The sequence below is a fragment of the Dermacentor albipictus genome, unplaced genomic scaffold (genome assembly GCF_038994185.2).
Source record: "Dermacentor albipictus isolate Rhodes 1998 colony unplaced genomic scaffold, USDA_Dalb.pri_finalv2 scaffold_16, whole genome shotgun sequence".
NCBI classification, from domain to species: domain Eukaryota; kingdom Metazoa; phylum Arthropoda; class Arachnida; order Ixodida; family Ixodidae; genus Dermacentor; species Dermacentor albipictus.
Genome location: NW_027225570.1, coordinates 10,513,928 through 10,586,016, shown reverse-complemented (window position 1 = coordinate 10,586,016; position 72,089 = coordinate 10,513,928). Strand labels below are relative to the sequence as shown.

The following is a 72,089-nucleotide window of genomic DNA, read 5'->3' as shown; positions in this document are numbered from 1 at the left end:
TCCCTGCAATAAATAAAGGTCCGCTTGATACGGCACTCCAGCCGAGCCTGGGCGTATTGTCCTTGGCGTATACCATGAAGCCGAAAAAGAAAGCGGGTTCTTAGCGCCAATACCGACACCTGGTGAAGCTGTTTCCGTGGAGCTTGCGCGGAACTCTTATTGTATTGCGTGGCTGTCGCCTACGTATCAGCGTCTCAGCCGATGGTAATATTGAGTCAAAGTTGCAGTCCTATGGAAGCCGTCTTTTCTATTGTTCCTGCCAACGTCCTTCCTGCAATCGAAGCAGTTTTTACGACCATTTGGATGAACACGGCCTCACAGCGTTCCTTTACATGCGCAACAGCACGTGTTTGTAATCACCCGTCTGCAATAAAGTGACGTTTACGGCGAACAAGAAAATTCTGGAAGAGTATGAAAAACTTACGTGTGAGAGTGGTTTGTGCATCCAAAGCCTAAGCTTGCGTGCACTCTATGGATACCTAGCACCAAGTAAAGAGGAAGACTAGCTTAAACTCAGAAGACCTAAGCTGAAAGTAAGATTTCAAGGTAAGATTGGTCGGCTGTCGTTGGAAGAGTACGTGAATTATTTTCACTGTTGAGCAAAGCTTCCTACTCGGACTGTTTTGTTTTCGGTTAGAAAACAATTAGTTGCTCCTAGAATGCATTCTATACCATTATTATACACATACGATAAGAATTAATATTGCTACTCTAGTGGTCCGGCAGAAGAAAGTGGGAGAGAATGTTGAGCAGAGCATTGAGAGGTTCGCTGCGCAGCCGTTTGTCCATAATTATTTGTAGTTGCTAATAAGCGTGACCTATAATTATAAAATGTTCTTGACCACCAAGAAACCTCCATTACGAAAGCCAGTTTTTAGCACGGCGATATATGTTCACCCAAACAAGTCAGCTAAGATTAGTTTGCCGAAGAATACCTTCAAAATGTTTATTATGTTGGTAATGTAGAAGACCTACAAAAAAGGCCAGATGAACTGCACCAGATATTGATAGGCTTTGATATACAATCGCAGATTTTCCACTTTATAAAATTTAAAAGCCACCTTCGGTACACATCTGTTTCAATGTTCCTGTTTTATATAGCCCTGATATTGTTCTGTAGGCTACTGCCTTTACCTAGAAGCGTAAAATTTACGAATTCTTACCTGTTTGCCGCTCCTATACATATATACAGATGTAGCACTGATAGAAGATATATTTGATTGATAGGATACACAGAGAGGTCGACCTGATATGGTGCGCTCGTCTGCTACTCCACACTGGGGAAGAGGGAAGATGAGTGAAAGTACGGGGATGAATCATGATAAGAGTAGGGGTGAGTGCACATATACATTAGACAGCGACCCCTGTAAGGCCGCTAGTCTATAGTTTCGAGTCATGTAGAAACTTCATTAGCGCTTGAAGTACCCGCGTTGAAGTCGCAGTGCCAGGCCATGAACCGAGAATATCTTCCTCCGACAGTGGTGGCCTAGCAACGCTGGCTGGGGAATTATCCAACGTCCTTCGCTCCAGCATATATTCTGGTCATTCGCACATGTGTTCCAGTGCTTCAGGCTTATTACAGTGTTCGTAGTGACGGCTGTTCGACTGGCCGACGAAGTGTGCGTGGCGGCCGGTGAAAGCAACGCCGAGCCGAATCCTGCGTAGCAATGACCGAAACAGGGTGTAGAACCAAGCTAGTTGGTATTCCATGCTGAAGTGACTAGCACAAGAGTGGACGCGGGACACTGAAAAGGCGATAAGGACAAGCGCTTGTCCTTGTCGCCTTTTCAGTGTGCCGCGTCCACTCTTGCGCTAGTCACTTCATCAGTAGCAATGACGCTTTCCGCGTAACCTTTAGAGGCAAACAGTAATTACTGTCTGGGTCGCGCATATGTAGGTGTCTGTGAATGTTGTCAGGGTGGGTTCTGTATGCTTCTTTGAGGTACCGCTTGAGCGCCTTGATAATTGAGTTGGTGCCAGGTCTCGAGCGGGCAATTCCGACATCATCGGAAGAAGAGAATGCCGATCTTGTCTCACCGGCTGATATTGTGCTTTTGTACTGCAAGTTTCCTTAAGACCAAATCAATGACTGCAGCTTCACTATCTCTACAAGACCCTTCTGGCCGAAATGCACACTTTACAAACGTTTTCTCAGCATTTATCTAAAAACCTAAAATTTACGAATGCCTACAGGCTTCCTGCTCATATATATATAAGGACCAGACCTATGCCCATCGATCCCAGTGATTTCCTTCTCTTCTGTTTTAATCCCCCTTCCTCTTTCTCTTCCTTCCAGTGCGCATCTCACCTTTTGTATTAACAGTCCGCCGCACTGTGGACTTTGAAAGAAATCGTCCGTTCCGCTTACAATCGACACTTCTGTTTAACCACCAAAACTTCTTCTTGAGGCTTGACACTTGCACGGCGAAGTTTTTTTTCACACCTGTTGAGGCTAGCACGTAGTAGAAGGATGTTGACATTGCTGCGGCGATGTTTTGGAAGCTAGTGCATGGTAGAAAAAAGAGTATCGGCCATACATCAACGCTGAAACAGTGTGCCTGCGCGCTAAGCAAAGGAAACCAATGACGTAATCGAATTCACGCTATGCCCTGTTTCAGTGCATCATGGAGTGTTGCTCCCTAAATTTGTGCGCTCCTTTCTCCCCACTGTGTGACCATCATGGATCACTGTCGTAAAGACCTGGCTATCAGCTTCAAACGCAGGCAGCAAAGTGAAACGCTGTTCGCAGAATTCATTTACGCGTAGCCCACGTGCTCTTTTCACTGAGTTCTTAGTGTTTTAACTTTAGTTTTTCTTAATTGGGTCTTTTTGGCAGCAATTCCTTTTGATTTATATTGTATAGGTTAGTGGTGGAAACGGTCAGTAGAAATACGCAAGCGCACGTAATTCTGGAATCACCTAAATGTACACAATGAATTAGAAAAGGCAGTGTTCCTACTATTAAAGGAAAAAAAATGAAATCGAGGGTTCGACGGAAGCCCGTCTGGTCGGGATGTAGCTTCAAGTAATAAAACGAATGACACCGACCAACAGAAGTGCTAAAAGATGAAAAAATCTAAAAGACGTTTCGGCTTCACTACGGAAGCCTTGTTCACAATTGGATGACGGAAGGCTCATGGGAGCTTATGTATTGTTACGTTTCGCCTATGACGCGCGGTGTAGCCGGCGCGGATTCAACGGACGCAGGGGCTTCGTTCAAAGCGGCGGACATTTTGGCCCGTTCGGAGCGGCCGCGACGCATCCCCGCCGAGCGCGTACCGGCATGTTTTAGTGCCACGTGTCTTCGTGTGTGCGTGTGTGTGTGTGTGCCCACGCTTGTCAAAGCGCGGCAGCCGGGGAGGGGAGCTCCCCCAGTGTGAAGCGAGGAGGTCTGACCGGCGCCGGCCCGGCTGATGCGTCACCTCCTTGTCTCTACATGTCTCTCAGTCCGTCCGTGCCTCGCTGTCACGTGGTGTCATCCCGTGACCTTCCTTCTTGCCCGCGACGCAAAGATTATAAAAGCAGCTGCTTCCGGACGCCAAGAGAGAGGCTCCGAATTATCCCGTCGAGAAGCGTGCTCTCCCGTCTCTCCACTTCGGTCGACCTGACCGGCCACTCTTTTGCGATGCTAGAATAAACAAGTTGTTCTGTTAGCAGTCGACTCATGCTTTGCCGGGACCTTCGGATGCTTCCAGTGTGCCCCAGGCCGCCAGGCCAACGCTACCCTTGGGGCTTGCGACCCATTTGCAACAACGGGCGCCAGCGGTGCGACTGCAATAACGGGTGTCAGCACTGAGGTTCCAACAGTATACTTCAGAACGTGACGTAAGCAGCGCGTGTATGACGGGGGGAGGGTTCCCTCATTTCAATTGATTCTTACTATTGTTAGTAAATAGAATTTACGAGAGCAGAATGTCTAAAATACGACTCATCGTTTGATACTAGTATGACAGGTTCAGCAATTTACTCCCGGCTGGCTTCATCAGCTCAGTCTTTCATAGAAGCGTACCAGACGCATCTTTATCGAAAACTGATTCACCGAGCTATGTTTCATGTTCCGCTATGCACGCATACACTAGTCATGCACTAGTTCCTTGGTATACCCATACTGATGAATCGCACGCGTAATGTGGGATTTGTGGGTTTGGTCCCCACTAGCGACAAGGTACCTTTTCGTTCACTCTCGTTCCCCTTGTCTTCCGTATTTTCTAAATTTCCATTGCAAGCGCAACCAACTACAAATATGGTCTCATTGGCTTCATTGCGCACGGGCTTTATAAGGCCGTGATTAACAGCATTGTCACAATGTAGCTACTCGAGGTAGGAAAATTACGCGCATACTGCTGCTTTGAAAAATTATGGAGCTATAGTGCAAGTAGCCACCCTACCACCTATATTTTCTGCTCAGGCAGTGCTCAATGAGCCTACATCTCGTGGGCAAAGTGTAACACTGCATAAAAGCTCTTCGATGTAAATATTTTCATTCTCACTAGCCGACCGATATGTGAAAAAAATTTGAAGGCTTTAACCGCGTTGACTCACCCAGATGTTTAGCCATACTTATGCGAAATACAAGGTCCGGCAACTCGGCAGGCGAAGAACCTTCTTGCCCAAGTGAATTGCAAAACGGCTCCGTTTTCTTCAGGCAGCCAGTCACGTTGGTTCGTGCTGCATAGGGCGCTCGCATTTAACCTTTGTTATGCCGTTTCTTCTTCTTCGCTGTGGAACGCTGTGGTGGCATGATGCATCGGCTCCGTCTTTTTTCGTGTTCTGTGTCGAAATTTTTGCCTCGACTCTTGTGATTTTTGGATTACTGGTGCTGTAAGTGACCCGCTGTCGAACGACACCTCTTCAGCGGAAATCGGACCTGTGACCTTCAGTTCATCGCCGCTTATTTGAAACATCCAAACCCCCGCGACCCTGCCGCGCAACGCTGGCAGCGTGCGTCGGCGGTAGCAGCTGTAGCAGCCATGAGTCAGGACGGCGTCGTCGACAGCGTCGACATGACTCCGGAAGAAATCATCGATTGGCGCGAGAAATTTATTTACTCCGACACCAAGAAGCCTTCGCCCACCTCGACCAGCACCCTCAAAACTCCACCGCAAGTAAGCCACATTCGGCCTTGTCCTCCTCCACTTCCAGCCGCAGAATACAAAATAATGCTTCGTGTGCACGGTTGAGTCAACTGCGCCAACATACATCCAGTCTCTCTCCGCGACATCGTCATCAAGTCCACTGGTGTCTCCACGGCTGCAGCATCGCAGCAGCATCGCAAGAACACAATCATCTTAAGCACTCCCTGCATGGACAGGGCTGATCGCTATTTGAAGATCGCAGCCCTCACTATCATGGGCAAGAACTGCAGTCTCCACGCACGTGGAAGACCCTAAAAATTTGTGTAGGGGTCAGTGGCGTAGCAACAGAGGGGGCCGGGGGGCCGTGGGCCCCGGGTGCAAAGGGCCAGTGAGGGGGGGGGGGGTGTCATATACGTCTGAAGACACCCCTCTTTCCGCCGGCTACACCCGGGGTGGGGGGTGACAGAAGACCTATGGGCCCCGGGTGCCAGACGACCTAGCTACGCCACTGGTAGGGGTATCATCAAGCTGCCAGCCTCCCTGATAGAAGGGAACCTGTTGGCTAACCTTCGAGAGTCCAATCCAACAATCAACATCCTAGCTGCTCGAAGAATGGGCTCTACAAACTCCATCCTCGTCACTTTCGAAGGCTCAAAGGTCCCCTTCTACACTGACTACTTCCGCACAGACCTCCGCTGCCGACCATATCGACAAAAAGTGTGGGCGTGTACTAAGTGCCGGCTACTTGGCCATCACCAAGACGTCTGCCCCAATGTGACCATATGTCTCTGCCCAAAATGCGGCACGCCAGATCCTCCTCAGGACCACACCTGTACTGCAACTTGCATCATCTGCACCGGAACACATGAGACTGGTTCCTCAGAGTGCAAACTTCGTTGCAAACCACGGACACGGCCCCCGGAACCTCCTGAGTCTAAATTGACACTTCCGGCCAGGAACACTATACAGGCCCCCATCAACGCACTGGACAAGAAAAACCGAAGAGCAGCTCTGGTCGCAAGAACAGTGCAACAGCGGCGCAGCTCCCATCATCGAAGCAAGCTTGGCCTCAGCTGACTCCACGCAACGAGGAAAGACCGCCCATCAACGATACAAAGGTGAGCTGGGCAGGAGTACTCTCCCGCAATAGCAGCTCCTCACAAGATGCTGATAGCTCTCTCATCACATACTTGCTAAACCAGAACGAAATGCTTAAAAACGAAATCAAGCAGCTCAAGGCAATGCTCCCCCCCCCCCCATCGAAATCACTGACACTCGTGCTGCTACTTCCAAACCACTGCCACAAACGCCTGCGCCCACACTCACACGTCCTCCTACAGAACAATTGGACACTTTTGCATCCACTGCTACGGCGGAAGCCGCCACTCCAATGCAGCCTTCATCACACACGCAGTCCCCACCCGCAAAAAGGAAGAATGCCGAAATAACAGATACCGAGAACACCGTTGAAAACGCCATATTTTTCCTCACTAACCGCATGGACATCTTGGAAAACAAACTTGTTGCCCTTGAAAATCGTCCACAGAGCAAGCTTGATGCATTTATTTGTGAGGCATCTGCACAGTTTTGCCGGTTCCAAAAGTTATTCGACAGCTGGGGAAGAAGCTCCACGATGCCACAAGTTCCCGTCTTTCAAAACCACAATAATGATGAAGCTGGCCCGTAGTCAAGTCATCTGGCAGTGGAACTGCAGGGTGTTCCGCAACAAGCGCGCATGCCTAACGCTATTTCCACAGAGTCTTACTGAGCTCCCTGACATTATAGCCTTATAGGAAACGCACGGGAAAGCCACGCTACCTGGATACAACACGTTTCAAGACCCTCACATAGACTAGCCCAACACTGCCATACTTACAAGACGACATCTTTCTGTTAAACGGGACACATTCAGCAGTACTGAAATCCCCCATGATTTCATCAAAATTCTACCTCAAAGCCACTAACAACGCACCCTATGCGTGTTGAATGTTTATAGCCCTTCCAATGCTCGGCAACACCGCTTTGAGCAGATGCTTGCTCAGGCCAAAGCTAACGCCAATAAACAGCCGCTAGTCGTAACGGGCGACTTCAATGCCCCCCATCAATTGTGGGGCCACTCCGCATCCACTCTTAAGGACAAAGCTCTATGGCAGCACATACAAAATCAAGGTTTCACCATCTACAATGAATTTATTCTTTCTACCCGGCTAGGAAATAGCGTCAGTAGGGATACATCCCTCGACCTCACCCTAACTCACCGCATCACTCCGGCAACGTGGCAAAACCTCCAAAACAACTTAGGAAGCGACCATTACATCCTCGAACTCCATGTAGATTTTAAGCACAGACCGCTAGCCATGAAAACAGTAAGGCTTACCAATTGGACGGAATTCAGTAAATCTCGCTGCAACACTAACGAAAAAAATTACCGACGATTACGTTACTTCCTAATGCGAAATTTGAGCGCAGCAAATAAGCTGTTTCACCTTTTCGATAGATTGAGGCAAAGAAATCGAGCAACACATGTATGCGCTATCACAGAATTTTTTTTTATTTTTCACACGTATTCCTTTAACAAAGACTCCACTAACAGTTCTTGACAGTCATGAAGGAAGCTTTGTGGTCGGAGAAATATACTGATATATGTTCGACTTGGTACACCAATGCTTGATTCTCAAAGACGAGATCTATACAAGTGCCTCGCGAGGTTGTCACAGCCGTGGGACGCGTTACGAGCGAGAGGAACGGGATGTTCTCCCGCATAAGTGTTAGGAAATTGCTGTTTGTCTTTATGTCAACATTAAAGTCCCCCACTACTAACATCGGTGTGGATCGATGGACGGTTAATGCGAGCTGCAGGAGGTGCACGACGTCTTTCGTGAGTGCGGTAGGGGCGAAGTAGGCAGCTACTACCAGCAAGCCGTTGGGCAACTTTGCGGCGCACAGTTCGCCAACTTCAAAGTTCGAGCCGGCGCTTTGACAACCGGAAACTCGCAGGAAGAGGTGGGAAGGGGGCGGCGTGTACACCCAGCGGCAAACGATGGGGGCAGAAGCGCGTGCAGCAAGCGGACAACACGATAAAGGGAGGAGGGAAGAGATAGCAGCGACTGACTGATGCCGCTGACGCCGATAGTGAGTCAACCCCAGCTGCGGAGTTGGTTTCAGGGACAACGCCGCCGATGCCGACACAAACAATATGATACCCTCGCTTCCGCAGCGCTAAGAACCAGGGGGGGGGGACCCTTTCCTCCTCTTTCTGCATGGCGGCGACGGCGTTCTATGCAGTCACGTTATCTTCACTCTCTAGCGGCGTCAGCGGCATCCAGCGGTATCAGTCGGTCGCTGCTAGCGCTGGGGGGATGAAAGGGGGGCGGAGCTGGTTACGAGGCCGACGACGACGACGATGACGACGACGACGACGCGAAACCCAGGAACGGACGCCAAAGAGCTGCGCTCTAAAACGATTACCGACATTGAGCGATGGGCGAACGCCTTACAGGCAGATGTAGAGGCCCATACCACCACTCTCCCACTAGACACACCCTTGGCCGCAATTGTTTCCAGGCTACTAAACATGTGGGAAGCGAAGCAAGCTTTACTTAGGAAATGGCTAACGGCATGTTACAATCACCAACTCCGAATCCGAATCGCCAGATTAGACTCTCAGATCCAACAATACGCTATCAAATTGGCGGCACAGCAATGGACTCAGGTTTGCGAAGGAGCGCATGGTAATCTGAGCACTAAAAAGACCTGCAATTGCTGCGGCACCTGCTCGACCCCACCACGTCTAGCACGCACAATAACCACCAGATGAGTAAACTGCTGCATGAACATGCAGCCGACCTGCCGACCATGTTCAGCAACTTGGCCTCCAAACATATGCCCCGTGCTACGCAAATACCCGCATGCCCGACTATGCTGGTGAACCCAATGAGGAGCTTTGCAGCCCCATCACAGAAGCGGAGGTTCGACATGCCCTCAACCAAGTGCGAACCACCACGGCACCAGGCCCAGACTCTGTGACTAATAAATCGCTTCGCAACCTCGATGAACAATCCATACGCAAACTCACGGAGTGTTACACCCAGTGTCTCGAAGAGGGGGAGATACCTCAACAATGTAAAGCAGCCAAAGTGATCTTCATTCCAAAGCCGAATAAGCGAGTCCACATTGATAACTTCCGTCCAATTTCTCTCACTTCATGCATAGGGAAGATCTTGGAGCACGTAATCCACCTACGCTTCTCCAAATACATCGAACATAATCCCTTGTTCCCTTCGGAAATGACTGGCTTTCGCAAATCTCTTTCTTGTCAGGATGTCATTCTAAGGCTCAAAGAAGACATTATCGAACCGAGCGACGCACGTGACACAGAAGCGTTCCTCGGCCTCTAACTCAAGGGTGCCTTCAACAACGTGTGCCACTTGGCCATATTACGCGAACTTTGCAGTATAAACTGCGGGAAGCGAATCTACCGCTATATATGCAGCTTCTTCACGAAGCGCATGGCGACGCTACAATTAGGCAGCGAACAATCTGGCCAAGTAAGTTTAGGAAGCACTGGCACGCCCCAATGGGCAATACCTTCCCACCTCCTCTTCAATTTGTCTATGCGACCTTTAGCTTTCGCCCTCAAGAAGATTCCTGACCTCCGATTCACACTGTACGTGGAAGATATTACGCTGTGGATGACCGGAGGTTCTGACAGGCACATCCAAGACACCCTCCAAGCAGCAATTGATCAGGTCGCACAAGTCGGTCACGAGTTGAATCTCAGGTGCTCGCCCACCAAATCACAGCTTCTCCTTCTGCGCGCCACAAGACGCTTCAGGACTTCACCCCCGATTATCCAACTCCCGATTGAAGGGCACCCCGAGTACACAGGATAAGGGTCCTAGGATTACACCTCCAATGCAACCGAACAAATCAGCATATCTTGCAAGCACTACAAACAACGGCAGATAATACGCTCCGCCTGATAGGGAGGACTTCGAACAAACACGGAGGGCTTCGAGAGAAGGAGCTAATTCGGCTAATCAAGGCTTTTGTCTTAAGCAAAATAACCTTCGCACTACCGTATCTCTCACTCTCTGGGCAGGAAGAGGATTCTGTGAATTGCTTGATCCGCAAGGTACACAAAGTCGCTCTTGGTGTTCCAATTAGAGCATCCACACAAAGGGTGATGGCCATGGCCGCACTAAATACCCTACAAGAATTAACAGAAGCCCATTTATCAGCACAATACCATAGTCTCACCAACACTGAAGCTGGGCGTGAGATCCTGAAACAACTTCATCATGCTCCACCATTCAACAAGAGCAAGCGACACCCACTTCGTCCGAAAATACACGGCCAATACCACATCCAGCCCCTACCCAGAAACATGCACTCCGAATTTCACGTCAAACGCCACAAACTTTGAGCCAAGGCGGGACAACGCAGCTATGGACAGGCTGAAGGAGTGTACTATGTAGACGCTCCAGCATACACCACTAAAAATCGTTATGCTATCGCGGTCGTAGACAACCAGGGCAACACTGTTTGTTCAGCACCAATCAAGACCACCTCGGTGGGTGACGCGGAAGAGGCTGCCATTGCACTCGCATCGGGGCTACCCGATTGCGACGTCATCATTAGTGACTCTAAGACTGCTATCCGGAACTTCAGTAGCGGCTACATTAACAACCTCACGCACTCTCTACTTGTAGCTCACCCACCAGAAACAGACATCGCTCTCGTATGGACTGCAACCCATCAAGGACTCCACGGACACGAAATGGCTCATGCCTGTGGTCGAGGATTCATGGACTGAGTGGCCGCAAATGTGGGCCTAACTCTATAACCCAATGACTCCCAACAACACACCAATAAAGACACACTCGTCACATTCCATGAAATCTGCCCACATTACAGACACCAACGCATAATGTATCCGCCTCTCTCTGCGCCTAGAACGCGCCAGAGAGAAATACTGTGGCGACAAATACAAACTCGCACTTTTCTTACCCAGCGCACTTTGCACGTATTCTTTTCCGCCACATACCCGACACCCAAGTGTCGCTTTTGCCCTGTCCCTATAGCACATCTCTGCCATATAATGTGCCAATGCCCTATCAAAACTTCCCCCTCCCCACCCCCCGCACGCTCACACCATTAATTAGCAGCGAGGAGCTGTGGGTGACGGCCCTGCGGAGCTCCAATCCCACCGTACAGGACCGAGTCCTGAGGTGGGCTGAGCAGGTAGCGGAGGCCTACCACGACTGGTAGACGGACTTCTAGCCACATAATGTGGTGACGGACGCCTGTTGGGACTGGGGTACTTAGACCTCCCCCTCTCCCCCGGCCCCTCTCCTTTCTTAAAAGGGGAATAAAATTCTTTTATTCATTGATTTGTTATGCCGGTCAGTTTGCGTGTAAGGCTAGGCAACGTGCTGGCTCACTGAAACAAGTTAGAGTGCCTTACTGGTGTTCGGTAAACTACGCTCTCTAGGCATCACTTTGATAGATATAGGGGTTGCAATAGATGGGTGCAAAAAAAGGGAAGTGTTGTTTCTTTATTTCTGTCAGACCTGCCGAGGATTAGAACAGGGGTTCTGAAGTCATTCCTTTGAGGTGAGAACGACGTCTACAAATTTTAAATCGATGTGGTATACAAAAAGCACTACTTTTCGAAGTGGGAAAAGTAGAAATTCATACTTTTGGGGGTGCACCTGCCCTTACTTCAAATCACCTTTCAGTTCGTTTGTTGCTCTCCTTTTACCATAACGACTAAATGTTAAGCTGTCTTGTGAGATCGTTCGCTAGCTTCGAGAACATGCGAAGTTTTGTTGCGTTGCCTCTTTTTCTTCAGAAACAATACTATTGAGGGTCATTATTGGTACGTTTGTTTCGAACTTATGGATTTCTTGGATGACAGCGAATTCACTGCATATAAAAGAAAACGAAACACTGTGTGTCGCATTGGTTTCTTACTGGCAGCAGCTCAAAGAAAGTTTAGTCAGCCTCAAGCGCTGTTCCCCAGTTCCCTGTAAATTCGCTCTCGATCTTCTAGCCAGTCCGAGCTCTTTTCATGGCGAGAAACGAAACTCAGAGCTACAGGGCAACAGGCGAACACGACGCGAGCGCTATTTTTTGTTCTTTGTCTTAGCGCGCGTTTAGTTTGCAACCATGAATCGAATTCAATTAGACCAATTTTTTGCGGAGCTTTCTTCACCTACGAAGGCTGTCCGTTTCCCATATAAATTTATTATAACCGGAAAACTCAACCTTGACGGACGTTGCTTCCTGCGCAGCTATTGCAGCGACAGTTAACTGATCAATGGTGATAGGGCCAGACGTAATAACAACCTTAGTCGATCACGCAGTCAAACAGGGGTTGACTTTTAGAAATCAAAGGAAGAATGGTCAACCTTGAATGTTGCGTGTATTCGAAGCACTCGTGCGTTGCCTGGTTCCGGCATGGCATGTAGTTAACGCGTTGTTTTATGTTGCCCGTTAATAAGAGCGTCTGGTAGATCAACGAGTGAAAACTCAAAAAAACAAATCAACATTGCTACGAGCTTTGTTCAATACTGAGAAGTGTGTAGCTAAAATACAAACCCTATCTCTTACCGCAGAAATAGGACTTAAAGATAAAGATGGGCTCACCTCGTCGGATCTCGCTACCCCACTAGTTTCCTCTATGTAGCAAGTCACAATACCCTAGTTTACAGCGGGAAAGAAACCGTGTTACTAGCCTCCACATTCTTTTCTGCTCATTAAAACACAAGTTAACATAACGAAGCTGATTAAGTACACATGTGATTCATATTGGTGACGCTCAGGCTAAGAGTAGCGAGTCATCATCAACAAAAACCATATGTCGCGATTTCTTGACGTGACCAAGACATGGCAATTTGTAATTGTATTTACAACAACTATTTATATAAAATGGTATTTACTGGCACGAAAGCTCAGAGTTGGGGGAAGATAATGTTGGCTTTTCCGGAGGTAAAGCCTGTACTCTAAGAATTGAAAAAAGTGTAATCATTTCAAGCAATTCACAACAGCAAGTATTCTTGGGTTGAGACCCCTATAAATGTTTTGAATTATGTTCAAACAGATACAACCTTTAGTAAACGTTGTCATCGGGTGACATGTATTGTGAAAGCAGTTTCAGGTGTAGAAACAACATTTCTCCGAGTATTATCTATATCAATAATCGATCAAGAATAATATACGTAGGGCACTTCTTAAATATATTTATTCAATATTGCTGAGGATCAGGGATACGGATACTCATCTTGATAAAAATTAATGCAACACAGAACGTTTGTTTAATACTTCCTGTGCGCGGTGTACCTATGTCTGTAATCACAGCAAAGCGATGTATTGGCATATATATATATATATATATATATATATATATATATATATATATATATATATATATATATATATATATATATATATATATATATATATACATATATATATATATATATATATATATATATATATATATATATATATATATACCATGACTCTAACCATACAAACTACTTTGGTAACAGACGCTGTCGCTGATACAACGTGCTCTATGCTCACATTCTAGAGCAGGCTACGGCTTAATGATGCTTGATACCTCCGGAATTATTCGCTATTGCTTTTCTTTTCCTTTTCTTAATAGTTTCGGTTGTTTTTGTTTTTTCTGTATAACTTAGCCACTGGAAATTATTTTAGATGTTTGATATAGCCGGTTCTTCAGTAAGAAATTTCCCCCATTAACATAATTTAATGTACAACGATGTCAGCAAAACACCCGAGGATAAAAAAAGGAGCAATGATCAAGAAACCTAGATAATATTAGCCGCGTAAATAAGAAAACACCTCTTCTTAAATCCTTACTAATTTCAAGTATACCAGGTGGGAAAAGCTGCAGGCTGACAGTGTGCTGCACCGTACTAAGGAAACTGCGAGTGGATCACCATGCACAATGAATCGACGGGCCACGGGCTTCTCATCATGCCCTAGACGCTCTGTCTGCACTCGGCCAGCGACCTCGGCGCGAAGCGTGGTCTATTTCCCCGGGCGTGGTTGTCCGCAGTGGTAGGAGCAATGCAAGAAACTCACTGAAACGTGCCGCTCAGCTGCGTCTGGAAACGAGCTGGAAGCCGTAAATGCGTTCGAGATAACCGTGTATTGTGGCGGACCACGCGGACTGCATTTAATCATTCTGGAGTAAAATGCTCGAATAACCGTTGCACGAAACTTGGTGTGCATGCTTGTTGCTTCGCACCATGGCTGTTGACTACGGCAGGAAGAATGTGCGGACGTAGGCCCAAATATATAAATGCAAAAAAACACTGTCGGAACACCGCGTCGCCGCAAGAAATGATCATAAAAATTATGCATTGACTTTATATTTGGAAGCGTTCAGACAGGGTAATGATTATTGCAATTCAACTGCCTGAGAGTAGAGTTCTTCATGGGCTTAATTGTTGAGTGTGTTGTTTTCTAGTGGCGCATTCCGATTTCCGCTCAGATTTCGGGTTTTGAACGTGTAAGCACAGATCGTTGTCAGGTTCCTGCCAATTGTGCATACTTTGTGCATTAGGATCACAGCGTGCTGCACCGCACTAAGGAAACTGCGGGTGGCTTTTTTCAGGACATAGCCTTTTGACATTCACAAAGCGTAACCTAGAACTCGCAAAATATTTTGGACAGAAACCGGTGGTTAACAGTTTATAGCTGGCAATTTGACTATAGTGAGAAGCAGCGACATTAGTGAAGGAGTGACAACAATTTGGCAAGTAGTGACTAAACTAGACATACCAACTACTTGATGTTGTAAAATAGAAGGCTTCTGTTTGTCTTCGTTGAATATGTGGGAGATGTAAAAGATAATGTATAGCGGACAGCCAGCACAGGCATTAAGACACCTACCGCAAAGCAAGGGCGTTATGTAGCGCTAAGAGGACTATGGTTGGAAGTTACAGGTGTGATTTTGTGTTTTCGTGAATGATATTTTTCGAATAATGTTTCTCGACAAATGTTTGTACTTACGCCACGTCAGAGTCAGCATCTATATTGGCACGCAGAGTTGATGGCAAATGTAGCAATTGAAGGAAGATCCTGCAGACGAAGGGAATGATCCGTAATTCGCGCTTCCATTACCATCTTGCACAACATAAATAGGTTTTAAGATCGCAAAGAAAAAAAAAATGCCCAAGCATCTCGTAGTGCTTACGTTTCATAGCTGAGTCAGCTATCTCGCGGAAGAAAATTGGCCATCAGCCTCTGCGACTACAATCCTTAATTTCTTCATGGTTCAATATGTAAACATGCTATTTGGCCACCCACCTTTTGGCTTTTTTCTCACACTTCATCACAGGCTTTGCACCACATAGCAAATTATTTTTTGTATAGACCGCTTACGGTACATGTAACAGCACTCACGAGCCGCGGACACATAATACAGCCGTCTCATAGCCAGCTAATGTTTCTGCCCATAAGATCAACAATTCTGTGAAACGGGTGTCTTCAATCACGTACGGAACAGCGCTGAATCACTTGTAATAAGCGACAATTGTCAGGCTGAACACCAAAGATGCTCTGTTTTCCAAGCGCGTAGTTATTTAGAAACGTGGCTTCTAATGTCTGTAAGACATACATGCTCCTTAGCCGGTATCTACGGCTTGCATGCATATAAGTGATGACACCGAGGAAAACTTCTAATTTGCTCCCAGTGCACACCTATACGTTTTTTTTTTTTCACATTACGTGCTCTACTTACAGCGCTTTCACAAGAGAAGTCTGAATTTGTATTTTGCAGTCGCATATCTTTGCTAATGGCTAGGGTGCAAAAACACCTGGTTCCTGCTTAAACACCTACTTGACCCCAGTCAGACTAAAACAGCATCACAAAAGAACGTTCAGAGGATCATACACTCTTTCCCGGGAGATAATGATGCCCTTTGTGAAGCTCTAAAAAACCGCTACTTTAATACAAGCACCGATATTCCTCTACCCGTAGCTTATACCGGAAAGGAAAACAGGGAACTAGACAGCGAAATTATGGAATCTGAAGTACGTGCTGTCCTAAACAACATCAAAACAACAGCGGCGGCTGGCGAGGACTGCATCACCAATAAAATGCTACGGAACCTAGACGATCAGTCGGTTACTGAAATCACCAATCTTTTCAACATCCACTGGAAAGAGGGAACTATACCCACCAGCTGGAAACATGCAAACGTAATTTTCATACCCAAACGAGGCAAGAAGCTGGAGCTAGAGAATCTCCGCCCTATCTCCTTAACCTCTTGCCTGGGGAAGGTTATGGAACACGTCATTCTTAACAGGCTAAACGAGTACACTGAAAGCAATGGGCTGCTGCCCCATACGTTGATAGGCTTCAGATCAAAGCTGTCCACTCAAGACATTATGTGGCAAATTCAGCAAGATATCCTACATCCGGGCCCTATAAGAGCCACCCGTACAATTCTGGGGCTGGAGGTGAGTAAAGCGTTCGACAATGTGTCACATGCTTCAATACTCACAAACCTAGCCCAAATGAATGTCGGGAAGCGCACTTACAGCTATATTACAAGCTTTCTCAAGGATCGCACTGCAGAAATACATTTTGGGGACATTAAAAGCGGACAATTTCAATTAGGTACAAGGGGCACCCCTCAGGGTGCGGTCCTCTCCCCCTTCCTTTTCAATGTGACCATGCGAAACCTGCCTCTGTTACTGGAAAGGATCCCGCATATCAAACACTCCATCTATGCCGATGATATTGCTACGGCACAATATGTGCGATCACGAAAGGCCGGCAGTGTGAAGACGACGACGACGGTTAGAAGCTTGCGCGGGCTGTCGCCTCTTGGCCAAGCGCAGCGTATTTTCCTTGTAAATATATTTGTACATAGCTTTTCGTCTGCGTCTTCCTACGTAACATATCTGGTGGAGGTGGACGTTCCCTGTACCTCGTCACGGAGCTTCGCAGTGGACGGTACGTCGAGCCTTCCTTCATGGCTCCCGGTGACGACAACCCGACTCCGCCGGCTCCAACACCTGCTGCCACTTCGCCGACCTACATCACTCTCCCCGCTCCCCGTGATCCTGGCGTATTCTCGGGCCACGATGGGGAAGACGTCGATGACTGGATCAGCCTGTATGAACACGTCAGCCGCAATAACCGGTGGGACCCTACTATTATGCTCGCCAACGTAGTCTTTTACCTCGGTGGCACACCTCGAGTTTGGTATCGTACGCACGAAGATGAGCTCACCAGTTGGGATTCACTTAAGACACAGCTTCGAGACTTGTTCGGCAACCCCTACGGTCAACAACTTGCCGCGCAGAAGGCGCTTTCCGGCCGTGTGCAGACGTCAACAGAGCCCTATGTCACGTACATTCAGGACGTCTTGGCTCTGTGCCGCAAAGTTGACACCCACATGACTGAGTCAGACAAGGTTTCCCACATCCTCAAAGGCATTGCCGATGACGCCTTCAACTTGCTCGTTTGCAACAACGTAGCCACGGTGGATGCTGTTATAAAAGAGTGCCGCCGCCTGGAACTCGCCAAAAGCCGACGTATTGACCAGCAGTTTGCTTGTCTGCCCAACACCCCAGCGACATTTTCCTGTGCCGACGCTCCTCGTCCCAACAACACTGCCGATGTTACCAGGATCGTCCGGCGTGAGATCGAGGCCGCCTATCCGGCTGCCTTCGACTCCAGTCCCACCAACACTTCTGCAGTCACGGTCTCACTGATCCAGGCAGTTGTCCGCCAGGAGTTTGAAAACATGGGTCTTCACACCATCTGCTCGGCCCATCGCCGTGATACCCGCCCGGATTCTTCGATTTCGCCCCTTCCCGCATCTTCTTACCCACCACGTTTCCGCAACCCATCTGAATGGCGCACTGCTGACGACAAGCCTATTTGTTTCCACTGCCTTCGAATCGGGCACATTTCTCGGTACTGTCGTAGTCGCTGGAGTTCCCCGATCCGGTCTCCTTATACTGCCTACTCTCGCCCCTCAGGTGGCCCTTCTCGTCCCTATGCCGCACGCTCCGATAATGCCGCCACTGATTCTCCTGCAACGAACCGCCCCTATTCTCATTCGCCTTCGCCCCAACGACGACAATCTCGCTCTCCCCAGCCCCGTCGCTCCTACTCGCCGACTCCCTTCGGACGCCGCTCCCAGCCGGAAAACTAGACGATGCAGCGCCTCGAGGTGACGCTGCATTGCTCCCTACGCCGCCAAATCCTCTGCTGACTTTGCCCACTCATCTGAACCTTCTTGACGTGCAAGTCGACGGTGTTTCTGTGTCTGCTCTCATAGACACTGGAGCGCATTTGTCCGTAATGAGCGCTGACCTTCGTAACCGGCTCAAGAAAATTATCACGCCCGCCATGACGCCTGTTGTCCGTGTCGCCGATGGCGGATCAGCCCCCGTAATTGGTATGTGTACCGCCCGCGTCTCCTTCGCCGATCGCTCAACAATCGTGCTATTCACAGTCATCGCCCACTGTCCCCACGACATCATCCTCGGCTTAGACTTCCTCTCCGCACATTCTGCTCTCATCGACTGTTCCGCCAGTACTCTCCGCCTTGACCTGCCTGTTCTGGATCCTGCTGAACCCCACCCCAGTCGCCTCAGTTCCGCCGACTTCGTTCGCTTGCCACCTTCGGCACTGACCTACGTTGACCTAGTGTCATCCCCACCAGTCCCCGACGGTCACTACATCGCGGCTCCTATGCACGACGTCCTCCTTACACACGGGATCACAGTACCCCATACAGTTTTATCTATTACGGCGAATTGCGTCTGCCTGCCAGTGGTCAACTTTGGCTTGACGACACAAGTGCTGCCACGTGGGATGTCTTTGGCCCAGCTTTGTTCATTCGAGGATCACTCAGTAGCATCCATTGCAGTAGACGACACTTCATCCGATACTCTTCTACCATCGCAGTCGACAAATTGTACCATCGCTGACTTACGGAAAATGATTGCCCCCGACTTGCCCTCCGAGCACGCTCGTGAACTCTACCGCGTTCTGTTTTCCTACCACGATATCTTTTACTTTAACGATCGTCCTTTGGCCCAAACTACAGCTGTCAAACATCGCATTAATACCGGCGATGCCCCTCCTATTCATCGCCGCCCGTATCGAGTGTCCCCAGCTGAGCGTCAAGTTATTCACGCAGAAGTTCGCAAAATGCTTGCCAAGAACATTATTGAACCGTCATGTAGTCCTTGGGCGTCACCGGTTGTGCTGGTGAAAAAGAAGGATGGCTCATGGCGCTTTTGCGTGGATTATCGGCACCTTAACAGGGTTACCAAAAAGGACGTGTATCCCCTACCTCGGATTGATGACGCCCTTGACTGCCTCCACGGTGCTCGCTATTTCTCCTCTATTGACCTTCGCTCCGGCTATTGGCAGATTGCCGTGGACGATCTCGACCGCGAGAAGACTGCCTTTGTAACACCCGACGGTCTTTATCAATTCAAGGTGATGCCGTTCGGCCTATGTAACGCTCCTGCCACTTTTGAACGCATGATGGACTCCCTTCTTCACGGTTTCAAATGGTCCACGTGCTTGTGCTACTTGGACGACGTTATCGTATTCTCCCCAACGTTCGCTACGCACCTCGAGCGCCTCTCAGCAGTCCTGGACGTTTTTCGGCGAGCCGGTCTGCAACTCAACGCATCGAAGTGCCAATTCGGCCGTCGCCAGATTACCGTCCTTGGACATCTCGTTGACGCGAACGGAGTGCATCCGGACCCAGGCAAGATCCATGCTGTTGCGCACTTCCCTGTTCCGAAGTGTGTCAAGGATGTGCGCAGCTTCATCGGCCTTTGTTCGTACTTCCGCCGTTTCGTGAGGAATTTCGCCGCCATAGCACGACCACTAACCGACCTTTTGAAAAAAGACGCTCCTTTCCAGTGCGGCGATAACGAGGCCTCTGCATTCTCTCATCTAATCGACATTCTCACAACGCCTCCCGTTCTGGCCCATTTCGATCCTTCTGCGCCTACCGAAGTCCGTACTGACGCCAGCGGTCACGGAATTGGAGCAGTACTGGCACAACGCCAGCGTGGCCACGACCGTGTTATCGCTTACGCCAGCAGGCTCCTCTCACCCGCGGAGCGCAACTATTCCATCACTGAGCGTGAGTGTCTGGCCCTAGTTTGGGCGGTTGCGAAATTCCGCCCATACTTATATGGCTGATCCTTTTCCGTTGTCACAGACCATCACGCGCTTTGTTGGTTATGCTCATTGAAAGACCCTTCAGAAAGACTTGGTCGCTGGGCCTTACGCCTCCAAGAATATTCGTTCTCTGTCACCTACAAATCTGGCCGACTACACAAGGACGCTGATTGCCTGTCTCGCTACCCGGTAGACGAGCCTGACGACGCCGACAGTAGTACCGCCGACGGCATTTTCTCTGTGTCTGCCTTCGCTAACATCGCCGATGAGCAGTACCGAGACCTATCGCTGCGAGTACTCATCGAGCGTCTGCGCTCTACACCTGCCGACGCATCCGGTCGCCGATATGTCCTCCAGGGCGGCATTCTGTACCGAAGGAGCTTCCTCCCTGATGGCCCTGATCTTCTTCTTGTCGTGCCACAACATCTACGACAGACTGTGCTCTTTGAGATGCATGACGCACCCACTGCAGGACATCTTGGGGTAAACCGTACGTACGACCGCGTCCGCCGCCGCTTCTATTGGCCTGGTCTCGCTCGCTCCGTTCGACGCTATGTTGCTGCCTGTGATCCCTGCCAGCGTCGGCAGACACCTCAGGTGCTACCTGCCGGTCATCTCCAGCCGATCACCGTCCCTGTGGAACCGTTCTTTCGTGTTGGATTAGACCTGCTCGGTCCCTTTCCCACGTCATCTTCTGGGAACAAATGGGTAGCCGTCGCGACTGATTACGCCACCCGATACGCTATCACTCGGGCTCTCCCTACCAGCTGCGCCACTGACGTCGCGGACTTTCTCTTGCGTGACATTATCTTGCTTCATGGCGCCCCGCGACAGCTGCTTACTGACCGTGGTCGAAACTTCCTCTCGAAAGTTATCGCTGACATTGTGCGTTCCTGTTCCATTCAACACAAACTGACTACTTCATACCATCCTCAAACCAATGGCCTGACAGAGCGGTTAAACCGTACTCTTACCGATATGCTGGCCAAGTACGTTTCCAAGGACCACCACGACTGGGACATTGCCCTTGCTTACGTAACATTTGCGTACAGTTCTTCCCGGCACGACACCGCCGGATTTTCTCCCTTTTATCTACTGTACGGTCGCGAACCTACCTTGCCCCTAGACACGGCACTTCCTCCTGCTGCAGTCTCAACAAGCGAGTATGCGCGCGACGCCATCGCCCTCGCCGACCATGCACGCCAGCTTGCCCGTGCTCGACTTACGGCCTCACAGACCACTCAGCAGTGTCAGTACAACGCCCGCCACCGTTACGTACAGTTTTCGCCTGGTGCACTCGTGCTCCTGTGGTCGCCCTCTCGTCACGTCGGACTTTCAGAGAAGCTTCTTTCGCGATACACAGGGCCCTACCGCGTGCTGCGCCAGGTGACGCCTGTGACTTACGAAATTGCTCCTGTGGGCTCAACCTCGTCCTCTCCTGTGGCATCTAGTGATGTCGTACACGTCAGTAGGCTCCAGGCCTACTACACTGCTTCCGAGTCCGATCTTTAGTCGCTGCGGGACGGCGCTTTTGCAGCCGGGGGTAGTGCTACGGCACAATATGTGCGATCACGAAAGGCCGGCAGTGTGAAGACGACGACGACGGTTAGAAGCTTGCGCGGGCTGTCGCCTCTTGGCCAAGCGCAGCGTATTTTCCTTGTAAATATATTCGTACATAGCTTTTCGTCTGCGTCTTCCTACGTAACAATATCACCATATGGACAAATAGCGGTTCCGATGGAGAAAGCACGGAAGCATTACAAGCGGCCGCGGATACCGTACAAAAGTTTGTGCGACAGAATGGTCTAGCGTGCTCGCCGACAAAATCGGAGCTTCTCGTCATCCGTCATAAATCAACCAAACACCCCACCGAAAGGGACGCCACCTCCCCTATACGAGTCAGCATGGAAGACGGCCCAGTTCCGCCCGTACTGACTATAAGAGTCCTGGGCATGTTAATTCAATATAACACCCATAATTCTGAGGCGATTGTCCGATTACGGACGACAGCCCGCCAAATATGTGGCCTAATCAGCCGAGTAGCCACACGACACCGCGGTATGAAGGAGGCTGATATCTGCCATTTGACGCAGGCTTTCCTGATGAGTCGCGTCGTGTATTCATTCCCTTACTACCACCTACGCCTTTCTGACAAGGAAAAGGTTAACAGCGTCATTCGCACAGCTCATAAAGCTGCCCTTGGTCTCCCGAGGTATGCGAACACTGAACGATTACTCGAGCTAGGTATATACAATACCCTAGACGAACTCGTGGAGGCCCATAAAACAGCCCAACGTGAACAACTCTCCCGCACCGCAACTGGCAGGGTTATTCTAAGTAAACTCGGGCTGAATCCCGTTATGAATTCAGCAGGAAGAACAACATTACTCGGTGCGGTCAAAAGGCGTTTGGTTGTAAAACCGTTACCCAAGAACATGCTCTCTGGGAGACACGACAAGAGGCGGTCTGCCAGAGCCAAGGCCCTTCAAGAAAGGTACCAAAGCAACCAGCACACCGCTTATGTCGATGCGGCAAAGCAAAATCACCAAACTTACGTAGTGAGCGTCGTGACCGGAGAGGGAAGTGTCCTCAACGCCGCGACCATAAAAAAGCGTCCACCGTGGAAGCGGAAGAGACTGCCATTGCTTTGGCCATCATGAATCTCTCCGTGCAAACTATTATAAGCGACTCCAAAAGGGCAATAGTCAACTTTTCGAGAGGCAGCATAGGCGTCTGTGCAGCGCGAGTCCTACGGGACTTTAATAATGAAAACACTGTTGAACTCGTATGGGTCCCTGCCCATTCGGGGAATCAAGGGAATGAGGAGGCGCACTGGGTAGCCCGAGGTCTAATCAACTGGGAGATGTGCCCCTCAGACTCGGATCCCATGGATGAGGCACCGACGACATACCACGAAATAACAAACTATTACAAGCAAAAAAGGCGAATCTACCCGCCTCCAAACGCAAGCCTCACGCGAGCGCAAGCCTCGATCCTGCGTCGAATCCAAAATAAATCGTTCCCCGGCCCACATGGGCTAAGCCATAATTACCAACGGGCAATGGAACCCAATATGTCCAAATTGCACAAATCAAACATTGGCTACCGAAAATCACACTATTTGGGGGTGCGAGGGCTTACCCCCTCCCAGGTCGCTCCTGCCAGCTCCCTCACAACAGACGTGGGAAGAGCTGCTCAGAACGCCGGATGAAAAAGCACAAAAAGCCCTCGTTGCCTGGGCCGAAAGGGTCGCTCCTGGTGAGGGGCCATCCTAGGACTCGGGCCTGCCAGAACATAACTGAGCAGAATGTCAGTAAAGTTGTTACCACCACTGTTATCGTAAGTCGCGCAAGTATTTTACAACGAGTACTTGCGAGGAAGTCACCCCTACTCATTGCAAATAAATAGTTTCTCTCTCACTCTCTCTCTACAACGACACCACAGTAAATATAAATATGTTTTTGCGAAAAAAAGAAACTTTCTTAAACCTTAGATACAGGGGTGGAAAAACCACCAACATTTCAAGTGTTGACGCGTTGAAAGGAAGCTTCTAAACCCTTAGCAGGCTTCCTTAAAGAAAGCTAAAGTACACAAAGAATCATTCTAATACAAAAAGCTCAATTGATAAAAAAGAACGATAATCAGCCCCATTTGGGAAGCAATGCAGTACACAGATAAATTAGTACATGTCGGCACTAGAAGGCTTGGCCTTCTGTAAAATAATACACTACCGTACTCCCGAACCTACAGGTGTAGCCAGAGCTCAGGGTTTTGTGTATAAGCGAAGAAAAACACACGATAACATTGCAAATTATTTATTTTTTTCACAGAATTCAGCTTTAAACTAAAAGATACAGTGGTAACATATGCGTTCAGAAACGGTCAGGGTAAATCCACATGCCCTCTGATGCAAGCAACCTAGCGAGGTGAAAGCACCGCATCGGACCTGCTGCCCAAATCATGTTGACTTTCTTCTTGTTTCTCGCTTGTTTCTTCTGCCGCTGGAAGGAAAATGAAAAGTAGGGAGTGTGTCTGCTACCTAGAAGTGCTTGCAGTCTTTGAGCTGTGGCCATTTTGGCGGATGAATGAAAGGAGCTCAGTAATGATAATGAGTAGTGATGACTACGTAGTGTTTATTCTGCATTATTCGTTGAAGCTTTGTTGCAACATAACGTTGCAAAATAATTCTCGCTCTAGTCGCGTTCAAATATCAATTGTAATGTCACGTCAGCGTATGGCACTGTACCCTTGCTCGACTGCGTCTTTAAAACTTTCTTAGTCTGCGCGTTAAATGCATCTACAGTTTTTTTTAATTGCAGGATCAGCAGTAATACGGCCCGTTTCAACGTCAACAAAATTATTCAACTGTTTTCACCAAAAATAATGGTAAGGTTGACGCGAAACATTGCTGACCGAAAAATGCCTGAAAAAGTTTCTCTGAGAACACAAGTTTATAAAAAAGTACTCGAAATGGAAATGAAGCCAATAAAAATACTCTGCGTTTGCGAAAGAAATACACCGAAAACTTCGAATACTATTTCCAGCAAAGCCTGGGTTAAAAAAAAGAAAAAAAGAAGGAAGCTCCCGGAACAAAGCGAAAATTTCAGTGTCGCAAACACTGCTCTGCTTAGTATTATAATTGGTAATATTTTTATTTTATATTATTATGGATAATATTGTATTATGATTGTGCACAGCATTCTTGGAATTGTGAGAAAGTTTTCATTTCGCCTGTCTAGATAATTAATTGAAAATCAGCTTCGTCACTAAGTGCCGTTTCAATGACCATCTTTGATGTCAACATAGTTCACTAGTTTTGTGCCAATGGTTATGTTCTGCGCTTCATACTACTCGTCATAAGATATAAAACGTGTCACCGCCATTTGCACACCTATGATAATATAGACTGCTAATAAAGTGTATGTATAAGAACAAAACCTCCATATTGGAGAATAAGTTCCTTTTCACCTCTAAAACCCCCTTCGCACAATTTGATGGTTATCGTAGTGGGGTTCTACTCAAATATTTAACATTATATTCTCATAATTATTAATTGTCTAGTTGTCTCAGATGTTTTTCAGCTAACACATGTAAAATTAGGATATACTAAGACAACCTCCTTTATTATAGGCTGAATGATAGAATGCTACATTTCCCAGAGCTTCTTGACCATGTGTAATTTTCCGTGCCCCAAAATTATACCAGGGAGCACTCCGCATTTTCTGTGTGACATTGTTGCAATAGTCGCTGTGCAATGACTCGGCTTCGAAAAATATGTAATAAATATCTCACCTGTATGTGCATATATATATATATATATATATATATCTTGCGGAGTGCAATCCCTGTGTCTGTATATGTGTAGATAATGCTATCGTATGATGACATCAATTTTATGGCCACTTCATCGTTTTATTTTTCTCAATTCCTTTTCTACTTCGCATTCTTTTTTCTACTGAATTTGTTTTCACTTTACATTGTTTCTTGCGCCTCACTTTACTGCGAAGGCTGTATTAACCTCGTGGAGCTGAGTTTCACCGTCGCCACGAATTTGATTTTAATTTGACCGCAACTGCGCCGTCGCCTTGGCAACGCATCACGTGACTCGCCGCGCCGAGCTCCTCCGCCCCCGCGGCCGGTTTGACGCACGCGCTCTACACAGCTGGGTCGCCGCCTCAGCAGGTAACTTGCCGCGCGCCTGGCTACGAGAGACTTCCACGACAGACTTACAAGGTGAAGGCGTTGGAAGCCTTAAATTCTGTTTTTCATTGTCACCACAACGTATCGCTCAATAAGTTAAAATGTGAAGCGAAGAAGCTGTGCGAGAAAATCAACCTGCCAAATTACCTAGGGACATTAGGAATAGCAAAGTGAGCACTCTTGAGGTTTTCTTCAGCGCCAAGGCCCATAAAGATAACTGCCCTCTAAGGGTAATTGTGTCGGAGCGCAATACGTGGCAGAAATGTTTAGCTGCGTTTCTGTTAGAAAGGATGAAGCTTCTAACAGTAGACGACCCCTACCTGGTAAAGGACTCTGCACAAGTAGTCGAGTACTTGTCAAGACAGACAAAAGCAGAATTAGAGGCCGTTTCTGTAGATCTGAAAGATCTATATTATAGCATGCCAAAAGCACAGTTGCTTAAGTGCGTCCAGGAAGGCATTGATAGTTTCGGCTCCCTGGCTTTTCAGAACGAAGCTGGTATTCCGGAAGACAAATTCTTGGCTATGTTAGAACATTACATAGATTCCACCTATATTGAATGGGACAGTCGTTTGTACCTGCAAAAGAGTGGCGTCTGCATAGGGTCGTGTTTAGCTCCGATCCTGAGTGACTTATTTTTAGCTCGTGCTGGCAGAACCATTCCTAGCAGTCTCGAGGGTAGTAGCGTAGTCAAAGTTTTTAGATTTGTTGACGACTTCCTAATTTTGGTAGATAAAAATTGCGGTGACGCCGACTTGGTCGTTAGTCAAACATTGACAACCTTCAGGCAGACTTTATCCCCTATTGAAGTGACCCACTAACTTTCGGTAGATTCCTCCATCAGGGTTTTAGATCTTAGATTGTTTTTAGCAAGTAACCACGTCTGTTGGCAGTATGAACATCGGGCTACTAAACCTCTGCTGCCTTTTAGTTCCTCTCACTCTAAGCTAGTTAAATGCAGCATCGCTAACATGTGCCTGCTCAATGTTTTTAAGAAGTCCTGTCCACATCGAGCTGCGGCGAGTTTTCTTAAGCAGATTGACCGCCTGGAAGAGGCAGGCTACCCGCAACCTTTTTTGGTGTCCGTAGCGGAAATAATCCTGAAGAAGTCGCGAATCCGCCAACCGGACCAGGAGTCACCCGCGAAAAAGAAAAGCTGCTGTCATACCCAACATACACCGCATGTCGCATAATTTGAAAAAGATTGCAAAGCGAGCTAACGTAAATGTCCTGTTTTCTGCTCCATGCAAGCTCTCTAAGCTCTGTAGAATGAATAACCCTTATTCCCGGAAGGCACCGGCCTGTGCTACTAAACACGATAACAAATACGTAGATTGTCAGGCAGGAGTTGTTTACGAGATTCCTTTAGATTGTGGGAAAAAGTACGTGGGCCAAACAGAGCAGTGCCTGAATGACAGGCTGAGGCAACACAATAACAAAGTGAACAAAGGGAGGGAGGGCCACCTGGCAATTCATTGTAGCAATTACAAATGTAAGCCAGACTTCCACGCCTGTGCTGTGATTGCCAGAAGCCGTGACAAATGGGTTAGATTAATAAATGAGGCCAAAAGAATCATTGAAGCAGCTGATAAGTGCGTAATTGTTGCATCCAAATCATTGTCACGCAAAGAACTGCTTTACCTGAACGCGAATGCGCCCTGAGAAACTGTGATTGCGCTCCTAGTATAAATCAGTGGCGTTTTTTTCCTGATTAAACATTGTTGGAAGTGGCGCCCTGTGTGTGTGCGTGTTTCTTCTTTGTCCTCCGTCATTTTAGCGCCTTCACTTCAGATCAGGCTAAGACGAGCGCCGGGCTCGCCTAGTCAGTACGATCGTGGCCATGGATGAGCGCGAGGCCGGGCCAGGCCGTCTTCTCTGAGCGTTGCGAGGGAGCGGGAAGCTTTGAGCCGTCGTCGCCAAGTGGCGTCTGACCACCCCGCGGATATCGCCCAGCGAGCTCCTTCACTGGAGAGGGTCCGGAATGCCACAGGCGTCGCACCGTCGAGATCAATGTGTCGACCGCGTTCGAGCCCTGTCCGTTTGTGCTTCGACGCAGTGCATGTTTGCTGCGTCTATTTGCATGCCTAGCACTTGCGATTTCCCTGTGGCACAACAGGCGTTGCACCATGCAATGGTGCGTGTCTACCCAAACCTAATCACAGTCATGACTAGCCACCGACCTAGGGACAGCCGCCATGCCTGGCTTAACGATGATTGCATACCTTACTATATTACTCCTAACTCAAAGGTTAACCAAGTGAAACCAAGACTTAACCAGGCTAAACAAAGCTTTTACCTTGCATATCTGGGGTTAGCTGAGCCAAGCCGTAACCAATTTTTAATTTCGCCAGTACGAAGGCTCCGTAGATACTATCGTAGATATGAGATTATTTTAATGTTTTTTATTGTAAATATTATATTAATATTAGTGATATTATTATTAGTATTATTCACAAACACACAATATTTATATACATATACAATGTGGAACTTCGGGTGGCAGTTTATATACTTTTACCGGAGAGAAAACTAGGGAATTACCTGGCAAATATCAACCTAAAGGCCACATTAGAAATCAGAAAAACGATAAACGCAGGGATCGACGTCGTAATCGGCTTTGCTGAAAACGGGAACGAATAATGAGCAGCTTCAAAGACAGGAGTCTCACGTCCACCGTAAGCGCGTTACCGCGATTCACAGTTCAACTTGGCTTAGACTTGCACTTTCGTCACATGTTCAGTGCTTTGAGAAGCGAAAACGCAAAAACACGCTACATCACAGCATGTAAACGACTCACTATTCTCAATATTACGGCGCTATAACATCTTCGAATACCGCCTGATACTCCAAATCGAGTTGTTATTCATACCCGTGGTGACCGGGAACCGGTGGTTTTTCGCTATTTTCTGTTCTGCTATAGATGCATGTTCATAGCTGTATGGTAGTCCACTCTGCCTTTCCTATGCAAACAAATCCATGCACTAATTTGCTTCATAACTATCGAAAGCTCTGTTAGACATTTCGACAGACTCAGAAAAAAAAAAACGACGCCAGTAAAAAACAAAATACCCACCTGTGTTCTGACTTTGTTTGGTAGCATCACACGGATGGAACTAGGAACAAGAAAAACCAAATCAGTGAACTCAAAGTGCCTTGAGCTGAAGGCTCCAAGATACGGGGGTTCTTTTTGCGAACGCGCGTGTGCGTCGACGCTGCAATGCCGTGATAAGTTCCTCAGCATTGTTTTTATCAAGCGTCTCGAAAGAATCAATGACAGCGGTAGCATCTGCTGTTATATCCTTGGGGACCCTATCCTGGATAGCACCGCATTGCTCCTTCGAACGCGCCGCTTTTCTCCCCTGAAGCAGCGCTGCATTTTATTGTCTTGTCAATGTGTTCTGCTTCTGCTGTTGCGGCTTATCTAGGTTCTGCATGACGTTGTTCTCTAGATACGACTTTTGTAGTGCCACCATATGCCTCCTTCAGGCACTGGCTTCAATCTCTCGGGAATACGCAAGTATCTCAAAAGCTATAGCACAATGTGTCAACGATATGTTGTGCTTCGCTTTAACTTCAACTGCCACGCATTCCACCTCTCTCTCTCTTTCTGTGTCGCGAAAAATCTTTTTTCCGACGCAATTTTACATCGTTTCTTTCTCTCTCTCTCACGAGCCTTAGACAGTGACGTCACCAAGTTTCTATTTTTTTTCTATCTGCCCCCCCCCCCTTTTTCTTTTCAAAGCTTGTACACCGCAATGCAGTGGTTTTCAGAATTTCATACTACATTGTGTTTACGGGAGGTTTTAATCTACAATTCCATTGTTCTTCTACAGCGTAGGCGTATATCCACAATTGTTGTATATATATCTCAATGAAAGACATTTCAACGTTTGAATATCTATGCACTTGCCCGGTTCGCAGAGATGATGAGGCTCGCTATCTAGCGATGCGCAAGAAAGAAAATGCGTATATAGTTGTTTTGTTTACATTTTAAATGCGTGATGCTAGCTCTTCTCACACAATGTACTTCATCAAATGATAGCTTTTCTCTTATGTACAAATTAGCGGGATATACTTAAATACGATGCCGCTGCTCAGGTCTGTAGGAGCCACTCTTAAGGCGCCAGTACAAAGTATACTATATGGTGGCCACTGCGAAAGAGCTTTCTGCGCAATGAAACCTGGTTTATTTGTTTGTATATAATGGGTGTGAAAAATCCTGCAATAGCGCTTCTCTACACAGCACGTTTAAAGTCCACGCAACATGACGGACCGAGCCCTAGGAGTGGACGTAAAGCAGGATGGGGGGGGGGGGGGGGTGGCACGTGGTGGCGCCGCTATTATTGCCTAAACCGCTCCCTTGCCGCATCCTCGCTTATTTTTTTCGCTAGCGACATATATAAGCTTTGCTCAGTCGTGTCGTCAGCGGGAGATGAGGCCATCTTGAACACGGCCACCTGTTAGTGTGCGATAGCCTAGCTCCAGCGTAGCCCTCGATAACCAATCGACGATTACGGCACATTTCGTTCCCAACTTCTCTGAAGTTCATGCTGTTTGTACTTAAGTATTGCTCAGCTCTACAGCACTTCCCTTACTTCTGCCGCACTATACTCAACATTCGGCCGCTTTCGCATCATTGAAAAGCTTCATCTCGCCACCGGCTGTAACTTCTGCACTCAAATATGTGCTGGGCACAGAAGTACCGCCAGTGGACGGCGGCAAATTTGACCAATTGACAAAAACAAAGATTTGTTGCTATTAAAGAAATTTTTTTACTCACAGGTGCTCTTGGAACCATTGCTTTGGTATAGCCACCATTTTTTTCAGAAGGCTCTCGTAAACTGGTACATTTGCATAAAAGAAATGTAGTCCCAAGTAGAATTTTTTTTATCCTGCGCAAAGAACGATCTATTTTTCAGACGCGCACGATTCCTCCCGAATGTCCAAAACTGGCAGTTTGCAAAATCGAAATTTTAATGGTAAAATTCATTTCGTTTGAGAGAACCAGCACAGCAGCAAATTTGTTTACACGCCTAATGTGCAGTGTTGTGTTGCGGTAAAAATAAAGTTTACTCGAAACTTTTAGACGGCCGATCGAGGCCGCGAGTGCGTTTCGCGTTCATCCGTCCCGCAGCTCGATGTGCGTCATCTAGCAGCAGCCTATTGATTGATTGCTTTATTTGCTTCGTCAAAGTACAGCGTAACAAGAGCTGGAGGCAAAAGCCGTTCAAATGAAGGCTTGAGGGATCGTTCGCCCCCTTTCTCAACAATGACAGCAGCTGAAAGACAGCACAATATCACAGCTTTTTAATCTGGCACAGTGCTGTAAATGAAGGTCCTGGCCTAAAAGAAAACTGAAAACGTACCTTACACTTAGTTTATACACGTGGGTGCGTTTACTGAAACCTTTCTCCAGGAAGAGAGAGAAACGTTTACCATAAGGAAGGTGGAAAGTTCGGTCGGAGAAGCTTATTTCTAGCCTGTTACTCTACAACTGGGATAAAGGGTTAGGGGAGACAGGGAAAGGAATGCGGGGAAGTGACGTGAGGATCCAATACTACACTAACTAGCAGTAATCAGTCTAATGTACAGTGAACACACCATGTGCCGGCACATGTGTGCATTATACATGTATACTCGATACTGCCATAAGGTACGCGAGCACTTTACATTTCTACATGTGGGGCATGTTTTAACAAAAACACTGCGTCTGTGCGCTTTTATATTGCAGCAACAACCGGCTCGAGAGCTCGAAGCATATGAACTGCTGTCTTAGCAACAGGGTTTTTTTGACGCCGCTGAGCAAGATTCGCAAGGCACTAATCCACTGCTTGAGCATGGCCGCCAGTGAAATACCTCGTGGCCGCCAGTGAAATACCACTACTCTCGTCGTTTCTTTACTTACTCGGTGGAGCGGGAAGCGGACCATTGAGTTGTCCACGCTTCTAGCGCCAAGCGATGGGCCCCCGGTCTCCCTTCGGGGCGGTGCCGGTCGGGCCTGCGCGACCTGTTCCGAGGACAGTGTCAGGCGGGGAGTTTGACTGGGGCGGTACATCTGTCAAACGACCCGATGGACGTGACAGACACAAACATTCCGTGTGATATTCATTTTTCACAGGTTTTCCCTGCACTCTGTCAGTAGTACTTTTCTCGTTGAACGGCGATACCCATGTATGCGTGTCTTCATCCGTACGGTGCCTTCGGGAAGGGTGGCAAAAACGTTTTGCTTCACAGCAGATCCGCGCGCCCGAGCCGGACAGTAGATCAAATCCCATCAGTCCGCATACTCAAGGCACCATCCACGAACTCGGGAGACGCGATCTCTTTAAGTGTTCCTTCCTTCGGGAGAGGCGATCTGTTTCAGTGTTCCTCTTGCGCCGGGAGGCGCCCCCGAAGCCCTTGGAGCTGAGACAGAACGTGACGTCATCAGTGGATACGCATCGGAAGATCACCTCCCGTGAGCAAAGACGCCGGGGGCGTCCCTGACGCCAGACGTCACGTCCTCTTACGTGCGCGACGCCAGGACGCGTCCCCTGCAGTGTGTGGCGCCCCGGCCGAGCGGCGGACCAGATTCGTCGATTCGGTAGGGCGGACGCGACGTCCGGCAGGCCCCGGTCTGCGCGAGGACGTACCTGGCGGTTCCAGTCCACACCTCGCGTCGGGTGTGACGCCGGGAAACACCCCCGAAGTCCGCCGCGGCCCTCGTCGATCCACGGACTGGCTCCACCTCTGGGTGCGGTGTACCGCCGCATGGACAAGCGAGACTGACGCCGGGGGTGTTCCTGGCACTCGGCATCGCAAGTGCCGAGCCGCCGCGTGTTGCCCGCCCTCTCGGGGGCGCGCTGGCGTACCCCACTGCGGACGGAGGCGGTCGCCGGCCTCGACGCACACTTGTACACAGACAGTCGTCACTTTCATCTTTTCACTTTATTTTCTTCTACTTTTCTTTTCTATTTCCTTCATTTATGGCATGCCCATGCCACCTCGTCTCAGCCTCATTATTCACGATCATTAAATGCCCGGCGCGGGGGCTTCTGCCCTCGCTGAGACACCTCGGGACACACACGCGTTACCATTAGCCCACAATTTTATTTTTCCAATTGGCTTTTCTCCACAAAAATATGCGCTTTGGGTATTAATTCAAAACCCCTTTTCATTTATTTTTAATTGGCTTTAAACCTGGTATGCATTTTTGCAGGGACAGGTTCTCCCCACCCTTTATTTTTGCCTTTGCTTTCAGGAATGACGGGGAAGTAGTCGGCCGGGGCGGTACATCTGTCAAACGGTAACGCAGGTGTCCTAAGGCGAGCTCAGCGAGGACAGAAACCTCGCGTAGAGCAAAAGGGCAAATGCTTTCTTGATCTTGAATTTCAGTACGATTCGAGACCGCGAAAGCGGGGCCCCTCGATCCTTTTGGCTTTAAGAGTTTTAAGCAAGAGGTGTCAGAAAAGTTACCCCAGGGATAACTGGCTTGTGGCGGCCAAGCGTTCATAGCGACGTCGCTTTTTGATCCTTCGATGTCGGCTCTTCCTATCATTGCGAAGCAGAATTCGCCAAGCGTTGGATTGTTCACCCACTAATAGGGAACGTGAGCTGGGTTTAGACCGTCGTGAGACAGGTTAGTTTTACCCTACTGATGACCGGTCGTTGCGATAGTAATTCTGCTCCGTACGAGAGGAACCGCAGATTCGGACACTTGGTTCACGTGCTTGGTCGAGAGACCAGTGGTGCGAAGCTACCATCCGGGTAATATTAGCGCCGGGTCGAGCGCGGCGGGCTGCCGCGCTTCCCAGCTCGATGACGCCAAATGAACCCAGAGAGCGCTACACCGGAGGCCGAGTATTGTCGAGGCCACTGGTCGCTCTCCGGGGCTATGGCTGGCCTGAATCGCTGCAGTGTCAAATCGTCTGAAGACGACTTAGGTACCTGTCGTGGTGTCGTAAGTAGTAGAGCAGCCACCACACTGCGATCTATTGAGGCTTAGCCTCTGACTGGGAGGTTTGTCCGCGGTACAGAACCGAAACGTACATCCTTCCCGAGCAAAAGCGATCGCAGTACCGACAGGTGCGAAGTGTGTTGGGTCCTCTCGCGAGACGGACCACAGAGGAGGAGCGAGCTCTTTGCCGGCGGCAAGACTCGCACGAAACGGTTGCCGTTAAGCGCAGCCCTTTTTTTCCTTTCTTTTTTTTCCCCTCCGTCGAAACTCGGTGCAGAAAAAGGCGAAACGGAAGGGGACCGTTGTCGCAGTATGGCGCCGCTTCGAACGGCTAGTCTTGCTGGCGCAGCAAGTGGTCGTCTGCTAGCAGCAGACGACCACTGCTGCTAGCACCTGCGACGAGAGGGTGTTGCCCATCTTGATTGTCGTGAAGCAGCCACGGGGAGCTGCGCTGCGTGCGCTGTGTCGCACGCGTTTCTTGTGGTCAACAAAGTGCCTCGTCATCCTGTTAGTGGCGCGCGCGTAAGAAGCGGCTTTCGGCATCGTCGAAAGCCGCGCTCCCGAAACATGAGTAGTGGGTGCGTTGGCGTCTCGAACCAGCTGATTTTCGGGGCGATGTGTGTTGGCGCGAGGCGCTCGCTATACACGAGGACCTCGCGAGAGGACTCCAGAGAGCAGCGTGCGTTCCTCCTGGGGCTATAACAGCGAGGCCGGCATTGACTGCCGCCTCGCGCACACTAAAACAAGGGGGCTGCTCTTTTTTTTTTTTCGCCGCCCCGGCTGACGTGGTAGCGGACTTTGCCGCGCGCGGGCGCCGACAGACTCCTGCCGGACTACATACGATTTCAGCAACAATCCCGCAGTTTAAGCGCCGGCCATTTTTGCTCGCTACCTGGCTTAAGCGCCGAGCATTTTTAAGCTGAAGCGCGGCCGCCCCGGCTGACGTGGTAGCGGACTTTGCGCCTGCAGCTTGATTTGCAGTCCCCACACATGGCTTAAGCGCGGGCGGGGTGCGGCCGCCCCGGCTGACGTGGTAGCGGACTTTGCGTAATGTTGCCCGTTGTTTCACAGCAAACGGGCGCCGCGAATTTCATGCTTTCTTTCCAGTTTGCACATTTGTCTTCGTGTACGGGTGCTGCGTTTATGGATCTTTACAGAGCGTCTCAAGAAAAACAATTTGTTTGGAGCTTCACGAGGTGAGTACGAGGCGGTTTTTCTTTTTTTTTTCTCCCGATAACAGTACTCGTGTGCCACTTCTCTCCCCATGACATGATTCTGTTTTTTTTTTTGGTTTCTCCCTTGACCCTCAAGGGAGTTTCACACATCACGCAGGCGTCCGCCTCTATCCAGTAATGATGCCATTTACAAAAACCTTAAACAACACAGGCCAGCACTTATACAATCAACACCAACTCAACTTAAGGAAGGGCTGTTCAAAAGCTGATCGAAACCATCCAGTTTGGGAAAACCTAATTTATGCAGCAGCTTTTTTTATTATCATTATTATGAGAGACGTGAAATACACACCATGAAATGACTCTGTTTGTTACCCTTTTGTTACTGCGGTAGGAAATCATCGCGCGTAATACCGATTTAATTTTGTCTTGGTTGGTGGTTTGCCAGCACTATTGTGTTCTTGAAGAAAATCAACTACAGTTTTATAAATTATGTGCGCGAAAATTTTCGCCATCTGCCAACCCCAACATATTTAAAGAAGAGAGAAAGCAGCCGGGGCCTTGAGATTTGGAAAATGCCGTGCTCTGAAATTTTCACATCCGCCATTGGGAAGATAATTATTATCCGTCATAAAAAAAAGAAAACAGCTTTGAAATGAGCATTGATAGTTGCCACTTTTTCGGGGCATGTCTTGATGAAATAATTTCAGTTCAGTTCGTTGGTTCAATTGCATTTGCTGGCTCCTTGCAGCATGTTTCGATTTCATCTTTTTCAGTATTCTTAGTGTTCTCGTTGCAGATTTTTTCGTTGTGGTTGTTGTTTTGAGTTATTCAATGATGAGCGATGTTTATCTTTTCCTTGAAGCTAGCCATAGAACTATAAAACTTTCTATAAAATCATTACAATAAGAATCCAGCATACGGTTCATCATCGGCGCGATAAACGTTCGGGAAGTGGCGACTTTTAATGCCGTGATCATGAAGCTTAACACCACAGCATGTTCATCAGATATGCCAGGGGTGATGTAACGCAAGGCGTGATTTTTACGCATACCGGTCACGGTATCTAAACTAATCTAAGATTGAAATGGCGTTCTCAATTCTTTTGCTTCCAGATAGAACAAACAGAAATAAAAAGAAAGGATGTCATTGATTGTCCTTCTAATCTCAAGAGCGCGTGGAGAAAGTGTTCCGGTTTACATTCGGCAGATCAAAATGAACGGCTAAAATTAACCTATCGTCTGGTTTCATGCGGGAGATCACGTGCGCACGCAAATTTCTTCGTACGGGAATTTTATGAAGTGAAGGCGGCTAAAGATCCTTTCCTTGGTCTAGTTAATGTTCGTAGGCGCAAATTGCAAACCTAATACTTGGAGGAACATTTCCACTACTCTACAGGGGCTCTCTCATTTCTCCGATTGCTCGCAAACACATTGCATTGCTAGTCGTGACGTTTCACAGTGACGTTTCACAGTGATGTTTCACCATGCGCGTCGAAGTTGATTACCAGTACCGCGCCAGCGTCGACTGGCCGGCGAAGCGACGAGCTCAGCAACGCATGCGCAAGGCCCTACAACACCCCAACCGAGCTTCCCTGCTTATCGGAGAGAGCAAGTGCGCGTGAACGCGGGCTCGTCTGACGATCTGGATTAAAGAAAAAAAAAAGTGTGTCCGAGACATTGACAAAGACAAGTGGTCGCGGTCGCTCTGAATCTTAGCGTATTATAGAAAACGTGGGATGGCGGTGCTTGCTCGAGGGTCAAAAAGTACAATCTTCGAAGTAGCGCTCCCGGCGGAACGTGGAGCTAGCATCCTTCTTCTAGGAACGGTTTGCAATGGACTGCTTGAATGTGCCGACCACGCGTCACGGGTCGCGTATAGAGCCAACCTTTGGCAAGAACGCGTCTAGCACAACCGATCGCGGTTTCGATAACCCATCGTTGGTAGCGAAAAAAAAATTACCGACGATTACGTTACTTCCTAATGCGAAATTCGAGCGCAGCAAATAAGCTGTTTCACCTTTTCGATAGATTGAGGCAAAGAAATCGAGCAACACATGTATGCGCTATCACAGAATTTTTTTTTATTTTTCACACGTATTCCTTTAACAAAGACTCCACTAACAGTTCTTGACAGTCATGAAGGAAGCTTTGTGGTCGGAGAAATAGACTGATATATGTTCGACTTGGTACACCAATGCTTGATTCTCAAAGACGAGACGAGATCTTCTCGGCGGCGGCGCTTAGCCTCTGCTTCGGCGACGCGTACTCCTGAATCATCTCGACGGCGGCAACGGTAAGCTTCTGCTTCGGCGGCACGCACCTCTGGATTCTGACGGCGACGGCGCTGGGCCTCGGCTCTGGCAGCTCGTTTAGCAGCAGCAGCAGCAGACGGAGGACTTCCATCGGTCGTCTCGCTCATGGCTCAGAAAGAACTGGCAGATAATTTCGCAGTGGCGAACGGCAGCGGCAATTTCGGCTCGGGCGGTGCACATATACAAATCCGCCGCCACCGATCTGGCTCTCTGATTGCCACCGCACAGGGCGAACGGCAGCGGCAATTTCGGCTCGGGCGGTGCACATATACAGATCCGCCGCCACCGATCTGGCTCTCTGATTGCCACCGCACAGGGATTGCATTGGAGGAGGAGCGAAGAAAGGAATTAAGTTCGAGCCGGCGCTTTGACAACCGGAGACTCGCAGGAAGAGGGGGGAGGGGGGCGGCGTGTACACCCAGCGGCAAACGATGGGGGCAGAAGCGCGCGCAGCAAGCGGACAACACGATAAAGGGAGGAGGGAAGAGATAGCAGCGACTGACTGATGCCGCTGACGCCGATAGTGAGTCAACCCCAGCTGCGGAGTTGGTTTCAGGGACAACGCTGCCAATGCCGACACAAACAATATGATACCCTCGCTTCCGCAGCGCTAAGAACCAGGTCTAGCTGTGGGAAGGTGGTCACGTATTCGTCGACGTGCCGGGGCCTACGTGAAATAACCGGCGCGTCGGCAACTGAAGAGCACCCTATCCGCCACACAAGAACAGGGGGGGAGGGGGGACCCTTTCCTCCTCTTTCTGCATGGCGGCGACGGTGTTCTATGCAGTCACGTTATCTTGACTCTCTAGCGGCGTCAGCGGCATCCAGCGGTATCAGTCGGTCGCTGCTAGCGCTGGGGGGATGAAAGGGGGGCGGAGCTGGTTACGAGGCCGACGACAACGCCGGCGACGACGCGAAACCCAGGAACGGACGCCAAAGAGCTGCGCTCTAAAAAGAAAAAAGAGCACCTACCCGCAGTTTGTAGCAATAACCGGAAAGGTGGTTCTAAATATAGGTTCGCTGGTCACTGAAACTTTCTCATAACGCACACCACTGTGGTCCAAAAAGAACAAAGCACGCACAATAGATATGATACAGCCGTCACTGCATTATTTCGTGTTTTCATTATTCCATTACTTTCGTGTGCATGCGCGCTAGGGCCACGCAGGCCAGGAGGCAAGGGGAAAAAAATGATACGCGATCCTAAGCTTTGACTTGGCTGATGTGGCACTCGCATTTGTGTTCTTTACCTTAGGCGAGCGCAACGCGCCAACTGCACTCCAATTTCCCATAACGGAAATTCGTATTTGGCGATTTGGTTGTATTTTTGGCTAATGTTCGCGTTTTTCGCCCGAGCATGCGCTTCACTGCGCCGCTCTTTGCCCCTTCATTGCGGCTTCACTGCCCTGCAAGCGTGTTCTGCGTTAAGCCGAACCACCAGGCAAAAAGCCTGGGCGCCGCCATCTTGTTGAGAGCGGCGCCGGGGACACAATCGCGCGTAGCTCATTGAGTTTTCCCCCAAAACTGAACAAAATCGCCTTATTTAAATGAGAAAGATGCCACGAGTGCCCCAACGAAGAACCTTAAGGATTACCGAAGGGTAATTGAGGGCGACGCAACGAGCTTTGGAAAGAAGAATGATGGGTGTAGCGCTACGGGGGATAAGAATAGAGCGGATTGGGGGGGTGAGCGAACAAACGCGAGCTAATGACACCTTAGTTTAAACCAAGAAAAAGAAATGGGCATGCGCAGGGCATGCAATGTGGGGTGAAGATCATTAAGGGTTGCCGACTGAATTCCAAGAGAAGGGAAGCGTAGCACGGGGTGGCGGAAATTTAGGAGGGCAGATTAGATTAGGAAGTGCGCAGGCACTACACGGTGACCGTGACCGGGGTTACACGTGACGGGCGTGCTTGGAGAATTATGGGAGAGGCCTTTGCCCTGCAGTGGGCGTAGCCAGCAGGATAATGATGACGAAAAGGTAGCAACAGGTATTCATAACATACAGGTTGGCAAGCTGAGGCACCTCTGAACCCTTGAATATATTTCGCCACACTTGGCCATACGACAAGTTTGTTTTCGAGGCGCTCGGTCCCACTGCAGCTAAAATGTGCACACAAAGGCTGCACAGTAGTTGCCCGAAATCGGGCACTCCATTTTTGTTTCATAGGGAACCTTTCTTCCACTAGGGCAGCGGATTTTGGCACGGCGAGCTTGCTGTGGTTTACGGATCCAAGCGATAGTGAACTCCAAAATCCAGTGTTGGCTTTCAGTGCGACTTCCGTTGATTGCAAAACCCACGGCTAATCACCCTTCCCCTCCCCCCCCCCAAGTGGCTTATTATAGCATACAATCGTTCAGAAACACCGGCATCGTTGCGTATAGTATGGGAATGGTGCGTGTCACGTGAGTGCTCGCTTCGAGCTTGTGTTCTTCATTTTGATTGAATGAAGTCTCACCTAAGTGAGCGGGGGCCGATCCCGGAGGTAGTGCAATACCGGGCCGACCTGCGGCGGAGGTGAAGCAGGCTTCAAGCACTCCGCCAACTTCCAAAAATAGGTTTAATATCGTGGGTCCACATAGAACCCGTATCAGATATTAAGCTGATAAGAACAGAGTTTTTTATTATGCTAATTACAGTACATCAAAAATATGTGTTACAAAACCAAGGAAGAAACGGATAAAAGGTGTATAATCTAAAAACGCAAACAAATGACTAAAAAAATTTATCCGACGATTACGATACTCCCTAATGCGAAATTTGAGCGCAGCTCTATACGTGTTTCCATTTCGCGATATTATGAAGCAAAGAATTTGAGAGAGACATGTAGCAGAGTCGGTAATGGTCGAAAATCTGATCTGCGGATCAAGCGAGCCGGCGTTTATACATGACTCGTCAAAGGTTCCAGTGTGATCGCTGGTGCCGCATGGCTTCCAGAAAGTACTATACAATTCGCATAGCGCATACAATCAGATTAAGAAACAATCTCACACAATAACATCCAAAACAAGCGCGAACGAGACCGACCCAACAGAACCAAACAGGCGCGGGCGAGAGCTTTGGCGCGAGCAGACGATAGTACGAAACGAGCGGATCGGCTGAGACCAGACACGAGTGCGCATCGAGCCGTAAGGAGGGTCCGCATGACACCAGCATCGCGCGCACACGTCACTGAAGGGGCCGCTCTCATTGGTCTCCGCCATTCGCGGCTCGCGTCCTTCGTCTCCCACTCCAGCGAAGGGGGGCGGAGCTGGTTACGAGGCCGACAACGCCGACGACGACGCGAAACCCAGGAACGGACGCCAAAGAGCTGCGCTCTAAAAGACTAGTTAGTCGTGTTAGTAATAAAAGACTAAAACTGTAAAGGTGTAAAACAGTGCAAAAATGGCGCTTCTCTAAAAACATAAGATCATCTAAGGGGTGCCTACATGGGCTCTAAAAATCTTTGTAGAGGCGCTGATGGTATCGCTGATGCACAGGCGTTTGAGTGTCCGTAGGTATGACCTACTGCATTATTCATCATTCCCCCGATCCCAGGTGCCAAGGCAGCCGACGACCACCGCGTCCACCGTCACGCGTTGGAACCGCCGGAGGAGATGACGCTGTACAGGGGCGTACTTCTCCTCCATAGCCTTCCGGGCGTCCTGGAACGCCTGCAGCCTGTTCTCGAAAGGGCAGCAGATGTCCAGGATCAGTGCCTCCTCTCCACGGGCCAGTACCAGGTCGGGCTTGAGTGATGTAGTGCCCACGACCTGGTTCTCTGCAATGACTGTAAACCTCACCAAGGCAGCCTTTTTAGAGCGCAGCTCTTTGGCGTCCGTTCCTGGGTTTCGCGTCGTCGTCAGCGTTGTCGTCGGCCTCGTAACCAGCGCCGCCCCCCTTTCATCCCCCCAGCGCTAGCAGCGACCGACTGATACCGCTGGATGCCGCTGACGCCGCTAGAGAGTCAAGATAACGTGACTGCACAGAACACCGTCGCCGCCATGCAGAAAGAGGAGGAAAGGGTCCCCCCCCCTGTTCTTGTGTGGCGGATAGGGTGCTCTTCAGTTGCCGACGCGCCGGTTATTTCACGTAGGCCCCGGCACGTCGACGAATACGTGACCACCTTCCCACGGCTAGACCTGGTTCTTAGCGCTGCGGAAGCGAGGGTATCATATTGTTTGTGTCGGCATCGGCGGCGTTGTCCCTGAAACCAACTCCGCAGCTGGGGTTGACTCACTATCGGCGTCAGCGACATCAGTCAGTCGCTGCTATCTCTTCCCTCCTCCCTTTATCGTGTTGTCCGCTTGATGCGCGCGCTTCTGCCCCCATCGTTTGCCGCTGGGTGTACACGCCGCCCCCCTCCCCCCTCTTCCTGCGAGTCTCCGGTTGTCAAAGCGCCGGCTCGAACTTAATTCCTTTCTTCGCTCCTCCTCCAATGCAACCCCTGTGCGGTGGCAATCAGAGAGCCAGATCGGTGGCGGCGGATCTGGATATGTGCACCGCCCGAGCCGGAATTGCCGCTGCCGTTCGCCCTGTGCGGTGGCAATCAGAGAGCCATCGTAACGCGTCCCACGGCTGTGACAACCTCGCGAGGCACTTGTATAGATCTCGTCTTTGAGAATCAAGCATTGGTGTACCCAGTCGAACATATATCAGTCTATTTCTCCGACCACAAAGCTTCCTTCATGACTGTCAAGAACTGTTAGTGGAGTCTTTGTTAAAGGAATACGTGTGAAAAATTAAAAAAAAAATTCTGTGATAGCGCATACATGTGTTGCTCGATTTCTTTGCCTCAATCTATCGAAAAGGTGAAACAGCTTATTTGCTGCGCTCAAATTTCGCATTTGGAAGTAACGTAATCGTCGGTAATTTTTTTATTCTGGAGACGATGGTGTTGTGACGCTCCGTCATCGCCCGGCTCTGCCGCATGCAATGGCAAAGTACATGCGGCAGTGTCTCCTCCCCGTACCCGCAGCGCCTGCATCTTTTGTCGGCTGCGGGTGCCCAGAGTCTTGTGGCATTGAGGGGGAGGAGATTTAGTCGGGCTCGATGCACGAAGCGCCAGTCGATGAAGGGGTTGTAGCGGCCGGACCTCATGAAGTTGGGATTTGCCGGGTCGGCCGCCACACACACCATCGCCTTGCCTTGGTTTGGTTTGTCATGCAGAGTTCTGTCCCTTTCAGTGGAGAGGAGCGCCCGGATGGTCTTGACCAGCTTGTGGCGGTTCCTCGCTGACACAGAGGCCTCTCCGCAGTTGATGCGGGCTCCATGCTCCAAAAGCTCCCAGGCGATGGAGAGGCGACGGGAGGCTTTCCGGGCCTCCGTCCACACAGACTGGACCTGTGTGGACGTTTGTCGGAAGTCGCCCTCCGTCTCGCCTGAGAGGTAGGCCTCCATGTCCTCGGTGTTCGCGGGTCGTCTTAGCCGCCTTGACACGACGCCCTCTAGCTCCCCTGCTGCACGCTCCCGGACCTCCACGTCGGTCGACGTCAGTAGCTTGAAGGCTCCATCCACCCGGCAGATGTCGCTGAGCTCCGCCGCAAGTGGGATCCCTGCACTGCCAGCCTGAGAGCTTCCGTACAAGTATTCATTGGAAGCTCTGGCTGGCACGTACAGGGTCTTCTTCATGAGTGGGCGGAGCTCCTCGTCCAGGCGTTGCCACTCTCCTTTGCTGGCAAGGTCCACCCGCATGGCAAAGTTCAGGGCTGGATACAAAAATGTCTTAATGGCATCCAGCCTTTGCCATGGGGCGAGCATAGAGGAGAGTAGCTTTCTGCCTAGGTGGATGGCCTCGTCGACCGTCGTCTCGTCCGGTAGCACCCTGAACCCCACTGGACGGCCCAGGAACTTGTGCCCCTCGAAGTCGCCAAGCGCCGGAATCGGGTTGCCACCCGCGGTGAAAGAGGTGGGCCGTGTACCCACGGGGTGGCGACCAGACAGGTGTAGAGTCCGGCATTTGGCGGCGTTCAGTCGCAGCCCGAGCCGGGCCGACAGGGCTGTTACACGGTCCAAGCGGCTCTGCAGGGTGGTGGGATCCGCGGCCAGCAGCGTCAGATCATCGGCGTAGGCAAGGATGTTGTGCTGCCTATCGCCTCCCTGTACTGCACGGATGACCGGGTCCACCACCAGGTTGAAAAGCAGGCCGCTCAGAGGACAGCCCTGTCTCAGCCCAGCTCCGATGGTAATTGCCTCCGTAATGCCAGCTGCTGCCACGACGCAGGTGGTGTTGGCGCGGTAGAGGTCTTCAACGATGGAAGCAAAGGCCTCCCCCGCGCCGGCTCCACGGACAGCGTCGACGAGGGCCTGATGGGCGACCGAGCCGAAGGCGTTGGCAAAATCGAGGAACCCCACGCACAGCTCCCCACCTCCTGTCCTGGCATCATCCAGGCGTCCCTGCAGCACGAAGTTGTGTTCAAACACCCCATCGTGCGGCAGGAAGCCCTTCTGACACCTGGACAGTACCGCATGGTCGCCCAACCACCTCTGCAGCCGGGTGGTGAGACACCCGGCATACAGTTTGGCAATTGTTCTACCAAGGGCAATGGGTCGCCAGTTTGTGGGGTCCTCGCGGTCGCCCTTCTTGTAGATCAGGATAGTCCTCGTCGACTTTCAGCTCAGGGGCGTGCGGCGGTATTGGAGGCATACGTTGTATACCGCCGCCAGGAACCTGCCCTCAGGGTCCACCTGCCTCCAGTGGTGATACGTGAGGCGGTCCTCCCCTGGAGCTGTACTCTCGCATTTACGGAGCTTGGCTGCGACTTCTTCCGGTGAAAAGGGGCACAAGTCCAGTTCTTCGGTGGCTGGAAGCCTTGACCGCAGGATGCTGGTATCCATGGTTGTTGGTGACCAGAGGTTTGAGTAGTGGTCTTGCAGTGCATGGGGGTCGATCGGACATTGCTGCGACGGGCCTTTAGTGATTAACCGCACTGCCCGGCGCCGGTTCCTTCTATACAGTGTTTGGATCAGCTGGGGGTTGTCGGGGTTCACCTCGCGCCTCCGTGATTGGCGCGAGTCCCCGACTGGCAGCCGCAGGTGTTTTGTTGCGGCTGCAATGGCACGGTCGAGGATGTTTTCAAACCGTGCCCACTCCCCAGCAGACTCAGGTAACCGGCTCAATGCCCGCAGCTCTGCCGTTTCGTCCGCTAAGGTCCATGCACTGCCCTCTGGCCATGTGGTACCAGCATGTTCGTCCTGGGTCCCGAAGTCCTGGGTGCTTCCGTCATGGTCCTGCACCTCTGCCCTGCCTGGGGAGAGCTCCTGCATGGCCGCCGGCTCGTGAGCCTCGGAGACTGGTGCTCCCGGGCTGCCTCGGTTGGACGGCAGCTATGGTGTTGGAGAAGGAGTGGCCGAGGTCGCTGTCAGCCCTGATTGGGTTGGCGTCCGCGGAGAGGGTGCCTCGGCCATCTCGCCATCGCTGCTTTGTCCGGGTGTACCCCGAGGTGCCACAGGAGACGGCTCCTGGTCGGCGGCCTGCCCGGTGGCCACTGCTGGTGTTCCAAGAGGGTCCTCAGCGGGACCCTCGGTGCTGTCCTGCTCTGCTGGGGGGGGTGCCGTCGTTGTCCTGCTCCGACGCACCAGAGGCAACACCCGCGGCGAGATCACGACTGGCTGCTAGTGCCGCCTCCCTCCTGTGCCACTGCTCGTGGTTGCTCAAGCCCCTCCTTGTGGGGAAGCACATTGAGCAACTGCCACACTGGTGTGGCAGGGCAGCAGGGGGGGCGGCAGTCGAGTTGGCTGCAGCCAGGCAGGCGTGAGAGGCTGGTCGAAGCCCCAGTGTCTCGCCGCAGATGCGGCACACGTTGATGGTGCGCCGGATTCTGGTGCCGTGCTCGAGTTCCAGGTGCCGCTGGAGGGACTGCCGCCGCGCTGTCCATTTGGCCGCGGCATAGGCAGCTCGGCAGCCCTCTTCGCGGCACCGGACCGTGTGGGGCACGGGAAAGAACACCGTGAGGGTGCCATCCTCACGGGCCGGCTGGCGTTCCTGCACAGGGGTGTTGGGGTCGCCATCGTCTTCGCTGTTGTCATGGGCTTTTCGGCCGTGGCCCCCAGGATCCATTGAATGGTCTTACCTTCCGGACCCGGCGGCTCTCCTTAAAGGAGGCCAGGTCCGGAGGCTAGGGGGCCACCAGGGGTGGCAGCGAGAGGGCCGGGCCACTGACAGACGATGGCGAGGGCAGGGGCCAGCCGGTTGTGCCCCAGCACAGCACTAGTCGAGACGGCAGGACCAACAGGCACCCCGCAGGCAGGCAGCACCGGATTCCAAGCAGTGGTCAGGCCGAGCAGGGCAGGAGTCTCCGGGGGGCAGCAGGCAGCGCCAGGCAGCGGCAGGACCAGGAAGCAGGCCGGTGTGGGTCGTCCAGGGGCCACCAGGTAGCAGCACGTGGTCTGTCCTGGAGGCAGTGCACCAGGGAGCCGAAAGCCTAGAAAGATAGGGCTGGGATAGGTGAAAGACACTGCTATAACCGGAGCAGGTATCCGGGCGCCTCTACAAAGATAAGTGTGTCAAAGGCCGGGCAAGCCAGCTGCATTGACTACACAAAGAGAAGTTTATTTGCTTTTGTACAATAGTCATTTTGGTGTCACCAACCATGAATGCTTCAATACAGGTCAGAATTTCTTATACAAACAATAATATATCCAGTTGCTAGAATACCAAATTCACAAAAAAGGTATGTAAATATACATACAAAGATAGTCATACTTGTACATTCAATGTAATGGATACAATGAGTACAATGTCAACGTGTGTTACAATGTCAACACTGTATTACAATCACACTTGTCAAATCCTGTGTATAAGAATTATACAATGCCTAGGATTGATCCATTGCTTTAGTTAAGCCCGTAAAGGCTCAAAGATCAGTACCCGACAATTGGAATTGTCACTTTATGTTTCCGTACCAACCAGAATCTAGTATGCCACATTTTTAGAAACACTTGCATGCCATTGTTTTCCAGGTCATGGTTTAAGAAATTGCACATTTCTTCAATACCGGGTATGCAGCTTTCTGTGGTTTTCGCGTTATTTCCGCTTTCCCCCGCCGTTTCCACAAACAAAACATAATTATTATTGTCAACAATTTTTCAAAGTTATTTTTGTTCCTGTATGGTTTACCTAATTTAGTTTTAAAATGGATCGAGGCCAATTTCCAGATTATTTTGGCAGGAGGGCAGCCTTTGAAAACGTGTTGTTGAGTTTCTGACGCGGTGCAATTAGGACATCGGTCCGTCTGCGAGATTCCAAACTTTGCCAAGCGTGCTTTTGTCGGTAAAACACCCCATCTTCTTTTCCATTCAAAGTCCTGGATATCCTGTGGGAGGTTGGTAGCGTTCCAAAACTTCCATTTTTGGGTAGTAGTCTTGGTCAGATCTTCGGGTTTCAATTCTCTAATGGCCATCGCAGTGCTTGCGTCTATGGGTTTGATTTCTTCAATGGAATTCTCTTGACAAATTTCCTCTATTGCCTTTTTCGTAGTGATGACTGTTTTGTAAAATTTTGCAGGTATTTCTGATTTTGGGCCATACCATTTGTTGTCCGTAATATGCTGGTCCAGCGTGCTCAACCAATACCGTAGAACTGGCATTCCCCTGTACTGTGGTCCATTTGTCAATGCCACGACAGTTTTCGCAGCCAGAGTTTTCGCTATCAGAGCAACGTTGGGTATTCCCAAACCTCCTCGTGGTGTTGGCAACCTAATGACATTCTGATTCACAGGAGCTGGTTTATCATTCCAAAGGTGCCGTCCAATGAGAGTTGTTAGTTTGCTGGCTACCAGTCTGGGCATGGTGGTTACTCTCGCCACATAAAAGGCTGGGACGCACAGTTTCGATCTAATTGCTGCCGCTTTTTCCCGCAGACTCGCCGGCCGATGTAGTTCTTGTTCAACAAAGTGTGCTGCTTTTCTTGGTGGTTCATCCCATGTTTTGGCTATGATATCTCCTGCTTCGAACCAACTGCTGAGAACTTTAACTGCTTCCACATTTTGTACATCTTGTAGTGCAATACTGCCGGGTGGGCCAAAGCAAAGAGCTTTGCTTTTTTTATGATTTATCTTGGCCCCGGATGCAGTCGCGTATTCTTCAAAAATCCTCAGAAAAGCGTAGTAGCTATCTTCATTTTTCATGAAGAAAGAAATATCGTCTGCGAAGGCTGCTATTTTGATTTCTTGTTTTCCTGGTAATGGGAAACCCCTAATTATGCTATTTTGTTCAACGGCTCGAAGCAAGGGATCCAAGGATAGGACAAAGAGTCCTGGTGATAGGCTGCATCCTTGCCGAACCCCTCTAGTCACTACGAATGTCTCTGTTACAAAATTATTAATTTGAATTTCACTGGTCATTCCATTGTATAAAGTTTTAATAATGTCTACAAATGTTGCTGGAATTCCAAATTTTTCCATGGTGTTGTATATGTAATGATGCCTCACTCGGTCAAATGCTTTTTCCTGATCCAATGAAATGAAAATGCCTTTACATTCTTTTTGCTTTGCGTATGCAAAGGTGTCTCTGGTGGTTATTAGTGAGGCATAAATTGATCTTCCGGGAACTGCTGCTGCTTGAAAGTCAGATATCACCTCAGGTAGTATACTGCTGAGTCTGTGCGCAAGTAACGTTGTTCCCACTTTATAATCAGTGTTGAGTAGCGTTGTCGGCCTCCAGCCATTAACATCTAAAGGATCACTATTAGGTTTAGGTAACAGTATGATGCGTCCTTTGACAAACGACGGCGGTTTTTCCTTGTTTAGAATGAGATGATTCAGGGTTTGTACTAGTTTGGAACCAATCACATCAAAGAAGGTGAAGTAAAAGCCGGTCAAAATTCCGTCCGGACCAGGTGCCGATTTATGTGTCATTTTCTTAATTATGCTGAATACTTCTTGTTTCGTTGTTGGTGCACAAAGATACTCCTTGCTTTCTTCGCTTATTTGGGGAAGATTGCCTAATAGGCCGGGGATGTTGTATTGCTGATTTGGATGTTCTTCTTGCAAAATTTTCTGGAAATGCCTTAGGAATTCCTCAGTGATGAATTCTTGGTCTGTTGTAATCGTGCCATTATTTAATCTTATTTTATCTATCCTTGTGGGGTTTCTGTTACGGATGGGATACCATATTCTGTCCCCCACGTCGGCTGATTGAACATTTTGATTGTCAACTTGTGATCTCTCAATGTCTATGGTTTTAGTCAGCCGTTCCTTGTATTTGTGTCCTAGGCAGTCCACATACTCTTGCATACAGCATGTCATTTCCCCTCCCCTCTCAATAATTCTTATTCTTCTGAGGATTTCATTAAGATCTTTGGTGTGTCTTCTTTTTCTGTTTTGACCAGCTTCAATCAGAATTTGTTTCCATTCCTCTTTTAGGTCATCCCAATCTCCATTGTTGTTCTGTTCCAAACTTGCTTGTAGTCGCCATCTTATCCAGTCTATGTCTTCTTGCTCGTGTAGCAAAGTAGGGTCCATACGCCATAGTCCTGTGTGATATGGTTGCCCTTCCATTCCACGAAGTTTGAATATTACCGGATTGTGATCACTAAAAGGTTTATGTCCCGTTGGTCCTTGTATTGTTTGAATCTCCACAAGGTCCTTTAATAGACACGGTGATAAATAAACCCTATCTAATCGGCTCTGGGTGTGCCCGCAAGTTCTTGTACTTGTAAACAAAGCACCATGGGACCAGACCCACGCATCTGACATGCTATGGTGGTGAAGCAAATTTTTAAGCTCTTTCGCGTGGTACGTTGAACGTCCACGTCCAGGGCCCCGAATATCTCTGTCGCTGTCGATGACGCAATTGAAATCACCGACTAAAATACTTTGCGAGTGACTAGGCATGTAGTCCCACAGTTCGCGGAAAAATTCATTAGTTAAGCTTCTAGTCACAGGCGCATAGAGATTAATTATACGAATCTTCCTACCCCCTAAATATAGATCAACATATACAACGCGCCCTTTTGTATCACCTGAACAAAATGCACGACTGCGGTATCTATTCGAAATGAAGATGATACCAGTACCGCAAGCTTTGCGGTTTGTTAGCGAGAAAAACCCATCTATACCATGTAGCTCTTTGAATGCCTTTACATCCTGTGGAGTCCGGAAGTTCGTTTCCTGAAGGAAGAGGATGTCGATTTCTTGTTCCTTGGCGAATCTTATTAATTGTTTTTGTTTGTCAATATTTCGCATACCTCTGACATTAAATGACATGCACTGAAGTGTAGCCATTTCTCTGGTTTATTTTAGGTGATGATTCAGCCAATTTGCCAGGAGGAAGGGAAGGCACCTAGGTTGCTATAGCATTAAGTTATGCCATAGTCAACCATGCGGTTAATCTCTCATATCTTCATCGCTTGAAGAGGACCCTTCAGCCTGTTTGGGCGAGAGTGTCCTAGCTTTTTTGGATTGTATCCTGTGGGCTGCGTCACTATCACTGCTCGTGATGCGACGAGATGTGTTTGGGTGATGAGGATCTGCATCGCTTGATTTGTCCTTGTCCAGGCTGTGCTTTCCTTCTTTTGTTCTTCTGTTAGATCTCGACCGTCGTCTTTCTTTCTTTTGTTTTCGTCGGTCCTCATGCATTCCGCTAGGGTCTGGTGTGTTGTTTACAATCGGTTTGGCTGTTTTTCCCTTAGTTGAAGTCGTTTCAGGAACCGCATGGGTGGCGCTTGCCGTTATTGGCTGGTCATTTGCCGTTGCGGTAATTGACGTAGGTTCTTCACTTTTGACTGGTTTCCCTGTGGTTGAAGACTTCTCGGGGATTGCATGCGAGCCCTTTGCCGTTATGGGCTGGTCTTCAATGCTCTCAAAACTGTATGCTTTCTTGCAATGCAGGAGGTTCTTTGCGTCCCCATTGTTGTCATCAGAGTGTGTGGCCAAAGACTGCGATGCTGACGTTGAGACGTCAGATGTGACATCATCCGTTTGGGTGGTTGGAGACACCTCAGTGTCTGTTGTCGAGTTGCCAAGCTCTTCAACATATACACTTTCATATGCGGTACGACTAGATTGATGACTTGTTTTGTCAATGTCGCTTGCATCGCGCGCATCCCAGTAATTTTGTGAACTTGCAGCCCTTGGCGTGGTACGTGGTTTAAGTACCTTTAGAGTAGACTTAACAGGCTCAAGTTTGTGCAAGGTGGGGGACCGTATGGGTTCTTGGAAGGAACTCGCGACATTAGTGGATGGAGATCCACAGGCCGCTGCCAAGTATGATTTTTTCCGGAAGCAGGCTTTCGTGGCATGTTGTCCGCCACACCGCTTACACTCTTCCGCACAAGTTTCCGTTTCGTGGCCGAATGTGCCGCAGCGCTTGCAATACGGTGATGTGCACGCCATTGCCATATGCCCATCACTGCCACACCTCGCACAAACTCGACGCATGCCACGGTACTCAAACATAACGCGGTGGCCCTGAATGGTCATGAAATTAGGCACTGGCCTACTCATTTCCATTCTGACCACTCGAATGCCGCTTAGCTTGTTGTGGTGGCTGAGAATGCTGGAATGCGACATTCCCTTTACTTTGCCATATGGCTGTAACGCGAACAGTAGGGCATCGTCAGGAATGTACATAGGAAGCCTATATACATTCACAAACGTAGTTGGTGGCCCTACTGCTTTCACTGATACCTTCACGTGATTAACACGAAAACCCTCAGCCACCATCAACCTGGTTGCCTGTGCGGTTGTGCGCATGCAAACTAGGAACCTAGTTCCACCCATGTGTTGGAGTCCCAATACACTATCGTCACCTGCCGTTAGCTCTATTGCGTCTATGAGGTCATCGACCGACACGTCACCATCAGGCGCGTTAAACATAAAACAGTTCTCCCTCAGAGGGGTCTCACGAGTGGTGTCCATCTCGGGGGCCATGGCCGCAGAGGCGCTGGTTGCCACCAAGGTAGGAGGCTCGACCTTGTAGACTGATGGTGTGCAGATGGCGCAAGACGCCTCTGCACTCTGGTAGCTTGTAGACCGCTGGGGTCGAGGTTCAGCAGGAGCTGCTGGTGCCTCGGTCGTCCCCGATGCTTGCAGAGGGCCACGAAGAGGTCCTTGCAGGCGCCTGGGTCATCAGTTGTCCGCCGGGTCACTGATGGTGTCCCAGCAGCAACCCACGGCAGCTCGGTTCCAGGCCAGTGGAGCCCAGGGTCAGCTCACTGCGGGCGAACCAGGAGATGGTGTCCCCGCGAGCCAGGGCCAGATCAAGGTGGGCCGGTCCTGGAGGCAGTGCAGCCAGGGTCCAGGGCCCGATGCAGGAGGGCCGATTCTGGTGGTGTGCGACAGCGAGCCGGGTCCGGGTCCAAGTGGGCCAGTCCCGGAGGCGGTGCAGGAACGGTCCTCGGCCAGGTCCCGTAGGTGGTGCAGAACCGAGCCAGGCAGGTCCAGGGTCCGGTCCGGGTCCCGGGAACAGGACTCGTACACGCTCGGGCGGGCACACTTGGGACCAGGGAAGGTACCAGGTGCCGGGAAGAGCAGATACGAAATACTTACTACACAAAGGGAATTTTATTGATCAAAAGCACATGTAACAACAGCAAAAGACTGATGTATCGAGTTTACATCATCACATGGTATGGTCTCGTTACATAATATTAATCATACAATTTTTGACGCAATGGTAACGTGGGTGAAGATGGGATTACATATTCAATACATACAACATGAGGATGCTTTCCTTCTTTTTTTTTAGAATGGAACAATGTTTGTTTCCAGTTTGCCTTTCCTCTCAAAAATAAAACGGGTGTGCCATTTTCGCAGAAATCTGTCTTCTTTGTTTGTATTCATTTGAGCGTTTAGCTCTTTCCACACGTGTATTCTTGCTTTTCTTACTGTTGGAAATGTCGCTCTTACAGGTCGTCGTGATGCTTCGGCAAGACTTCTTCGATTCCATAGGTACATCATTACAATAATTTTAGAGCGCAGCTCTTTGGCGTCCGTTCCTGGGTTTCGCGTCGTCGTCGTCGTCGGCGTTGTCGTCGTCGGCGTCGGCCTCGTAACCAGCTCGCCGACGAATCTGCTGCTCCGCCGCCGCGCATGCGCGCTGTCGGCTCTCCGGGCGAGGGAGGATGATGGAAGGGAGGAGGAGAGACTGTGGAGGAGGGCTGGCTACACAAATGGCTCTTTGGCGTCCGTTCCTGGGTTTCGCGTCGTCGTCGGCCTCGTAACCAGCTCCGCCCCCCTTTCATCCCCCCAGCGCTAGCAGCGACCGACTGATACCGCTTTCGTGAGTCCGCTACCGCACTCACGAAAGACGTCGTGCACTTCCTGCAACTCGCATTAACCGTCCATCGATCCACACCGATGTTAGTAGTGGGGGACTTTAATGTTGACACAAAGACAAACAGCAATTTCCTAACACTTATGCGGGAGAACATCCCGTTCCTCTCGCTCGTAACGCGTCCCACGGCTGTGACAACCTCGCGAGGCACTTGTATAGATCTCGTCTTTGAGAATCAAGCATTGGTGTACCAAGTCGAACATATATCAGTCTATTTCTCCGACCACAAAGCTTCCTTCATGACTGTCAAGAACTGTTAGTGGAGTCTTTGTTAAAGGAATACGTGTGAAAAATAAAAAAAAAATCTGTGATAGCGCATACATGTGTTGCTCGATTTCTTTGCCTCAATCTATCGAAAAGGTGAAACAGCTTATTTGCTGCGCTCAAATTTCGCATTAGGAAGTAACGTAATCGTCGGTAATTTTTATTAACCGTTGTATCCGTGTTTGTGTTGTGTATTTATGGGATATGTCTACATTTAAAAGTTTCTTAGCTAGTTTCCACGTAGCTTGTGCTGCGTGACATTTGAACAGTGCATGTTCCAATGTTTCTCTTTCATTGCAGTTGGGGCACTTATCATGTGGGACTATGCCCCAGGCTGCCAGTCTTTGCCGTGTTGGTAAAATGTTCCAATTCCTGCGCCACTCAAATTCTTTAACTTCTGTTGAAGCTTTCATTTTCGCTATGTGTGCCCATTTTTCTTTCTTTGTTTGTTCGTTTTCTTCTGTTGTTAGTTCACGAATGGCGAATTCTTCACTGAATGTTTTAACTGGTGTTTTCATGAGATCTAGTTGTGGTGTTTCTTCTATTATTGTTCTTTTAACTCCCGTGACTGCTCGATAAAATGGTAATGGTTGCTCTGCGGTCGGTCCGTGGTGTGTGTCTGGAAAGAAGGTTTGCTTTAGAGTACTTAACCAGTATATCATGAGATTTCTTCCGAGATACATGTCGTTGTCCGCTATTGTTTGTATGGTTTTTGTGCTGATTACACGGGATATTATGGAGATGTTCGGTAAACTTAGTCCGCCTCTGTTTTCGGGTAGCTCAAGATTGTGTCTTTTGATCGGTGGGCTTTTCTTATTCCATAAAAAGCTTGACATCATTTTGGCTAATTTGGCTACTGTCTGTTTTGGCATTGTGGCTACTTTAGCTGCGTAGAATGCGTATGCGCACGCTCTGGTCTTAATAATTTCGATACGCCCCTTAAGCGACAGATCATATCTTTCTGCTTCTGTGATTACTTTTTCAGATTTCTTTATAGCTTCCGTCCAGGTTTTGGGGGCTATTCCGTTTGAGCTGAAAGTTATTCCAAGTACCATGATCGTATCTAAAAGTTGTATATGTGCTGGCAATTTTTCTGTAGGGAAACCGAAAAGTAGGGCTTTAGTTTTTGCTGAATTTAATTGGGCGCCTGATATCTGTGAATATTCAAAGAAAATTTGGTCAAATGTGCATAAGCTGCTGGTGTCTCTGATAAATAATGCTATGTCGTCTGCGTAAGCGGCTATTTTAACGGTCTCTTGTCCTATCATAGGAAAACCTCTAATTTTCTTGGAATTAGCTACTTTTCTTAAAAGGGGATCTAAGGACAACACGAATAAAGGGGGTGATAAGGCGCATCCTTGTCTCACACCCCTTGTTATGGGGATTGCCGGTGTGAGCTCTCCGTTTATCATGATTTTGCTTTTGACATCTGTGTATAGTATCTTTATATAGTCTATAAAATCTTTGGGTATGCCGAAAGCTTCTAGAGTCTTAATGAGGTAGTCGTGTTCCACATGGTCGAAAGCCTTAGATTGATCTATTGTAACATAGAAACCTTGAAGTTGTTTGGTTTGCATATATTCAAAGACGTCTCTTGCTAATGTCAGGGTTGCGAATATGGATCTGCCTGGGACTGAAGATGTTTGGTAGGGTGAAATTAATTCCGGAAGAATTTTCGTTAGTCGTTTCGAAAGTACTGTAGAAAGAATCTTATAGTCTGTGTTTAGTCATGTTATAGGTCTCCACGCTCCGGGATCTGTGGTGTCCGCTCCTTCCTTAGGTATAAGTGTTATATGTCCTGTATTAAATGATGCTGGTTTCTCTTTGTTTTCAATGAAATTATTAAGCATGTGTAAGAGAGTGTCGGCTATTTCTTCGAAAAATGTATGATAAAAGCCGGTCATTAAACCATCTGGTCCAGGGGCTGTTGTATGTTTCATTGATTTAATTACTGTTTTTAATTCTTGTTTGGTTATGGGCGCGCATAATTCTTCTTTGTCAATATTATGGTTTTCTATTGAGTCGCAAAAGGCGTTGGTTATATCTCTGTACTTGATGGGTTTTTGGTGTTCGGTTTGACAGATTCGCCTGAAATGTTCTGCTATTATTGCTTTGATTTCTTGTGCGTCTGTCGTGCTTGTGCCATCATTTCTTTTAATCTCAGTTATTCGGGTTTGTTTGGGAGGTCTTAATGATGTATCATGAGCATATAGTGTGTCTGTATCTCCATTTTCTGAGAGTTTTAGTTGCGTAGCTTTCCGCATTGCTTGCGATGCTTCCCGTATTGTTTGGTCGTATTTTGTCTTCATCACCTCTAAGTATTCTTGGGTTGTAAAAGTTAATTCACCCCCCTTTTCAATTATTCTGATTCTTCTTAATATTTCTGTAAGGGTTTCTGTTATGCGATTACATCGATTTCGTCCGGCAGTTTTTAGGATCTCTTTCCATTCTTCCTTCATTTCGTCCCAATTTTTAGTGTGGTATTGATTTTGTTCCTGCAGTGTGCGTTGTATTTCCCTTTAATTTCCTCTTGGCTATGTATGTCATATAAAAGGGCAGCGCTCATTCTCCATGTGTTCTGATTCCTTAATCTTTCTGGGCTGCCTTTAATTGTGGCCGATACCGGCTTGTGATCACTAATGTCTGAGAGTTCTGGTGGCAGTGTGTGTATTTGGCAGTTTTCTAGCTGCTGTCTTAAGGTATGGGCTATATAAATTCTATCTATTCTGCTGGCTGTGTGTCGTGATGTTCTTGTGGGTTCAAATCTATCTATGTGTTTTAGAATCCATGTATCTGATAATCTGTGCTGTATTAATATTTCTCTCAACTCTTTTGACATCCTCTGCGGCTGCTGGGGGACGCGAGCGTCGCTCCTGTCCGAGCATACGTGCCTTCGCATCGCTCCACAGGAAAGACCCGAATGCCACGTTATTCGACAAGGACCAGTCCTCAGACACGGCTCGGCTCCTCTAGAACATCATCCGAACATTTTGGCCAACTTCTGCTGTGATCGGACCAACGTACTGTGAGTTTCTGTGCTTTTGTCACGGACCTGGCAGGGCGCTCAGCTAGCCCTAACGGCTAGGGGAGTAGGTCTGCCGTCAAGTACGCCAACGGCCCGCACTCCTTCAGCAGCAATGGCCCCGAAATTCGTCACCGACACTGATGGATGGACCACTCGAGTATCAAAACGTTCCCAAGGTACGCAGCACGTTGCAACGCTCATTTTGCGTCCGCCAACTGGCCTTTTCCTACCTCAGTGGAGCCCACGAACGCTTCACGACGCGCTAAGCGTCTCAGCAGCTCTGACTGCTGCAGAGGCTCGCGCCGCTACAGTAGACATCAAAAAAGAAAAGAACTTGGCTATAATAACCAGTGATGACCCCTCGGCGACAGAAAAGCTCCAGCGCATTAACGAAACCACTCTTAATGGCAAAACTTACCCTGTCCACATCTATATCGCTTCACCCCATAACTCGTGCAGAGGTGTGATTCACAACGTGGAAATGAACACCCCAACCGAAGAATTGATGCGTGAACTCCGAGCCCCAAATTATGAGATTATTGCGGCTCGTATGATGGGTAGAACAGCCACTGCAATCATAACTTTCAAGGGCTCACATGTACCTCGCCAGGTCATATTCGGCGGAGGTGTATACCGCTGCGTCCCTCACCGACCCAAGGCGCAATTTTGCACAACATGCTTTGCTATAGGACACCGATCAGACGTTTGTCGCGACAATGGAAAACAAAGGTGCAGAACATGTGGAAAGTCTGTCGGAGATCCTGCAGGGGATCATGACTGCAAACCAGGCTGCCCTAATTGTGGCAAGGACCACAAGGCAGACGACCCAACTTGTGAAGTGCGACGAGCCGCTGATAAAGCGGTCAGAGAAGCGGCCTACCTGAAGCGTTTGAAACAACGAAAGGACGACAAGCAAATGAAAACAGTCACCATCGCAAGCCGAAGCCCAAGCCCAAAACGCAACTCCGACAACACATCGAGAGACAGAAGTAGCTCCAGAAGCCGTCAACAGTCCAGGGGCCGCAGCCGCTCCAGAGGCAGGAGCCGATCCAAGGGCCGCAGCCGATCTAGGGGACGCGGCCATTCCAGGGGCCGGGACCACTTCGGGGACCAAAGCCAGTCCGGCAGCAGTGGCCAGTCCGGGAGCGGCGGCCAGTCCGGGGACTGCAACCGGTTCGGAGGTGGCAGCCAGTCTCCGGATCACAACCATTCCCGAGGTCAACAAGACGAGCAACCCGCAAACCAGCGAAACGTGAGTCAGTCACCCGGCACCTCCCCTTTCCCCCCCATTACCAATGCATCTCAAGTTCAAAAACGAGCTCAAAAAGTAGCCAAAGATTATAAGAACGCTCTACTTCAAACCCGCAGACCTAATGAAATGTCAACACTATCGTCACAATCACTAGAGCCTACCGAAGGCATGGACATGCAAGCAGAGGCACACGCACCTGAAGTTACACCATTGGGTGATATAGAGCAACCCTTACCTCAGGAAGCAGAACCAGCGTCATTGCAACCGGCAATGAAAAAGGCAAGATACCACACAACAGCCCTACAACACCTTGAAGCAGATTTTAAGCAACTAAGGGACGAAATGAAAGAAATGCAAACCAGTCTAGAGGCCAAGATAGCTCAACAGGTTGCTGCTCAAGTTGAGGAGGCGCTAAAAACATACACTCAACAAATAATGAGCCAAATGCGCTCCCTGTTCAACGAGCTCCTCAGGAGCCAGGCAGAGGCGATGGTCTCTACACAAGTGCAGGCTGCGATGGCCGCATTACCGCGCCAGGAAGAGCGCGAACGACCCAGAGCACGTCGATCTACCAGCGTAACACGACCCACTCCTTACCCTACAGCGGGCGCTCCGCAAAATCATCAGTAGAACAATGGCGACTAATCTGGTGGTGTGGCAGTGGAACTGTAGAGGGATTGCTCGAAAACGGGGCCTTCTCACGCAGTACATTGCCGCTCAAGATCGTCGACCCGACATTTTCCTACTCCAGGAAACTAACCAAACACCTCATCTTGCAGGCTATACGACGTGTAGCCATAATTCTGCACTGGCCATTCTCATTCGTAAAGATATAGCGGCAAATGTTGTCCACAGCACGGAACAGAGCCTCACTGTACGTGTCTTTCCAACTAAAATTGTCAAGAGCAAGGCACAGCCCCACTTATTCATCACAAATGTTTATAGCCCGCCAAAACAGAAAGTAGACTTCTTCAAGGAGGTTGCGAATCTGCGGCCAACGAAGTATTTTGATCATCTAATAGCAGGCGACTTCAACGCGCCACACACTTCATGGGGATACACAAAAAACTCCTCCAAAGGATCCGCACTACTATACCATATGCAACAGGCCCAGCTAACTCTCCTTAACGAGACCGACTCCCCGACGCGGCACGGAAACTCCGTAGAAAGAGATACCACGCCTGATCTCGCCTTCATTAAAGGACGACTGTCAGCGCAATCGGTTAACACGCACGATACTTTAACGAGTGACCATACTGTCATACAGATGTTTCTGCAAATCAAAGGATTCCCAAAACGCCAGCGCAAGCATCGCCTGACGGATTGGAATGAGTTCAGAAAGACACCTGTAGGAGACTTCCAAAACATGCACTTGAAAGATTGGGTAGAGATGGTCAGGCAACGAATCCAGTCACACACGAAGGAAATAATAGAGAAGTGGGAGCAACCAAGCACGGACAGGCATCTTCTTCATCTCTGGGAGGCACGACATGCCCTCATTAAGAGATGGAAAAGAAATAAGCTCAATCGAAAACTGCGCTCACGCATCAACACGCTCAACGAGCAGATCGTCCACTACACTGAACATCTCACTCGTGAGCAGTGGTACGATACGTGCAACAAGCTCAATGACACATTGAATATGAGCTCCACGTGGAATCTCATCCGATCACTCATTGACCCAACCCAGACAAAGACGGAAACGTCCCATAAGCTCCGAAAGCTGCTCGAAACATTTGAGCATACCGATGACCTATTCAACGAGCTTATAACAACACACATTGCGGATCCAGTGCAACCACAGTATGCCGACTACAAAAGCGCAGAGCCAGAAAATGAGGGTCTCACCGGCCCAATCACATTAGCGGAACTACAGCGTGCCTTAGCAGAAGCAAAGCCGAATAAAGCGCCAGGACCAGACCAAATTACGACAACACAGCTCCGCAACCTTACAGAAGCCGATCATGCATTCCTACTTCAGGAAATTAACAATGTGTGGGACACGGGCAGCTTGCCAGAAGAGTGGAAGACAGCCAGTATCATTTTCATTCCGAAGCCTGGCAAGCCCCAAGCCATAGCGAATCTGCGTCCAATATCGCTAACATCATGCGTCGGCAAGCTAATGGAGCGCATCGTGCTTAACAGACTTCTAATTCACCTTGAGCAATCACAACACCTACCCCATAATTTGATTGGATACAGACATCACTTATCTACTCAAGACGTTCTACTGCAGCTACACGAAGAAATCACGAAGGAAACAAGCAGCGCTCAACTTAAAGCTATTCTTGCCATAGACCTCAAGAAAGCTTTTGACTACGTTAACCACGATGCTATGCTGCAAGAGCTCGAAGCTACTGGCTGCGGAACCAAGCTTTATAACTATATTAGGGACTTCTTACGGAGTCGCACGTACACGCTACGAGTAGGCGACATCACCTCACAACAGTATCCCCATCCGCAGAGAGGTATCCCGCAGGGTTCCGTGATCTCTCCCACTCTCTTTAATCTTGCCATGTGCGTAGTCCATAGAGCGCTACGAGACATCCCCGACATCAAATATTCGATCTACGCAGATGATATCACCATCTGGATCAACACGGGTTCGCCAGGGCATATCCAAGAAACTCTCCAACAGGCTATGAACAGTGTGCATGAGGCTGCTCAAACTATTGGCCTTAGATGTGCGCCGGAAAAATCTGAATTGCTACTGGTCCATCACAAAAGATGGAGACCACCCACCATACAAATTGTAAACGAAGGCGTGCCCATTTCCCAACCAAAATGTATTAAGGTACTCGGTCTCCACATCCAGAAAGATGGAGGTCCCGCTGCGACGGTGCATCACCTGCTCAGACAAGGAGAACAGGTGCTGCACATGATGCGTAGGGTCTCCAACCGAGCAAATGGAGTGAAAGAGGCGGATATGCTTCAACTAAGAAACGCACTAATTATGTCGCGCCTGCGCTATCACCTGCCCTATACCAATCTCCGCAAGCAAGATATCAATCGCCTTGATGCGCTCATCAGGAAGGCGACAAAGCTGGCCATCGGCATCCCGTTTAGTGCCAGCACTAAGCTCCTACTTGACATCGGTTGCCATAACACGGTGGCGGAACTAGTCAGCATTCATCGTCGTCGCCAAGAACTGCGTTTGCAGCGCACGTGTCACGGTACGCACATCCTCCACAGCATCGGCCATCATCCAGAAGCTGCGCCCCTTCTGAACACGCGCCCACTACCCCCGAAACAACGCGAACTTCTAACCATAGCTCCACTGCCACGCCACATGAATCCAGAACGAGGCAAGGAAAGGCGACGACAGCGAGTGGCCTACTTCAAGAGGTACACGGCAAGACACCCTGACGGCATATACTTGTACGCTGATGCTAGCGTTGGTGCACGGGGCTCCGCTATAGCAGTCGTGAATAACGACCTCCAAACTGTGCATACGGAGGTACTCTCGGAGACAGATCCGACCTTAGCGGAACTGACAGCCATCGCAACTGCGATCAAACACATGCCCCCTAGTAACTCAGCCTACCCAAGAATCATATTTACCGACTCCATGGCGGCTTGCAGGAAATTGTTGCACAATGATCTCCCTGCCCACACTTCGACATTTATTCAAGAGCACCTTCAGGGTCCTCTAGAAATCATCTGGATACCTGGTCATGACGGACTGCCGGGAAATGAAAGAGCTAATCAGCTCGCCTGCGAGACTTTGAACCAGGCACCCTGCATTCCGCGACCAACCCAGACGAAAAGGTGGGCTCCCCTGCTTCTGCGGCCATATCAAGAGGCAAGACGCAAGTTCCCCAAACTCAACAAAGTGATCACCCGTGAACAGGGTGTACTGATTCGTCAGGCCCAGACTGAAACACTCCCTACACCAGCGCGAATGCACCTCCTCCGCGGCCTCTTACCTGAAGATCCCCCACCCTGTCGATACTGTGGTGAACACCCGAACACATCCCATATCCTCTGGTCCTGTGGACCACCCCCACCTCCCCTTCCTGCCCCCACAAATCTTTTTCCTAAACCCCATGCCGGGTGGCTGACAGAAGCAGCCAGCGCCGACGACCAACGGTACCTTGCGGCGTTTATCAGTGCTGCACTGAAGAATGCCGCAAGCGAGGCTCTGGACTGAGGGCCTTTCCACGTTACCACCGAACATGAAAATAAAGTTTTTTCTCTCTCTCTCTCTCTCAACTCTTTGGCGTGGTAATTGGACGCCCCTTGCCCTGTTCCTCTTATGTCCCGCATTGTGTCTAGAACGCAATTGAAGTCTCCAAGAATGATGTACTGCCTGTGTTCTAAAAGGTATGTTCTTAGTTTTTTAAAGAATTTGTTTGTGAGACTTCTCGTTACGGGTGCATATACATTAATAATTCTTACTCTTTTTCCTTCCATGAAAATGTCCACCACTGTTATTCTCCCCTCAGTGTCACAAGTGTAGTGTGCACTTTCTCTGTATTTAGTTGAAAGAAAAACTATGCCTGTACCTCGGGAACGCGCATCCGTCAATGAGAAGAAGGCGTCTAGTCCGAATCTGTTTTTGAACTCTATTACATCCCTTGGTGTTCTAAAATTTGTTTCTTGTATGCACAGGATGTCTATGTGGTTTTGCTTACAGAAATGAATTATCTCTCTTTGTTTGTCCGTATCTCGGAATCCTCGTACATTAAAGGGCGGACCATTGAGTTTGGACATCTTTTGGTGCATGGGCGAGAGCAATAAAAAGGAGCAGAGGATTTGAAGAAAGACTGTAGGATGTCCCTCCCCATTTCACGGATGTTCGTTGTGCATAATTGTTTAGCATTTGTCTGCAGTGTCACTACGCGTAAGGAAAGGAAATAAGAGCGACAGCGGATGTATAGTATGGCGCAAGAAAGTTTGCGTCTTAGTTTGCATCATCGAAATTGGTGATGTGCTAATAACAGGTCATTGTTCGGGCAATTGTCGCACACAATGTGACATCGGTATAATAGAATAAATGACACTTTTTCGACAGAGCAGTGCATGTGTGCGTGCGCATGTGTCGCGCTGATGGTTATGAAATAGGTCAGGTAAAGTGGGCGCGACGGCCCTGTGATGAAACCCTAGGGGAGATGGATAGCGTCTGTTCGGCCGTTCTTAATCATTGTTAGCTGTGCATTGTTGCCGTGGAACGGCTTCATTATTGATCGAAAATCGTAAAGGAAGGTTTATTTTAAGGGGCGGGCTGGCGGAAATCTGTCTGTAAAGTGCCCTGCTCTGTCGATTGTGGTCTGGCGATATAGCGGGAGAAGGAACATGCTTTAAGGCAGAAAACCAAAAAGGAGGGGGGGGGGGGGAGTCATAGCATGTAAAACACTGCACAATATGTGAGATGAAACGCGTGTCTAAGAAAATACAGACTAAAACATATCATTATCGCTTACGTCGTCCGCAGACGAGTAGTGCAAGTTGGCTGGAGACTCCACCCGTGGCTTCTTGGTGCTCGATGCATTGGCACTGGACACATCACTTCCGCTGCTAGCTGAATCTAGTTTGAGTCTTCGCTGGGACCTCGAACGGTCGCGTCGAAGATCTGGCAGGTTTGTGGTCACAGCCTCTGGTATCCAAGATTCTTTTAAAGGATCCGTGGTGTCTGCTGAGGTGTCGGTGCTTGATGATCTTCTACTTTTGTGGCCTTTGGAGGTGTTCTTGTGGACGTTGCCAGCTTCGTTGGGCTTGGTATTTCTAGCGGTCGTCGTCTCTTTGACGTTCTTTTGGGCATTGTTGGTCTGGTTCGCTAACCTGGTGGTGGTACTCATCATCGGTCTGAGAGGTCGATTGTCGGTGTTTCCTGGTGGTGTCATTGTAGTCGATTTCCATTTGATGCCCTTTGTTTCCTCTTTCTTCGTTTGGGTATCATCAACATCTTCTGTACGAGAATTGTTCTCATCCTCCACCTTTGGGGAGGGCTTCTGGGGCGTTGCGTCGTCCGACGAACCTTTCCGCTCGTCGTTTGATTCCCAACTTGAGGCTTCGCTTTGACTTGTGCTTGCTGTTTCGGTTGGGGTTTGGCTTGTGCTCGTACTGCTGGTCATCGGTTTTGTGGTTCCCATCGCTTCTAAATCATTTAGAAGCGTTGCCTTTAAGGGTGCACTTCTTGGTGATGTCATTGGTTTCGTCAAGATGGTCATTTGCCTTGTCGGTGATCGTGAGATCGAAGAGGGTGTTGCAGGTTGAGCATCTTTGGTATCGCTGGATCGTATTGCTGCCGCGTAAGACCTGGGTAGGAAACAGTCCCTCGTGGAATGCTCTCTGCCGCATCTGCGACATCTCCCGGTGCACTCCTCAGTGCTATGGCCATAAATCTTGCAGCAGTCGCAGTGCGGTGTGGTGCAGGTCGCTGCTACATGTCCCTCTTCGTTGCACTTGCCGCATACGCGGCGCATGCCCCTATATTCCAACATGGCTCTGTGGCCTTGGATGCTTAAGAAGTTGGGGGCTGGCTTGGTCATTTCTAGTTTGGCAACACGTGTTCCACTGAATACCCCTTGTCGTGAGTGCATGGCTGTAAACGTGACATCTCGCACCTTGCCAAACGGTTGAAGTGCTGCTTTCAGCGCCTCGTGGGGGATATACGGCGGAAGACGAAATATGTTCACCGGCACACACGGCGTTCCCACCGCTTCGATTGGAATTTCCTTTTCAGAGATCTTGAAGCTACCTTGAACAAGTAACTGTGTCGCCTGTTCAGGTGTCTTTACACACACGAGAAACTTGAATCCTCCGAGATGTTGCAAGAAAAGAACTCCTTCGTGGCCGGTAACCTCTTCCACGCTGTCAATGATTTCGTCCACCGATGTGGTAGAGTCCGGTACTGTGAACAGGAAACAATGTTCCTTGGGAGGGGGCAAAACTTGGCGGGAAGCCATCTTCTTGGGAAAAGTAGATCAGGGTTGGTGTACCACACTGTCTTCTAAACTTGACAAACTGACAACGCAGCTGGCGTTGGACGCCGCTGCGCTCTGGTAGCAACGCTGCTCACCAGACGCTTTTGGCTCCGCTGCAGTCGTTGCGTGGGTTGCTGGCTGCTCGATAGAAGACGCGAGCGTTCCAGGCGGCTCCCAAGAACATCGGCAGCTCAGCAGACGCCGAGGGCGTCTGCTGGGTAGCTGGGCAGCCCGACGTTCCTGGTGGACAGGCAAGCAGGCCCTTGGCGACAAACGCGGTAGGGCTCCCTGGAGGTCCGCCGTAACCCGGACGTGACCTCCCGGATGACGGCGTCGACTGGTAGGCGATCTTCTACTACACGTGAAGGCCGAGAAGTGGAGGACTACACTTTGATCTTAGCCAAAAGGCCGAGAAGCGATGTCTTTCACTTCACTCCATTGTACCACTGCCTTGTGGGTGCCCTGCCGACATTGGTAACCTCAGCAACAGCGTGGGCAATCTTATAAAACTCAGCCCGTCTAGAGACTCTATGCTCCCTATCTCGCGAATGAACTCGCGACGCCTCAGTCTTTCACTGTTAACGAAACGCTGTCGCGTAGAAACGAGACCCGAGCGCAAGCTTGTTCGCAAGGCAAAACCAACGAAGGCAACCTCGTAGAAAACGGAACAGGCGAGCGGAAAACACGCGCAAGGGGAATGCTTACTACCGTCTGAATGCGACCGCTCAAGGCGACTTTCTTTGAGGCCTTCGCTTCAAGCCCGTCCGCAAGTGTAATACACTACGCGCATTTCCTCCATTTCCTTGTATTTACCGCAAGGCCCACTGAAAGTTTTCATACGGCACAGGCCGGGACGGATTGCAACGTGTCGATTCGACCGCTAGAATTAGGTAGCGCGCCTCATGTAAGAATGAAAGAGAATGAAAAAAATAAATATAGAAAAGGCTGCGCACTCCTTCCAATCGGAAACGTTAGGTACCCTTCCCATATGCCTCCCGCCACCCTAAAAAATTAAAACGCTTTCTAAATGTATTCGTCTTGCACTCATGATTTTTTTCTTGCTTTAGCAGCTTGTGCTGCAGGCCCTTTATAGAAAATCGATAGATGAAAAATCAGGACGCGGCGATCAGCGCGTATTTTTCTAACGGGGTGTGTTTGTTTGTTATAGACGGTTCTTTATATCTCTTGTCTGTTTTCTTTCCGCTTCTAGTTTGTGGGCTCACTCGCGAAATCGATGCTGCCATTTTGACGATGGGCGTTGTTTACGAAGTGAAATCTCGGGGTGCAGTTCTGCCCGCACCTTTTACGCCGCAGTGTCTTGGTGCTTGACGGATGGTGAGCCCGGTTGCGTTGATGACGTCGGGACGCCCCTTAATGCTTCCAAGTGGGAAGACCGGCGTTACTTGCCTCATCGTAAGTCACGAGTTTATGGGCGTTCCAAAAAAATCAACAGCAGTGGAAGGCGCTTCTATAGTTGATGGGGTCGGAAGAGGCATCAAAGTAGACCGCCAGGCATTACCCGTGGCGCTTATTTCCTGCCGCACCTGAAAGAAGCTTGAAGCTGTTCAGCTGAGAAGATCATCGTCACTGCCGATCCACTATACTCGGGGATCCCTCTTGTGGAATTTTGCTGCACTGCTGAAGCGATCGCGCAGGCATTTCAGGTAGTTCATCCACTTTGAAGCGCACATAGCAAATAAAGTGTAGGCGCGCTGATTTGAGAGTTGGGTGCTACGTGCCAGTGAAAACGATGTCTTAATAGAAGCCACATAGGAGGCGCCACCGGATTTGTGCTATGACATCTTTCTTTGCATTGTAATAATAATATATAATACGATATAATATATACCTGCCATAAAGGATGGCTGCTATAATTTAGACGAAACAAAATGAAATGCAGTTGGTGCTATATTTTATTAGCTTCTATTATGTTCTAGCCACTGGATAAATTATGCGAAAAGTCTTGTTCATTACTTGGTATAGCAGCAAATTTCCTACGCATCTTCCCTTAAAAGCCTCCATTACCTCTTTATAGCTGGAAATTGAAGTGCCAAATTAGTGCTTCAGTATCAGTAGGTAAACGTCGTTTGACAATTCGACAATAGGTCGATAATTAAATGATGTAAACGTAGCTAGATGTTTGTTGTAACTGCAGACATGGATATATCGAGTTTTCAGAAAAGGTAGGTGTAAAATATAAGATTCCGTGGTCAGGAGCGGAAGCAGACGAAGATGAAGTAGGATGTCAATGTTGTCGAATAAGTCGAATGTCGGTCCGAATGCCAATAGATAGTGGTTTAAAAATGGTGGGCGAAGCTGTCTTCCAAATTGGAGTGACCTAAACATAAAAACAATTAAATTTTACAGTAACGGCGAGCTGTTCGGTCTAGATAGTAATATGCAAATTATGCATACGCTCGGTATGCAGAATGCTTCTTTTTTTTCTTTTTTTGCACAAAGTGCATGTTTTAACATTTTTTTGCGCTTTCGCTAGTTTGTGGAAGTGCCTATGTCTGTTACTATAATTTTACTGTTTTCCATGTGTGGAACTTTGGAAATGTACCTGCTTTTTCGGGCTGTCTCCAGTACCCTACGATTATGCTCAGCGGTGGTGGCGACGAAAACAGTCAGCTCCTGACTAACCTCTATCGACTGACTTTGCAGGTAGGTGTGCACTGTACCTACACCTCACTAAAATTGTCGTTGTCCACCACTACCACCGCCTCTGTTGCAATAGCTTCCTGTTGGTGATCACTGAAGCTTCCTTTCAACGACCACTGTTACCGTGAGCCTTTGATTTTCGCTCTGTTTGATATGTCCGAGTCCGACGGCTGCCTAGTTTGTTTTGAGCCGCACCTAGATAGTGGCGCATATCCAACCTGCTAAGAATGCAAATACGGCTATCACCTGGGAGCATGCTCGAGTGTGAGCAAGACAACCTTCAAAAATGGCGGTGCCGCAATAAAACCATGGAAGTGTCAGACATGCCTAGTTTTGGTGGCCTGAAGGGCACGTGGTGAATAGAGCCACACAGATGAGCATAAATTGGCCTACGAGAAAATAATGACTGAAATTAATAAGAAGCTGGCCAAAATACCTGACATACAAAGCAAGGTAGATTTACTAATGGTATTAAAAATTACAGTGGACAAATTGGAGCTGTCTGTTCAGCATTTGTCTGATCAATATGAGTCGGTGCTTTCTGAAATGCAAAAGCAATCAACTGAAATAACCGCCCTTAAGGGGCAGATTCTGTCGGGAGATCTAACAACAGCATGAACGGTCTTGAGTTGAAAAAGCAAGTCAATGCCCTAGAGCAATACAGCAGGCGACAAAATATTGAAATCCGTGGCTTACCTGTCACCCAGAATGAAAATGTGCTCGGGAAGCTGAATAATTTAGCGACCAAGCTTACCCTTCCTGGATTGACTAACTCCGAAGTCGAAGGCGTGCAAAGACTGCCACCAAAAGCTGGCAAAGTTCCTGTCGTGCTCGTACGTTTCGCATCACGTGTAACACGTGATCAACGGATGGCTAAGAAAGCCGAAATAAAAACCTCTAATTCTGGCGTGTATTTCCTTGACAGTCTGACAAAACAGAACAAGAAAGTTCTCTGGCTAATGAAAGCAAAAGCTGAGGAGCATCATTATCAGTTGGCGTTGTATAAAAATGGCATGTTTTTTTGTGCGCAAGTTGCCTGGTGATCGAGCACTGCGCATCAACAGTGAAAGCGACCTTGATAAGATTCGCTGAATGGCGTCATTCTTTTATCCTTTGCATTATTTCAATTGCTAGCGTTACTGCTATGGCTATCTTACATGAAGGCATATATCATGATGCTGAATTTATAAATCTCTTGCGCAGTGCCCCTCTTTTAAGAAGCAGGACAGGATGTCGCTTTTCCACTTAAACACACGCAGTCTTAGAAACAAACAACCTGATATACTGCTTGATTCATTAGATCATACGTTTCATTTTTTTGGCCTTCACGGAGACCTGGTAATCGTGTGCGTTTGATGTAGTATTTTTTGAAGGATACAAACATGAAGGTGCATATAGACAGAATCGCAGGGGTGGTGGAGTGCCACTGTATATCAAAAAATATATCTTATATGCGGTGGTTCCTGAATTTTGTTGTGTTTGCGCACATTATGAATCAATTGCTGTTCATTGTGTAGCATCTCTGATTGCCTCAGTGTATCGCCCCCCATCAGGGGATACTAAAGAATTTTTTTTTAATTTATGACTACGGTTTCTGAATATGCGTCCTTGAGAAATTTGCGTATTGTCCTTGTTGGTGATTTTAATATCGATCTGCTGTTACTTAGCCCACATAGTAGACAATATTTAGAAGTCATTGAGTCATTCTCGTGCACAAACTTAATAGGATTACCTACCAGAATAACAACTCTAAGTGAAACTCTACTAGACCTATGTATAACTAACCATGATAGAGGTGACGTCAATGCTGGTGTGCTAATAACTGATCTGAGCGATCATTTATCAGCGTTTTGTTTTTCCCTGCGATAAAGAAAGAAAAAAAGGATGTTAACGATGCTCCTGTTGCATATCGATCCTTCAATACCAATGCCTTGTCGACATTTCATGCTAGTACTGAAAGTATTGACTGGAGTGATTTGTACAGTGACCAAAACCCTAACGTATCGTATGATCTGTTCCTACAACATGTAAAGAACTGCTATGATGCTGCCTTCTCACTGCAACACTCTAAAAGGCACAGCACGTTCAGGAAACCATGGATTAATAGAGATCTTCACAATAGAATTACAGAACGAGATAAACATTTTCATAACTTCATTAGACTAAGAGACATATCTCTATTACATGAATATAAATATGTTTGCAACAAATTAAACTCAGAATTGAAAAGAGCTCGTATTCAATATTATCAGGCAAGGTTTTCTGGGGTCTGCTGTAACCCCAGGAAAGCTTGGAACTCGGCACGTCTGCTCATAGGGAAAACAAAGGCTAGCCTTCCTACGACACTAACCGTTGAGTTGACTGAAGCCGACCTAGCGGACAAATTCAATCATCATTTCCAAACTTCTGGTGCAGCAGACAGACAAATAATACAACAAATGACTGTCAACAACACATTCCTTCTTCCTGCGCGCAATATATATTCTTGAGTCCATGTAGTGAATAAGCAATAGTTACATATCTGAAATCGTTAAATAATAATACTTCCGCTGGCTATGATGACATTAAGGCGGACCCAATTAAACATGTTCCTGAATCACTATGTGGCCCACTTCACATCTGCAATCAAGCTTTCACCACGGGTACCTTTCCTGAAGGCATGAAGATGGCCAGAGTAGTAGTCATTCACAAAAGGTGGCTCTCATAATGACTTGAATAACTATTTCCTATATCTGTGCTAACTTTATTTTATAAAGTGTTAGAACATACAATTAGATAAAGTATAATGAAGTTCATTGGCGACCACCAAATGACTTCCGAGCAGCAATTTGGCTTCCGGGAAAAGAAATCAACCGAAACGGCGCTCTTAGATATTAAAGAAAAATTAGTGAATAATATTGATAACAAGCAATATATTCTTCGTTTATTTCCAGACGTTAAATAGGCATTCGATTCTATTAAGCATCCAATTTTGTTTCGCAAGCTCCCACACTACGGTGTTGGAGGTTTGGCATTAAATCTGATGCGCAGTTATCTATCCAATAGGGTGCAATTTACTAGCCTAAATGGTTATCGTTCCCAATTACAGCCGATAAAACATGGCGTCTCGCAAGGCTCTATCCTAGGACCATCATTCTTTCTTCTTTATATAAATGATCTTGTGAACACACCGCGAACTCCTAACGTAGTTTTCTATGCAGATGACACAAGTATTTTTTTACAGGTAAACACTTATTTGAATTTGAAAAAGCAGCTAATAGATGGTTAACTAATCTATCAAATTGGCTGCATTGTAATCAACTTCAACTAAATGTATAAAAGACTAAGCATATTATTTTCAAAAGCCGCAATAAGTCTGATGACTATAGTAGCTGTCTTAGATTTAAAAATTGTGGTATCGAACGGGTTTCTACCTATGAGTTTCTAGGTGTAGTTATTGAAGAAACTTGAGCTGGACACCGCATATAAACAAGATACATGCAAATATGTGGAGGTCAATTTCTATATTCTATAATACCAGAACCTTGGTACCAAAATTGTTACAACTACAGCTATACTACGCCCTTGTTCATTCACATATACACTATTGTCTACTAATCTGGGGTACAACTACTAAGACAAATTTAGATAGGTTAATAATGCTACAAAAAAAATTACCGACGATTACGTTACTTCCTAATGCGAAATTTGAGCGCAGCAAATAAGCTGTTTCACCTTTTCGATAGATTGAGGCAAAGAAATCGAGCAACACATGTATGCGCTATAACAGAATTTTTTTTTTATTTTTCACACGTATTCCTTTAACAAAGACTCCACTAACAGTTCTTGACAGTCATGAAGGAAGCTTTGTGGTCGGAGAAATAGACTGATATATGTTCGACTTGGAACACCAATGCTTGATTCTCAAAGACGAGATCTATACAAGTGCCTCGCGAGGTTGTCACAGCCGTGGGACGCGTTACGAGCGAGAGGAACGGGATGTTCTCCCGCATAAGTGTTAGGAAATTGCTGTTTGTCTTTATGTCAACATTAAAGTCCCCCACTACTAACATCGGTGTGGATCGATGGACGGTTAATGCGAGTTGCAGGAAGTGCACGACGTCTTTCGTGAGTGCGGTAGCGGACTCACGAAAGCGGTATCAGTCGGTCGCTGCTAGCGCTGGGGGGATGAAAGGGGGGCGGAGCTGGTTACGAGGCCGACGATAACGCCGACGACGACGCGAAACCCAGGAACGGACGCCAAAGAGCCATTTGTGTAGCCAGCCCTCCTCCACAGTCTCTCCTCCTCCCTTCCATCATCCTCCCTCGCCCGGAGAGCCGACAGCGCGCATGCGCGGCGGCGGAGCAGATTCGTCGGCGAGCTGGTTACGAGGCCGACGACAACGCCTACGACGACGCCGACGACGACGCGAAACCCAGGAACGGACGCCAAAGAGCCATTTGTGTAGCCAGCCCTCCTCCACAGTCTCTCCTCCTCCCTTCCATCATCCTCCCTCGCCCGGAGAGCCGACAGCGCGCATGCGCGGCGGCGGAGCAGCAGATTCGTCGGCGAGCTGGTTACGAGGCCGACGACAACGCCGACGACGACGACGACGCGAAACCCAGGAACGGACGCCAAAGAGCTGCGCTCTAAAAAAGAGCTGTGCGTTGCATAGAAAACCTCCAACGCAGTGATCACACTGTATCATAATTTTCCCAGCAAAACATACTCACAACAGATCATTTATTCCAACTAAGACTTGCTTACACATAGGGAAATTCTGCATGATCCAAATACCCTGTCCCCATTTTTGTCATTCGACAACTTACAATATCACCTTAGGCATAACAGACTTAGAACTTCTATGTTTAGAACCAAATATGGTACTCAGACACTCGCCTACCTAGTACCTGATTTCCTAATTATTAATCCAGAAATCGCTACTATGATCCAGGAATGCAGATCTGCTTACAGTCTAAAGAAAAAAGTTAGAAATTATCCTATGCTAAGTTCCTAATGATACTTAACTGTCCTTGCGGTTTCGATAACTTTTCTTTTTATTTTAGTCGCTTTTTCTCTTACATTTTTTCTCTAATTTGCTATATAATGTTTTGTAAGACTCATACGTATTATTTGCTTGTTTAAATATTTCCATGTTCTCGCGCATTACTGGTGATATGTTACTTATAAAGTGTAAAAATCTTTTCTCTTTGCATACTTGATTGCTTGCCACATACATTTTGTTCTTTGTCTTGTTTCTACACTGTTCCATTGTATTTTCATGGTGTTCCGCACCCTCAGCAATGCACGGGTAAGGGGG

The 72,089-nt window shown here is 48.7% G+C and overlaps 1 protein-coding gene and 1 non-coding gene across 2 annotated transcripts; both read right to left on the bottom strand.

The window, feature by feature from the left end:
• Positions 1–39,869: 39,869 nt before the first annotated feature.
• LOC135901729 (U2 spliceosomal RNA) lies at positions 39,870–40,059 on the bottom strand. The gene has a single exon (XR_010564253.1). It is a non-coding gene; the product is annotated as a U2 spliceosomal RNA (small nuclear RNA).
• Positions 40,060–40,918: 859 nt separating this feature from the next.
• On the bottom strand, positions 40,919–45,444 carry LOC139051951 (uncharacterized). Its single transcript, XM_070529002.1, has 5 exons — positions 45,083–45,444; positions 44,784–44,949; positions 44,034–44,711; positions 42,533–43,871; positions 40,919–41,166 (listed from the first exon to the last, which is right to left on the bottom strand). Exons 1-5 carry the CDS (start codon positions 45,442–45,444, stop codon positions 40,919–40,921), a joined length of 2,793 nt encoding a protein of 930 aa, XP_070385103.1.
• Positions 45,445–72,089: the final 26,645 nt, after the last annotated feature.

Coding starts and splice junctions, on each gene's coding strand:
- LOC139051951 (XM_070529002.1), bottom strand. CDS start 45,444: ATGGATCCTGGGGGCCACGGCCGAAAAGCCCATGACAACAGCGAAGAC. Junction 44,712..44,783: donor GCGATGGCGAGATGGCCGAG/GCACCCTCTCCG, acceptor CCAACACCATAG/CTGCCGTCCAACCGAGGCAG. Junction 43,872..44,033: donor TCCTGGCGGCGGTATACAAC/GTATGCCTCCAA, acceptor ACCCGGCTGCAG/AGGTGGTTGGGCGACCATGC.